General features: G+C 43.4%; 1 protein-coding gene and 3 pseudogenes across 1 annotated transcript; all 4 read right to left on the bottom strand.

Annotated features, from left to right (window-relative positions):
• Positions 1-16,119: 16,119 nt before the first annotated feature.
• LOC101406954 (butyrophilin subfamily 2 member A1-like) lies at positions 16,120-24,186 on the bottom strand (annotated as a pseudogene).
• Positions 24,187-27,695: 3,509 nt separating this feature from the next.
• LOC106800137 (butyrophilin subfamily 3 member A3-like) lies at positions 27,696-29,957 on the bottom strand (annotated as a pseudogene).
• Positions 29,958-30,416: 459 nt separating this feature from the next.
• Positions 30,417-40,232, bottom strand: LOC147915420 (butyrophilin subfamily 3 member A2-like). Its single transcript, XM_087437898.1, has 5 exons — positions 40,217-40,232; positions 36,095-36,184; positions 35,493-35,840; positions 31,892-32,047; positions 30,417-30,451 (listed from the first exon to the last, which is right to left on the bottom strand). The coding sequence occupies exons 1-5, from the start codon at positions 40,230-40,232 to the stop codon at positions 30,417-30,419; spliced, it is 645 nt and encodes a 214-aa protein (XP_087294024.1).
• A 5,876-nt stretch (positions 40,233-46,108) lies between these two features.
• On the bottom strand, positions 46,109-60,415 carry LOC101407474 (butyrophilin subfamily 3 member A1-like; annotated as a pseudogene).
• Positions 60,416-72,089: the final 11,674 nt, after the last annotated feature.

Below are 72,089 nucleotides of genomic sequence, written 5' to 3'. Positions count from 1 at the left end.
TGTAACTACAGTTTTTATGTACTTTTCTGTATTTGTTATTAGGGATAATTTATTTTTATTTACTTATTTTGCACCTGTTTCTGTGATCCAGAGAATGTGGCTTGTACAAGTTCCGGTTTTCAGGAATTTATTGAGGTTGTGACTTAATGAGTAATATTGATAGCTAATATTTATACAAAATGTACTCTTTAGAAATATTTTAAGAAGTTCTTTATATACGTATTTTATTTAATACTCACAATAATCCTATGATGTAAGTATGAATATTATCCTAATTATACAGATGAAGACACTGATGTTTAAAGAGTTGAACGAATGACCCAAGATTACACAGTTGTAAGGGCCACTCGTTAAAGCCTAAGATAAAGGCCAAATTAAGGATCAGGAAAATCGGCAATGACCCAGGGTACCATGTTATAAAGGGGGATGTATTAGTTTGCTGTAACAAAGTACCACACACTGCAGTGGAGGCTTAAACAACAGACAGGTGTTGTCTCACAGTTCTGCAGGTTAGAAGTCTAAGATAAGGAGTTTTCAGGGTGGGTTTCTTCTGAGAGATGTGAGAGCAGGCTCTGTTCCATGTTTCTCTCCTAGCTTCGGGTGGTTTGTGGTCAATTTTTGGCATTCTTTGGCTTGTAGAAGCATCACCCTGATACTCTACCTTCATCTTCACATGGCATTCTCCCTGTGGGCATGTCTCTGTGTGCAAATTTACCTTTTTTATAAGAACAGCAGTCATACTGGATTAGGGCCCACCTTAATGACTTCACCTTAACAAATTACATTTGAAATGATCCTATTTCCAAATAAAGTCACATCCTGAGGTACTGGGGGTTAGGACTTCAATATATAAATTTTGGGGGGATACAATTCAATACCTAACAAGTGATAAATCCTCATGGAAATGAGTCAAAAATAAATTTCCAGGTCATTGAGGTTTCCAAGCAGAGCTTAAGTCACTGCTGACATGTAAACTGGTTCTGCTCTGACAGAGGAGACAGAACTCTGAGAGGGCATTAAAAAACAGACAAAACTCCTCCCCAGAGTTGAGCTGTATCTTCTCTTTTTTTCTTTGCGACAAGCATAGGTAAATTATTGGATGTGACTATGAGCAGTGCCATCATCTCTCAGATTAGCTAGGGGCTTGTGCCTGACGCTGTTAGCTACAGTAGCTACAATTTTGAAACTACATGAGGCAGATTTATTTATTAATGACAATTTATTCGATAAAAACAAATCATCGACCTACAATCTTATGACATGGACATTTTTCTTTAAGTGTATTATACTTCAGTGAAAAGTTAAAAATTAATAAGAATATTAAATCTCTAAAAAATAAGTAAAAAAATACAAAAACGAAAGTTAAAATGTGTCAGTAGGGAGCTCATTTCTCACTGATGGGATTATAAACATAGCAGTTAGCTTGGAAACTGGAACCACTCAGGGATAATTAATTACAGGATATTAACCAGTTGATCTAGACTGTGCTTAGGTTGTATTTGTTTAGAATCAAGTGACGTTAAGGCGATTTTTTAAAAAATTGTGAAAATTCTTTTAGAATTTATGAATCTCTGTAGCATCCCTCAGCCAGAAAGACGGCAGAAGGCAGTGGGAAGCCACAGGAGGTCTGGGAACTGAGAGAAATATAATCAGATGTCTGTTTTAGCAAGTTTACTCTGAAAATCTAGAATACGATCAATACTGTAATAACTTCTAAAAAGCAATGTGTTTATGCTGGTTGTTTTCCAGATTTCTTGTCTGTTTGCTGATGTTTATTGTCTTAAGTCTTAAAAGTCTTAAGAGGGAAAGGACAGCAGTGGCTCTTAGGGGAAGGGAAGCAGAAACCAGACAGGTAGAGTGGTTTGTTGGTGAGGCTGTGAAGAGAAGGGCTGTGGTAAACTGAGTCCCAGGGATCAGAGGAGAAGAAAAAATCAAAGAGAAAAATTGGGGGAGGTGGTTCCTGCTGAGAAGGGGCCCTGGGCTAAGCAGTAGAAAGGAGCTGCCCTGAGGGGTAGGAGGGAAAGGAGCCCACCTGGGTGGGTGGTGGCAGCCTTGAGGAATCAAGGGTGCACAGGAGGAAGAGCAAGGTGACAGGAAAGGATATTGAGTTCAGTTCTGGACACAGGTTTTAAAACCCTTTGGGGCATCCTTGATCTGTGAGCCAGAGATATTGGGCTTACACAGGTAAGTCCAGATTGTGTAGGAGTGAGCAAGGCCTCAGGGGAAAAAAATCAGGATAAAGGCACATATTACACGAGGCCAATAATCTTAGATTAGAAACAAAAATTCTAGTTTACTCACCATCCACTTTCTGGTCTTTTCTTCAGCCTGTAGTAGACCAAAGAGACCTCATGAGATAACTGGCACCTGAGAGGGTCTCAAGTGGTACACAGAGAAGAGGGAAGCACAGAACTTACTGAGCTCTCTTAGGAGTTTCTCTGCAACTGGACAAAAATCTAATCAGTACCATCCATAGCAGAGGAGTGAGGTCTAACAGGCAATTGGTCCTCTGGGAGACCCCTTCCTGGGCTGTGTGCAGCGAGTCCTGGGAGCTGTCCCAGAACTAGGAACACTAGGGCATAGTCAGGTCACAGGATGGGAAGGAAATGGATCAGGGTTGGTGGTAGTGAGTGAGGAAGGACTGCATTAAAACCTTAGTGAAAACATCCCCTGATCCTCTTCATCTTTGTCCTCTCCATTACCCTCTGTGCAACTCCCTGTTCCAGAGTCTTCTTTGTACCTCACTACCTCCATCTTCTGATTGCTTTACATTTGGTCCTGCATTCTTGCTCTTTCTCAAGGCAAAGTTTCCAGATGAAGCCCAGCACACCCACGAGGAGAAGTCCCAGAAGAAGCAAGAGTGAAGCTGCTTGAGCTGCTGCCCAAGGAAAGTTCTTCAGGAAGAGCGTGTCTCAGCTGAATTGCTGAGCATTGTTCCTGCAGAGAGAAGCAGGAGAGGGCCAAAGACAGTAGGGTGTCACGTGCACAGAGGATACCTCAAGGATTCTACAAGATTCCAGGGCCAGCCCAATGGGAGGGAGGGGCCTGGCTGGGATAGTGACTCCAGCCTTGCCCCATTTTCTCCTCTTGGACGGTTGGAAAACCAGAAACTTTGAGAGTCATTACGAAAAAAGCAAAAAAAAAAAAAGCCCCTGGGACTTAAATCAAGGAGGCACAAATCACCCCTGAAATATAGAACTGATACTGAGTTCTGGAGGAATGGGTAGAAATTGTTCCTTTTTCCTCAAAATAGTGAAGAGGAGCCTACCATTGAGAATTACCTTGAATCACACAAACACTTTTTACTTCTTTGGCTAAGATGCTTTAAGGGACTTGTCCAAGCTCAGAGCTAGTTGGTTTTCTGATTTCTAGCCTTGTAATTTTTCCCTGGCCTCAAGATGCTCCTGCTTAACTCTGAGAGTCAGATCTGGAGGCTCCCTAGGGGGAAAGAGTCCCTGGTCCCAGGTGTGTGGACACCTGAACTGGTGGTTTTGTCTTTTCATTCAGACAGAGAGGCTTTCTCTACAAAGGACCATTCCATGGATAGAAGATGAAGGCATCTCCTGGATGGTGCAAGGGCGGGGTCTAGCTAGGATGGGGATTCCTTGGCACAGGGAAGGAATGCATCAAAATGTACCAGACAGGTGGGGTCTGACGAGGAGGTGAAGGAGGAGGAGGAGCAGGTGGAAGACAAGGCTGCAGTCTCACTTCTGTGTGAGACTTCTTGCTGTGGGCAGCGCTCCTTAAGCTCCATCATCAGTCTCCTTCCAAACTGCATCCTGTCTCAACTCTTCCTCTTCTCTATCCTCTCCTCCCACCTCTTGCTTGCTAGTAAAGTTTTGAAGTGAGAACCACCATTCCCCAAAATTTCCTCTGCAGCTATAATAGCTGCCTCCCCAACAATGGGATGAACATCCCACAATCGGCTGCAGGCAGTTCTTTCTAGAACAGTGCATGCCTCTAGGATATTCTCTTTCAGCCCTGCTGCTACTGTGGTTCTGTGAATGCTAAGATCCTTGTAGGACTTTCAGTCCAATCCCTGCTACCAAAACTTACAGAAACAAAGTAAACGTCCAGATTGAGGGTGGCTTAATGACTCTTTTCCTTAACATATCTTAACACAGTGACAGCTCTGGACCTCTCTGATTAAACTTAGTGACTGTTATTCTAACTCACTGCCAGTGTTCTTCACATCCAACATTGCCTTCCCAATCACTGTAATGTGAAAACATTTAACATCGTTGGGGAAAATGGAGGACAACCATGCCTCCCAATGCCTCCCAAATCTTCATCATCTCTCATTCTTTACCCTGTTGACATTTTCTTCAACTGCATGAGAATTGCTTTGTATATGCAGCTCTGGCCCCTCAGAAATGCACACATACACCTGCTCCTCTCAAGAGAATTTCTGAGCCTCCCATTATCTTCCCACGTGAAAACTGGTGAGTTCACTGATGTGAGGAAGATCACAGAAGAGGAGAGGAAGAATCTCTCCTTCATTCCTCCAAATTTTGCTCCTTCCTGGGAAAAGATCAAAGTTCAGAATCCTTGTTGTGCCCTCTCTCTAAGACGCCAATATTAATACCCAGTAGTTATTCAGTTTTCCCCCTGCTCTAGGGGCTGTGTGCATCCTCATGACACAGGCAAGCCCCCGGGGGTGAGTTTTTGTTTATCCTTCATTGCACAAAACCAGCCAGGGAGATATTACGATCCCAAGTTTTTAGGAAATGGAGTCTGGATCAAAGTACTCAGGGAGTGAGCAACACTGCCAGGTTGAAACTGCCTCTGTCTGACTGTGAAGCCTGACCTCTGGGCTGTGCGGCAGGCCCTGCCCACATTGTTTTGACCTATTGTTGCCCCCAGCACTGACTCGGGGAGCAGGACCTCAGCTCAGACTGGCACAGGCCCCTGATGGCCACAGCCAGCCAATGAGAATAGGAGAGAAAGTGCCAGCCAGCTGAGAACACATGAGAGTGCAAAGGTCCTTGGCTAACACACAGGGGGTCTTTGTTCTTCCCCCTGAGCTTATTTGCCCAAAGAGAGTTACATAAAAGGGATAATATGGTTTTCTTGTTCCCTCTTGGGCTTTCCGCCATGCCTCACACAGAATGTTCCTTGCACATCTCCCCTTTGTCCTTCTACTTCCCCTGTCTTCTAGCACCTCGAGTTGAGTGTCTGAAACATTTATTCTCTGGAGTTTTTGAGAGTTGAGTTATAGGAGCAGAAGAGCCTAGGTCAGAGGCTGGACCAGTTGAGGCCAGGCAGTGGGGTTCAGAGTAGTCCCCTCTGTCTGCCTGCAGAGATGGGTCAGTTGCAGATCCAGCAAACACTGCTGGGAGATAGGAGAAGGGAAAAGCCGAAGAGGTGATGAGACCTAGAAATAGGCAGGTGTGTGGAAGTAGCAGAAACCAGGCTGGAGAGCTGCCCCAGGAAGGACAGCCAGGTGTCTGGTAAAGATAGAGCCCTGTCAACTGGAGCTCTCTTCACCCAAGATAAAGCCGAAGGCCAGGTAAGTTTTCTAATCTTCCTTCTCGAGCTTCTACGCTGGAGTTTATAGCAGACCATTCATTCAATAAGCATGCCTCATTTGTGTACCAGATATTGTATGAGGAGCCAGGAGTGCAATAAATAGAACATAGTTCCTGCTGGCCAGGAATTCACAGCCAAATCATTCAAACAGCAAATAATTACCGTATACTATGTGTTGGAAATCATTCTAAGTGGTTTATACACGTGTGAACTCCTGAGTCCTCACAACAACCCTCGGAGGCAGGCACTGTTCCCCTCATCACCACCATCCTCATCATGCTCATTTTACAGATACAGGAAGTGAGGCAGAAAGAGATTAAGTAACTAGTCACAATTAGAGAAGAGGGACTCTTTCTAGACTTTGAAATCAGGCTATCGGGTCCCAGAGTCTGCTGGGGGCTGAACAACACCAACTATACTAACAAGGATCCGTGTGGTGGTGCTGTGATAACGGGAGTGATGGGAGAGGCCACGGAGACTTCCAGGAGGGGTTGGCCTCTGAGGTGTGACTTGGAGGAAAGGAGAGAGAGAGCGGCTACTTCAAATATTACCCAGTTTAAATTTGAATTTCAGATAAACAACAAATAATTTCTTTGTATAATATTTGCCAAATATTGCATGGGACAAATTTAAATAGGCATCCTGTATTTTTGTTTGCTGAATCTGGCAACACTACCCACCAGTCAGGTGTTTCCTTGTATAAGACTGCTTGTCAGGGGTGGAGGGTGTGGAGAAAATGAGACTGTAAAGCCAGATAGGGGCAGGTCGTAGAGGGCCTTAGAAGCCATGCTTAGCATTTCATATTATTTTCATGGATGAATTTAAAGGGAGAGGGGATTAGAGGCCCAGATTAAATGTGTGCTTTATGAAGGTCTCTCTTAGGACAATGTGGAGGAAGGATAGTAAAGGAAACAGGAAGTAAGGAAAGTGTTGTAACAGTCCAGGGCAGAAATTTCACTGACATAGACAGAGGCCAGGGGGCTGAAGAAAAGGGACAGTTCCAAGAGGTGATAAAGAAAAAGAAATAGGGCTGGCTTCATATGGGTGTCACCCGTGCAATGGCATGGAACCTTCCACTCAGAAGGACCTCACGACTGTTGCCATCTTGAAATTCTTAATAATTTTATCTTTGAATTTGCATTTTTAAGATTAAGATATAATTGACACAAAAGATTATATTAGTATCAAGTATATGCCATAATATCTAAATATTTGTATATATTTCAAAATGATCATCACACTAAGTCTAGTTAACATCCATTGCCACACATAATTGCAAATTTCTTTTCTTTGTGATGAGAACTTTTAATATCCTCTCTCTTAGCAACTTTCCAATATACAATATAGTGTTATTAACTATAGTCACCATGCTATACATTACATCCCCATGACTTATTTATTTTATAATTGGAAGTTTGTACCTTTTGACTCCTTTCATCCATTTCACCCAACCCCTAACTCCTGTCTCTGTCAACCAGCAATCTATTCTCTGTACCTATGGGTTCAGATTTTTTTTTTGTTTTGTTTTAGATTCCATGTATAAGTGATATCATACTGTTTTGTCTTTCTCTGACTTATTTCACCTAGCATAATGAGGTACATCCAGTTGTTGCAAATGGCAAGATTTTCTTCTTTATCATGGCTGAATAATACTCCATTGTGTGTGTGTGTATATATATATATATATATGTATATATATACATATATATATATATATATACACACACGACATTTTCTTTATCTGTTCATTCATTGATGGATACTGAGGTTGTTTCCATACCTTGTCTACTGTAAATAATACTGCAATCAACGTGGGGGTGTATATATATTTTCAAGTTATTGTTATTATTTTCTTTGGATAAATACCTGGAAGTGAAATTGCTGAATCATATGGTAGTTCTACTTTTAATTTTTTCAAGCACCTCGAAACTGTTATCCATAGTGGTTACACCAATTTACATTCCCATCAACAGTAAACAAGGGCTTACTTTTCCCCACATCCTCACCAATGCTTGTTAACTCTTGTCTTCCTGACGATAGCCATCCTAACAGGTGTGAGGTGGTATCTCATTGTGGTTTGATCTGCATTTCCCTGATGATTAACGATGTAGAGCACCTTTTCATGTACCTGTTGGCCATCCGTAGGTCTTCTTTGGAAAAATTTCTTTTCAGTTCCTTAGCCCATTTTTAAATTGGATTGTTTGGGTTTTTTTCTATTGAGTTGTATGAGTTCTTTGTAAATTTTGGCTTGTGACCCCTTATCAGATATATGATTTGCAAATATTTTCTCCCACTCAGTAGGTTGCCTATCATTTTGCTGATTATTTCTCTTGCTGTGCAGAATCATTTTAGTTTGATGTAGTCACACTTGATTATTTTTGCTTTTGTTTTTGTTTTGGTGTCAAATTCAAAAATTCATCTCTAAGACCAATGTAAAGGAACTTATTGCCTATGTTTTCTTCTAGGATTTTCATGGTTTCACGTCTTACATTCAAGTCCTGAATCCATTTTGAGTTATTTTTATGTATGGTGTAAGATAATGGTTCGGTTTCATTCTTTTGCATGAGGCTGTCCAGTGAACTTGTGTTTTTTGAGTGAAATCCAATGGAACAACAGAGCATGTACATAAGGATATGTGCCCAATATGCGTGTCCACTATTCCTTTCCTCTCCATTCACATATAGTACTTGTGATGCTCCGTGGGCACAGATTTCCAGTGGATCCATAGGTGTGGGAATTCAGCAAAACTCAGACTGAGTAAGCAAGTTTCGTCTATGACTTTGTAAATGCGGATGCTGACAGCCCTTAGAGGTCATGCTTCCCCTTTGAACCAAACTTTGCCTCAAATGCAAAAAGAAGTAAAAGAGTTCTAAGAAACACAATACTGTCATGTCCTTCTGTGTGTTACTTCCCTGTTTTTGCTGCCACTATGCTAAAAATGATGACATAGAAGGTAAGGAAAAGATAGGGCAACCGTAGTTACTTTTCCCTCCAGTCTGTCCTTACTTATTAGTAAGCCAAAGATAGTGTGGGTAGAATGTACACACGCCAAGAAGAGAAACAACAAAAGTTGAGTTTTTTTGTGAAGGGTTTCCACTGTTCTGGTAAGAATGGAATACATGTTCATGCTATAAAACATAAATGATGCAGATTTAGTGATTCCACACCTGAGTTAAATGTTCTTACATTAGCATTTAAAACTAACATGGCACACTATAAATATGAATGGTAAAATTCATGGTGATAATTAAAAATGCCAATGTTTCTTTACTTAAAACAATAACAACTAGCAAATAAAAGCCATTATGATGAATCCAGAGAAAGAGAGAGAGAGACTATAGAAGAAAGAGAAAAGCTTTATATTTCAGTACTTTTAAAAGCACTCGTTCCAGCTCTTTAAACTAGGGGCCCCACATTGTCATTGTGCACTGATCCTTGTAAATTATGCAGCCAGCCATGGATAGAAATGGCACCTGCCAGAGGTGGGGTAGAGATAATGTGTTTTCTGGCATGATTCCAAGGTCGCACTTGGTAACTAAGGACATCAGAGCCATTTGCGGGTCAGAGGAACCAGAACGAGGAGCAGGGGGAGATAATGATGGCAGTTCAGTAAATGTTCTGTTTGAGGTGTCTGTGGGCCGTTTAGACAGACTCATCTGGCAGATGGAGAGCCAGGGCTGGGTTTGAGAGAGATGAGTTATCCACAGAAGGGGGGGCCTCATGCCAACAGCCAAGATCATTCATGGAGCAGAGAGCGGGAGAGGAGCTCTGAGGAGAAGACCTCAGATGAAATGGGGAGCAGTGTGGAAGGAAGAACATGACGTTAGGACAAAACTTGCCCACAACACTCTTGGAGCAAGAATTATCATATTTCTTAATTTTTTAAAACAAATTAAATTCTGTCCTATGATCTCATTTGAAAGATTGGCAAGAAGCTCTCTACCCTGTCACTTTGCATGGCTCCATGTTCCTTTGCTGGTGGAGTAGCACTCTCGAGGTTTACACTGTTTTGCAGACTCCTTTGTTTTCACATTTTGTTACCAAGCACCTTAGCTCAGAAAGGGAAAATGTCTAGGCAGCCTTCTTTTTTGTTTTTTCTTCTTCTTTTTTTTTTTTGTGGTGAGGAAGATCAGCCCTGAGCTAACATCTATTGCCAATCCTCCTCCGTTTTTTTCCCCAAAGCCCCAGTAGATAGTTGTATGTCATAGCTGCACATCCTTCTAGTTGCTGTATGTGGGACGCCGCCTCAGCATGGCCGGAGAAGCGGCGCATCAGTGCGCGCCCGGGATCGGAACCCGGGCCACCAGTAGCGGAGCGCACGCACTTAACTGCTAAGCCAGGGGGTTGGCCCAGGCAGTCTTCTTTCTTTTTGCCCAGCCCACCTCCCCTGCTGCCCATCTTCTTCTGTAGGCATGAAAGGTGCATTTAGAGTGATGATAATAAAACTCACATTTCAGAGTCCCTTCGAAGGGCCTGTAATTAATTTATATGAATAATTTTTATCTTTTCCTTAAAGTGGAATCTGAAAGTATATAAACTTCAGGGCCATTGAAGGCACATTTTTTTCCCCAGATACTGCAAATGTACACATGAAAGCCCCAGACACATGGACAAGGTCATGTGCTCTAGGCCTGGGCGTCTTGATTGCAGTGTGAATGTTACAATATTCCTCTGATGCCATTTTCATCAGAGCTATTTAGGGAGGGGCTTCCAAGCTGGGGAAAGTGAGAAAACATTTTGAGATACTACCTCTCTGAAGAACTATTGCTGTTTCTATATATTCTAGAAAGTGCAAGGTGAATATGTTGCTTAAAGTATTGCCAGCTGCTACAACAAATATCTTCCAAATGTCAGGGGCTGAACCCAACAGTAATTGAGTTCTTGCTCACATCATCATCAATGCAGGTGCTCCTGGCTGGTAGGCAGATTCCGTGGGTGTGACTCCTTTTATCTGACTCCCCGTCCCCAGAGCACAGAGTCCTCTGCATGTAGCCAGAAAGAAGGAAGAGAAAGTGGCCACCTCCTAAAGGCTTTGGCCCAGAGGGGAGACATCTCATTTCCACCCATATTCCATTGGTGAGAAAGAGTCCATGCACCTACCTAGATGCAAGGGGTGCTGGGAAATGTATTTCCTGGCTGGACAACTAATTATCAGTGACAAATCTGTATTATGAAAGGGAAAAAGATGAATTTTGGTGGACAGTTAGTTTTCTCAGTCTCAAGGGAGAAAGCTGTTATTCAGAAAACATATTAACAGCAAGTCCCACTTTCTGATTACATGGGGAAGAGCAAACAAATATGGTAGACAATTGCTACTGCTTTGGGTTTTCCCTTTTTTTTTATTTCCTGTGGGGCTATGGTTGGCCAAAAGAGAGGTACTCTCCAGAAATGTTAATCTCAGGTCCAGGGATGGTAACTTATAACTGACAGAGTCAGAGCACTTGTAAAGGCTGCTCCAGGCTCTGAATGAAGCTGATACCTTTAAACCCTATTTCTGTTTGTTTCAAAAGTAGACTGTACCTGAGGCCAATTTGTGGAATTTGAAAAGTTTGACTTCAGGATATCCAGTCTCCTCTTAGTACTCAGTTTCAGATGCCTAGGATTTGCTGACTTTCTAACCCTACCCTTTATCAGACAAGCTTTTGCAAGACAAGGCCCTCATCTATTTCACATTTGCATACTTCAAGGAGTTAAGTTAGTGCCTGAAAGACAGGGGTGGGTGCCCAAACCATTGGCTGAATAAAAAGAGAAAGAGACAGAGAGAGAGAAACTATCATCATTATTTACCCATTTGCTCTACTTCTTTTCCATTGCATTTGAAGAATTTTCTTTCTCATTGTGGAATAAGAGGCTCTCTCCTTCCTTCAACAGACTTCATGCAACAGGAAGCAGGTGGGAGTCTTCTGGTGCAAGGGAGTCTTCTCACCCCAAGATTATCCTTTATCCAAATCCTGCCCTGGAATTAATCCTGTTTTCAACGCTTTCCCTTTGGGGGAGGAAGAGCAAGAGCCTTTCCTCCTCGTGTTCCTTCCCCACCTTCATTCTTAGCAAGATGATTAAGCTGCTCTGATACACAAAATGGGGAACCTCAGATCTATCCAAAATAGTTCCCTAACCAATCAGTGACAAGGAGTTACCATCATTATAATAAAAATAATAATGGCAATAACATTTACTCTGTACTGGGTGTATGTGTATTAGACAGGTTTCTATTGCAATCATGCCTCAAAACAAACATCAAACATCTTAGGAGATTATACCAACATTTACTTTTGTCCTTTGTGGATCTGCAGGGTGACTGGAGGGCAGCTGGTCTGGGGTGGGCTCACCTGGGCTTGGCTGATTGCTGGAATCCAGGCTGGAGGTGGGTTCCTGTCAACTCCAGAGATATCTTTATTCTGAGAGCAGGAGCTACAAGACATGTGCTTCTCCCAGTCCTGGCAGACGGCAGAAGCAAAGGAGCCAAGCCAAACCACGCAAGCATGTTTAGAGCTTCTGTTTCACTGACATTCCATTGGCCAAAAAAGTCACACGGCCAAGCCCAAAGTCAACGAGGAGTGGCGCTGCAAAGTCTCAAGGATGACAACAGGAGAACTGGGGACAGTGAGTCTATCCACCACAGGAGAGAGCTCTGACCACAAAAGTAACATGTGCTGAACATAGAAAACCAGAAATACACACACGCACACACAGGCACACAGAGCATACATAATGCCACCACCAAAGGAAACACAATTTAAATACTTTTCTCCTACTCTCCCAACATCCACTCAGATATTTAAGGCAAAACCTGAAAGTCATCTTTGCTTCTATCCTCCTCTCTCCCAGCATCTATTCCATTAGCAAGTCCTATCTTCCAATAAATCCTGAACACATTAAATTCTGAAACTCCTTAGTTACCACTATGGTCCAAACCAGCATCATCATCTCTTGCATAGAGAACTGCTATTGTTTCCTAATTGGTCTCCCTCTTCCACACTTGCTCCTGCCCCAGGGACACACCACAAGATAGACACAACATGTACCCACAACATGGCAAAGCAGACACAGTGTGCACCCACCACACAACAGAAACAACATGTACCCACCACATGAAAGAGGCGATATGTACCCAAAACACAACAGAGACGGTATGTACCCACCACACAATGGACATATTGTGTACCCAGCACACAGCAGATACAGCATGTAGCCAGCAGACAGCAGCCACACAGTGTGAGTTTCAATCTCTAATGCCATGAATATTGACAGATACAACTCAAATAAGAAAATGCTCTTTGATGTCCTCAATAACTTTTAACTGTCTAAAGACCAAAAGCTGGACGCTGCTATTTTCCCCACAGAACCTGAATCTTATGAATCATTTGGTCCAGTATTCACCTGCTCAGCTGGGACCTGAAACCTTAGTCCCTACTCAATAACTGAGTCCTGACTCCTTGTTTATTGCAGGGACATCTGAGCCAGGCCAGATCCAGATGTGTCCTCATCCTTCATCCTTCATCCCATTTCTAGGTCTGGGGAGTTTTAATGTGTGGTCTGGAAATCCTGAGGGTAGTTGGAAATGGACCATCAGCTCCTGGGACCCCTTAGCTGTAATGATGGGGCTTGACCACGCCAACAGCTTTGGCCCCCTCCCACCGCACTGGTCCTGCTTCCTCTACTCTGATGTCTGTTTGTGGTTTCCTCCTCCCCTCTTACATCATAGTGTGTCCTGTTGTCCATGGCAAAAGTTTACAGTGTCTGATGTCACCTCAAGGATCAGACTGAATGTGTCACTCTTGATGTTAAAGTAGCAGGTTTTCTGCCTGTCACTTTCTCACACTTTCTTCTTGGTTGGGAGCCAAGTTTCCTGAGATTAGGCCTTGACCCATGGTTACGAGTGAACTGATTAATAAAGCAACAGCCTAGTAAGGGAGAGATGGGGTTGTGGCCCAAAGACTGTGTCAAAGGGGCCCCTGGAGGAGGTTCTCTTATGTGACCAGAGAGAAAAAGAGCCCATTTTCCTTCACAGGGTGCTGTGTTGTGGTAGTAGAGATCGCCAGGGCTTTTCCACTTGGCTCTGAGACCAGGTAATTGGTCCTGGTAGCTGCAGTGGGTTCTGAACCCATGAAGGATCAGGCCACCCTGAGGCACCGTGATCTCCTGGGCCCCTGTAAATACTGGGCAGATGAAGAGGTGGGTGCCATCAGATCCCAGCCTGAAGAAGGGTCTCAGGGTCCCAGAGAAGTGTGAACACGGACATGAGTAGCTGTGCAATCTGTCTGTCATGTTGCTAAAGGAGACATCTGTAGCTTCATAGTCCAGAAAGACACCCACCTGGTCAGGGGGAGAATCTGCACAGAAGAGGACAAGGTCTGGTACTAGTTTCCAAACATCTCCAGGGTAGAGAAGCCATTCTGGGGAACCAGTTGGGCCTCCTCTTGGCTCTCAACACTGTCTCTACAAACCCCCACAGCCCACACCAACATGTTTTTGACCTCCATCTCCCAGTAATGTCTCCCAAAGAAGAAGCACTCCAGCCCCAGGACACAAGGCTTTCAGTCAAATCTCTCTGGGTTGTCAGGCATGCTCTGCCAGGGGTGGAGGTGGGGGTCCCGTCTCATGCTTCTGTGGTCCTCTGACAGGAAGAGCTCAAGAAGAGCGGTGTTGGGTCCAGGAGCACACTGGCTGCAGAGGAAGTCTCAGATTTAGGCCCGGGGTCTCAGGAGATTGTGTGATTCCTGGTCCCCAGAGGGGTCCCAGAAAGCTAGAGGGAGATTCCCATGTGGCGGCCTTTTCCATGAGGCCCCTTGATCCCAGGTTCCAGGCAGCTCACAGTCTGAGAATTACTGAGGCTGCACTACTATCTTTTGAGTGACAGAAGCGTTGCCTCAGGTAGAGGATAACTGGGGCTCTAAGAAATGTACAAGTTTAGCAAATGAGGTAAAATTAATGTCTCCCACTTCCTCTCAACATTCTCAGATCTGCCCCCTTTTCTAGAAAAGGCAAATGATATCTGGGACTCTCTTTAGTTAGAAATTTTCCCAGTTGGCTTAAACCAGCAAAGAGGTCCTCTCCATCTCCCAGTGAAGCAATTAAGGCTAATTTCTCCCTACACAGGTTCCTGGGCAGTAAAGGGTCCCTTCATTGATCCTCTGTGTTCCACCAGTTTAACCAGATGACAACTGATTTAAATGGCTAACAAAGGCACCCTTCAAAGAGTGAAAAAAGAGCATAATGTCACCAAAAGCCAACCTGCTTCCTGAGAGGTATGTTGGCAAAAGTTAGGGGGAACTATTTCCATCCAGTTTTGCTTTAACACCATGGGTCTGAAGTCTGCAGCTATGACCTCTCCGGATACAGGAAATGCTTCAGACTCTGACATTCTGCAGACTCTCCCACCTGAAGTCATTATTACTTAGTCAATCTACATTGCTATTGTGTAAAAATGACTTTCTCCATTCCCCAAGTTGATAGATCTGACTATGACAATTTTGAAATTCAAAAGAGGAAGGAGGAATTTTCAGAGTACTATGGTCTAGTAAAGCCTGGATTCTTTGGTGCTTTTGAGCAGATGCTGACAAACCATAAATTGTAAAGCACTCATTGGGACTAGGCAAGTGGATTCCCTGCTCTCTCACTGGCCCACCTCCCCTCACCTCGTAGACTACACACTGAGCATGGATGTTCTCTTATAGCAGGAAGGCGTTTACGGCACCTGTCTGTGCACCCCCGAGACAGGCTTGGGGAAGCTTATTGCCTTTTACACACATGGCTCTTTGACTGTGCAGTGTATACCCTCCCCCAGGTTATAGATAGCTAAGCCAATATTGTCTTCTGTCAAATTAATTCGGGATCCACAGGCAAAAATTACTACAATATAATCTTTGGGGAGGTCCACTTGTATGGTAGACCTCTGTATTCATGAATTAAATTATTCTAAGAAATAAAGTTTGGTGGGAACGAAGTCGTAGAGTTGACTGAGTGCTGTAAGGATTCCCTGACAGAAGAGCTGATATCCAGGTCTGGGTTGGACACTGCCACTGAACCCACCCTAGCCCCCTGCTGGCCCCAGCCAGCCTTGGGCCCCCTTGTTCGTGTCCTCTAATGTGTCCTCTTGGCTGGAAGTGGGGAGGAAGCTCAGGATCTGAGGGAATGTCAGAGGTGCTCACCAGCATGTGAGAGGCTTCTTCTCCATCCTGCAATGGGACAGACAGAGGGTGAGCTTCATGAGATAATGGCTAACCAAGCAGCACAAATCCAGCACAAATTGTGCCTGGAGTAGTTCAGAAAATGCTAAACTTATGCAATTCCTCCTGAAGTCGCTCTGAAAAAATAGCCAGAAAAAAATGAATGTTCTCAATAGAAGAACTAAGAGAATCTAAGGTTGTATTAAATGATGAAGGACTGGCCCTTTCTATGAACATCACCATGCTACCTCCTCCCTGCCCAGGGAATTGTCAAGATACCAGAAATGATATATGATCACGTGGCTGGAGATTAAATGTTCTGATCTAGGTTTGCTTTTGTTTAACAATATAGTGCTCCATGTAGCACGGTGAATGGATGCAACACTTGCAGAATGGAAGCAAGCAAGCTCTGAGGGTTAATTCCTAGGATGTGAGTTCCAAGCCCTTCCTCTTCCTCTATTCATGTCCTCTCTCAGTTTCCAAGGTCTCTAGCTGTCAGAGCTGTGTCCTTTGTGTGACAGCGAGATGTCCTCCTACTCTTTTACCTTCTATGAGATGTTCCTTCTCCTTTTCACATGTTCTTTCCCCAATTCCTTACCTACAATTTCTTTCTCTTCATTTTCAACCTCTTCTTCCCCTGAGAGAATCTCTTTTTCCCTGTGGAGTTTCTCGATAAGACAGATGCTCCCAGCAATGAGGAGGAGCAGAGTCAGCACGATGACAGCCAGGGCCACCATCCAGGGAGATGTGCTGGGAATAAAGGAGTCTGAAAAGGGAGCCAAAAAAGTCTCATTTAGTGAGGAAAATGAGACCTGGGATGAGAGCGCCCCTCCGGACTCATATCTAAAGAGCTCCACCAGGTCCCTGCTGTGTTGGCTTCTCTCTCAGAGACTCCAGATAGAGAATGAGTCACCTCACAGTGATTGCCAGAGCTGGGGGCCCAGGAGACAAAAAAGCAGAAACACCTGGAGTCACCATGAGAACGATCAGGGTGAATAAAAGTTAACCAGCCATGCTGGATCACCACAGCCGCCACCCTGGGACAAGCCACCATCCATTCTTGCCTGGAATATTGCAATGCCCTCTTCCTGCTTCTGCCCACACCCTCTGCAGTCTATCCTCAGCACAGCAACCTAACTGAGATCATGTTATTTCTTGCTCAAAGCTGTACAATTTTTCCTATTTCACTCAAGCTAAAAGCTGAGGCTCATTTGTGGCCCACATTTCCCTATATGATTGGGACCTATTGCTTCTCTGAATTTATCTCCTCCAACTCTCCCTGTACTCAATTCATTCCAGCCACACCTGCCTCTTGAGAGAAGGTTCCTTGAAACTTCTAGAAGCTCCTGCCTCAGGCCCTTTGCATATGCTATTCCTGCTACCTGGCTTGCTCAGTCCTCAAATGCATGGCTCATTCCTCAATTGCCGACTGCCATCTCTTCAATGGACCCTTCTCTGACCCTCCTGTTTATAACTACAACTCTGCCCTAGCACTCTCTATCCTCTCCTTGATTATTATTATTTTTTTTTGCAGTACTTATCACCATCTGATACAATCTGCAGTTGAATTAATTATTTCACTTCTTGTCTTATTTACTTCATTTGTTGCTCTTTGCTGCTCTAGAATGTGAGCCCCATGAGGGCAGGGATCTTTCTGTAATTTGTTCTGTGATTTATCTTTGGTTTCTAGAACAGTGCCTTGAACAAATGTGATGCTTGCTAAGTATTTGTGGAATGAATTGATGAATGTCTGTAGACAGAGAATTTCCCTGCTCTGTCCCTTGGGAAATCCCCTGGGCAGGAAGGGAGGGCTTCAGCAAGCAGCACCTCTGGGTGTAGATCGACACCCGGCCAGACCACTCTCCATGGCTATGATTCTTCTAAATGTTTAAAAATGGCTGTAGGATATGAACCATAACAAGAAAAAATGATCAGATTTACCCTCAGAGAGGAGACTCCTATCCAAGTGTTTTTTAGACTATTTGATTTTCCCCTTGTGACAAGGGGAGAGGCCTCAACTCAGCTGCAGCTTCCAGCCCTTCAGGGCCCAGGACTCTTCCACCTCATGCCCCGACATCCGCATCCCCACTCCAGGCTCCGATCTGTCTGCTGAACATCCTGCCTCCATGCAATGAGCCTCCAGAGGGCAGGGAACTAACCTGGAATGAAAATCACAGTTTCTTTCTCCTTGCCAAGCAGGGTGTTGTTGATGGAGCAGGACACGTTCCTCACAGAGAGGTCCCTGATGGTCACAGCCATGGTGACCATGAATATGCTGTCTGTGTCCACAGTGTAAGCTTCCTCCAGGGCGGGCACGATCTCACCATAGGGGTCCTTCCAAACCGCTCGGGGATCTGGGTACCACCCTACAGATGTGCAGTCCAGCTGGATGCCTCCATCCTCATGGCCCTTGATTTCAGTGAAGCACTTACAGCCCAGGCCTGAGGAGAGAGACCAGGGCTCAGATAAAAAGACAATGGTGTTTTCGCCCAAGTGTCTTAGAAGATCAGTTCTTAATGGTGAGAGCCAAGGGAAGGAGGGAGACAGCAAGGGTCTAGGGCCCAGAGAAACTGATTCTGCATATTCCATGCATTCCTGCAGTATCGCATCTGTGAAGGGAGGGAAGAAGGGAGGAAAGGAGGGAGGGACCTAGTAAAGAAGGAAGGAAGAAGATAGGAAGGAGGAAAGTAAGGAAGAAGATAAGGAAGAAAGACTTGACGTTGGAGAACACCAGGAGACCAATATGCCAAATAAATGGTGAGATGCCTAAGGAGAAAGGATTCCATTGCACTTTCCTTTCTGCTCCACTTACAGATTCCATCACATTACCAAGCATCTGCCTTCTAATAAATGTTTTTTGATTGGTTCATTCAAGTAGACATTTTAATGTTCTCATTTCTGTGTGGCTGTGTCTACTCTGACCTGAAACAAGCAGGGTCAGGATTTCACTTTCGGACCTGAGAGGACTTCTCAGTAGCCTTGGCTTCCTGAAGCTCTAGGTTAATATGATAAGGACAGACACCTGCCAGGCTGGCAGAATCTTAAGAATCTTTTCACCTCAAACACTGTCCCATCTCTCCTGGTTTAGGACTTCACATCACCACAGCTGTCTGATAATCATAAGAGGCTACTGGTTTACGGAAAATGGACAGGGCTAATGTTAAAGTCAACCCTTACCCCAATTCAGAGATGTTTACCTCCCATGGGTTCAGTCAATTTTAGTGATTTTATTATACTCCCTCGACAACATCCACCTATTAGAAAGATCTGGATCCTCTTTGGATCCTTAAGGTAACAATATCACCTCCTCAGTGTCAGCAGAACATCATCAAAAATCTTAAGAACCCAGATTCTTCCTAACTTATTCTGTCTTTAAAAGAATCTTCAATAAAAGAGAACACTGGGTAAGAGAGAGGTGCAAATGCGTGGTCCTGGGAGACTTATGTCCCTTTAGCCAAGTGTCCAGCCATCATCCAAACTGCCTTTAAGCAATTCCTTCATTAACCCTATCCAACAAATTATAGGAAAGACAAATTTAAAGCAATCACTTAATTCTTAAACAAAAAGCTGTTTGCGTATTGAAAGGCTCACGCAGAAACTTGGAAGTGAGATAAGACTCAAAAGAATGATGCAAGTTGGAAAGAAATTCTACAAAATATTCCATGAGGTTCAGTAATGGCAAGTATGAGATAATAGACTTAAGGAGAAAGTCAGCCAGCCAATTAAATAAACAAAAAGCAATTAACAAACAAACAAACAATTCTACAACAACTCAATTCAGAGTGGGGCAGGCCAGTACAGCTTCATGTTTACAGGGAAAGAGCAGAGGGTTCCTGCCACATACACACCCACACTGTCAGCTATGCAGTGCTGCTGTGAACAGAGTCAGGACACCAGATTGAGAAAGAGTCCTTTCGTGATATTTTGTATTAATCAGATACCAAGGGTGCCCTTCTGAGTAACAAAGATGAGGTCTCCTACCAGCTGTGACTGGAGGCCCCTGGGAAGTTCGCACTGTCCCCAAACCTCACTTCCACTGGTCTGATGGACTGAAATGCCATTGATTTCCATGTGTCTTCCAGGCTTTTCCAGTCCTCAAATGTTTCTTTTAAGGTGTAATACACTGAGTCCAGGAGCGAGGTCATACTTTAAAGCCATTATTAATAAACTCCTAGAAATCCCAGGTTAAATGCCACTTCTGTTTTGAAGCCTTGCCAAATTCTTCCTGGCTGAATGTTCACTCTTTTTCTCTGTGGGGCCGACAGGCTTAGTACTTAATCAGGCTTTCATGAAATTACCTGTTTTCACATGAGTCATTCTCTCTGCAATTAGTATTTGGGGAAAGAGAAAAAAGGCAAAATGAATATTTATCAAGAATGAGATGTCCACATGCTGTCGTTTGCTGGGCAGTCCTTGTTTGTCTCATTGTCCTGGTGCAGTTATTGACAGTTCTCCCCTCACTCTCCAAAGGGTACAGTTTGCATGATCAAGTACAAGGTTCTGCATCAAGAAGCCACGTGCCAAGAGCTGTGCTGGGTGGGATTTCACATCGGAGCCTCTCAGTCAGCCCCAGAGGTGCATGGCTCACTCCCCCGCTGCGTTCTGGTTTTGCTCAATTGCTATCCTTTCAGTAAAGCTTTCCCAGATCATTCTGTTTACAATTACATTACCTCCATGTCCCCAGCTCTCTCAACCCCTCACTGCTTTCTTTTGTCTCCAGGGCTCATCACCATATGACATAAAATACAGTTTTATTAATTACTTCATTTCTTGCTCGCCACACCCTCTAGAATGGGAGCCCCAGGAGGGTAGGGATCTTCATGAATTTTCTTCTCTGATATATCCTTGGTTTCTAGAACAGTGACTTGAACACAGGGAATGTTTGTTAAATATTTGTTAAATGAATTTATGAATGGCCGTGATGAGAGGGAGCCCAATTTCCTGCACTCAAATTTTGATTCCAGCAATTTGTTTTTTTCACTCATTCATTTCATAACTATTTATTAATTACCTACCAGGGGCCAAGAAATTTGCTAGATGCTGGATATATATCAGTCTATGCTGGTGTGAGTCAGATTCTGACTGGTTCTGGTGGTGATTTAGACTATGAAGCTTTAAAAGAATGTCCAGTAACAAAAGCCTGAAAGGGTGTCTTTAGAGCTGTCCACCAAACATTCTCAGTTCCCCTGGGCACACGGTTAGGACTGCACATCTCTCTCCTGTGTGCTGAGGCACAACCATGTGACTGGCTTTGGTCAATGAAATGTGAGTATAAGTAACGTGAGGACCTCACAGGAGGAGCTTTAGGAGCCAGTGAGTGATTTGCAGGCTCTTCCCCTCTGTGAAGGTGACCCGCACAGCTCCAGGGCCCTGAGGAGGCTCTGTGTGAAGGAGATCCCAGCAGACTCATGGAGGACATGTTTCATGTGTTAGAAACAGACCTTTGTTATGATAACCCAATGAGATCTGAGGGCTGCTTATTACAGGTATAACCCGGACTATCCTGACTAATGCACACCTAAAGATGATTAAATACATGGACTGACCAGAGGCTCATGGAGAAAAGTTAAAAAAACAGACCTCAGGTGTAGACTAGAGATATCTCAGGCATGATAATGACCACTTACAGCTCATGGAGCAGATTCATGTTTCCATTCAATTAATATCTGTGGAGCAACTATTATGCTCCAGATTTTGTTCTAAAGATGTGGATACAGCAGAAGCAAAATAGAGAATAATCCTTTATGAAGGTTACATTATAGTGGAAGAGAAATGGTAATCAGGATTAATAAGTAAAATACATACTATGCAAGCAGGTTATATGTTTTAAAGAGAAAGCAAGGATAGGCGGGTGAAAAGAGTCAAGGATGGTATTTGATCCTCACAGTCATGGAAAACCACTGAGTAGAAAGGAGAAATGGATTGAAATTGTATGAGAAAAACTTGTCTTTGGACTTAATGAAAAATTTATAGAGCATCATATACTACTGGTGAGAGTGTATATTGGTACAAACTCTTTGGAAAATAAATTTGCAATGTCTATTAAGGATGAAAATATATATTTCTCATTGTACAACACTTCCACTCCTAGGAACATGTTTCAGTTGGGGATTTTGAGAAGGGGCATGTTATGGACTGAATTCTGTTCCCATGAAATTTGTATGTTGAAGCCCTACCCTCCAGTACCTCAGAATGTGACTGTATTTGGGTATAGAGCCTTTAAGCAGGCAATGAAGTTAAAATGAGACTGTTAGGGTGGGCCCTAATCCAACGTGACTGGAGTCCTTACAAGAAGAGGAGACTAGGACACACAGAGAGACACCAGGAATGTGTCCACACGGAGGAAAGGCCATGGGAAGACACGGAGGGAGGACCATGTGAGGACACAGTGAGAAGGTAGCCATCTGCAAGCTGCGGAGAGAGGCCGCAGGAGAAACCAAACCTGAGGACGGCTTGATCTTAGGACTTCCAGCCTCCACAACTGTGAGAAAATAAAATAAATTTCTGTTGTTTAAGTCACTCAGTGTGTGGTATTTTGTTATGGCATCCCTAGCAAACTAACACCAGTCAGCAATGGGCAGTGTTCTATGTGTTGATATGAGTAGTGGTTATATGGATTATAGTTCATAATAATGCAGTAATCTGTGCACTAATGTTTTATGAGTTTTTCAGTATGTGTTATATTTCACAATAAAAATGTCTAATTCTAAAACATGTTACTAAAGAAGGCCCTCAGAGATCTCCTAGAAGTAAACATAAGAATAATCTGGGGTGTCGTCCCGGTGGCATAGCGGTTAAGTGCGCACTCTGCTGTGGCGGGCCAGGATTCATGGGTTCAGATCCAAGGTGCGCACCGATGCACCACTTGTCAGGCCATGCTGTGGCGGCATCCCATATAAAATAGAGGAAGGTTGTCATGGATGTTAGCCCAGGGCGAATCTTCCTCAGCAAAAAGAGGAGGATTGGCATTGATGTTAGCTCAGGATTAATCTTCCCCAGAAAAAAAAAAAGAACAATCTGCAGGGATTCAACATTCTCCCCTATTCAAGGCTACAGCTGAGCTCTGTGTCTGCTTTTCAAGAGGTGATGCCCACAGCTTAGCAGGGCAAACCCATGCATTTGGCCCTTGGGCAGGAGGAAGCTACCCTTCCTATGTAAAGGGGACTCTAGACAAATATCTGATGTTCTGCTATGGGCCTGAGGTTAGGAGAGAAACTTTCCCCAAGAGTCACACTGTGAAAAAGCAAGGGAACAAAATGAAATGACACACCTACCACCATCAGGCACATGATGGCCTTATCGTAGGATTTACATTCTTACGAATAACAGTGGTAGATGTCATTTTCGGGGACAGTGGCATTGTAGATGATAAGTTCCATGCTCCCTTGCTGATCTCTCCCTTCACAAAGGTTGTTCTTCCTTGGTACTCCATCTGCTCCTCTGTCCTCTTTCGCCTGCCCTTATACACAAGCACTGCAGGGAGAACTGAGACCTGAACTACCCACCTCCATGTCCTCAGCACTTTTCTCAGGTGGCAGGTGGCAGCATAACACGCTGTTTCCTCTGACCATGGCCGGGATTGGATCAGCTGGCCCCATGACAGTAAACTGGTGTGTTTAACAAAGGGGTAGAATCAAACAGGGGCACCAGCCATCACATATCTAAGGCAGGAAAGGAAGTGCATATTCCAGGGCACAGACAGATTCTTTCTCTGTTTCTAATATGTTCTTTCAGAAATATTCTTTCTAGGGCCACAGGGGCTTCCTGGGCTGAGGATTCTGGGGGTCAGTAGCTGTGGCTGGTCAGCAGCAATAGATACCTAGTAGCAATTTCTGCTGAGGCTGCTGATACTTCCTGAACAAAACACTGAGAAGCATACACTGAGCACTCCCTACTGACCCTGTGCTCAGAGAGGTTTTCGTCCATTCCCCAATCTAGCACAGTGCCTGGAGTGGAGGATAAACTTGAGCTGTCCAATATGGTGGCCACTAGCTAGTCCCAATGAAATGTGCTGAAATGTGAAATATACGCACGCAATTTTTAAAATTTAGATTAAAAAATATTAAATATCTCAGTGTTAATATTTTTCATTAATTAAAACTTAAATAATACTATTCTGGTCATTTAAACTTCAAGAAAATATATTACTAAAGTCTATTTCATCTGTTTCTTTTCTACTTTTTAAATGTAGGTACTAAAATACTTAAAATTGTATATGAAGTTGGCCTTTGTGGCTCCCATTGTATTTCGATGGGACACACTGGTATAAATTCAATGAGCATGTGCAGAAGGAAAGGATGAATGAACACAACTGCAGTACTTCTTCAGACAGCAGCGTTTTGCAGACTGGAGTGTTGATTTCTCTTTCTGAGAAGCTGATAGGAGCTAGTGGCATGGACCCTACCTGAGACCAGTCCAAACAAGCTGAGGAGTGGAAGATGAGAAGGGATCCTGGCAGGGAGAAACGCAGGGAAGCAGCTGGCTCCATAAGCACCAGAGATGAGTCACCCAGGATGGGCAGGGACCAGAGACCTAGGGACACAGACATGGAGAAATCAGCCAAGGAGACTTGGCACCACAGTTCTGATCAAGGTCAAACTTTCCTGTAACCTGTGTTGGTATCATCAGCGCCCCAATTTCGGTCTTGGGCAGCCCCCTTCCTCTCCCAGTTTAGGTATCTCCTGATAAATTGATTCATTAAACAGTCCCTGGAATATGCCAACAATACAAGGATGAGAGAGGCAGTTTTCTGCCCTTCTCTGCTCACTCTTCTGCCCAGAGCTGAGTTGTCACTTCATATTCTTTCATACCCTCCCACCCTTCCCTTCCTCCTCCCCAGGAATCTGGCTGTTGGACCCAAGGTAAAGGCAGTCCTGGAAAGCCTCCCCACCAGGAAGTTTCCTCTCTCCCAGGGACCCCACCTTTCCCTCCATCAGGTTCCCTCCCTCCACTTAACAACCCACCCATACCCCAGCGCTGTAGCATTCCCTCCCCAACTTTCCTACCTTCTAGATTTCATTTCTGGGTTTTCTTTTCTCCATTGATGCTCAAATGATGCTTTTTCCCCTTTATCCCTCTTCTCTCTAACTCACTCACAGGCACAGTCACAACTAGAGAGCAGAGAAAAAAGTTTTCTTCATCTCCCATTAGTCTCAGTGTGCAGGGCTGTGGGACCTGGGACCAGGTCTGCTCTGTGACCACAAAGTCCTAATATTTCTAATGAATGGTTTAGAGCCCAGGGTTGGCCGGCTGTGAGTCACCAGCCAATGGGATCCCAGAGCCCACTTTCTCCTTGTTATGAGGTAGAATACACAGAAACAGTTTAAGAATTAAAACCGAACAGCTGCTAATAGCCTTTTGAGATGAAATGGCCTTTTAATTTCCTTTTGTTGTTTTCAGGAGCAAGATACTTTTCACTCGTTTTTTTGTAAAATCTTGAGATTCCCCAAGGATTGTGGCATTGCTGCCAACCAGGCGGAGAGGCCTTTCTGTGTAGAAGTGTGTATGCAGTAGAGGATGGGGTTGGGGGGGTGGAGAGGTGATGAGGTAAACATTAACAGCCCTCTTTCCAAAGCCAGAGGAATCTTCTTCAAGTTGCTCCACTTGTGGAGGGCAGTGGAGAGATAAGGTGGGACACAGGGAGGGGTTGGAGGGGTAGAGAATGAAGCAGGACAGCAGCTACAGGAGTAGACTGTAGACCCTGTCATTCATTCAAACCATTGAGGGAGAGATGCTGAGGATACTGAGAGGAAAAACCCCTTTCTCTCAGGGAGGTGTCATTCTAGTGGGGCAGGAAGATGACAGCCAACAAAGACTTTCTAGCTGGGCTTCATCATCTGCCACTAGATGGGCAGGTTGAGTCCAACACTCACACAATGCTCCTCTCCCATGACTTAAAGACTTGAATCAGGCCATTCTATTGATTTCTTCGAGAATAATCTTCCTGAGACACATTTCTTCACATTTCCCTCCAGAGCCTAAATGCTTCCACTGAAGGCCTCCAATTCCTTTCCGATTCAAGCAAAACTGCGCAATTAACAAACTAGCAATGGCTCCACAGTATCCTTCCAGGATTGGGCTGCTCTTGGGAAGGGACAGAAGAAGAGGTTAGGCGAATCTAAGAGCCTAGTTGCCTACAGCCTCTACCTGAAGAAAATCAGACCCCAGCCTTCTGGGTAAGTTTGTGCCAGAATTATCCAGTGAAGCCAGGCCTCAACCCCTGTGGTAGCTGACTTGTGCCAGAGGGAAACATATGTGTTCTGAGCATGAGGAAGACCTATTGTCCATGAGGTAGTTTAATAAGAAACCAGGTCCCACGGAAGTGTGCTACTTTGGATCATGACAACCTGACATAATCAATCTCCCTCATGAGAGAAATAAACCTAGAGAGTGTGTTCCTTCCTTTGATTCACCTCCAGCTGTGGATTCCTTCCAGATGAGGCCAAGATATCCTGGTTCTTAAAAGTGGAAGAAGGCAGAATACTCAAAGAGATTCAATGGAAAAGGAACAAGGAGAGATTCAAAGATTGAGAGAGACTTAATGTGGCATTGTTACTTTGAAGATGGAGGAAAAGTGCCTCAAGCCCAGGAAGGTGGCAGCCTCTAGAAGCCCTCAGCTGACAGCCAGCAAGGAATGGCAACCTCAGTCCTATAACTGCAAGAAACTGAATTCTGCCAACAATCTGATGGAGCAAATAAACAGACTCTTCCCTAGGGCCCCTAGAAAGGAGCACAGCCTGCAGGTACCTTGATTTTGTCCTGGTGAGATCCATGCTGGATTTCTGACCTTCAGAAATGTGAGAAAATAAATTTATGTTGTTTTAGGTCCTGAAATTTGTGGTAAATTATTATGGCAGCAATAGAAAACTAATACAATAAGGATTTTGGTAAAATGTTGCAATGAGGTAAACTGTGAAACTGTGGTGAGTAAACCGTGGGGGCTTAAAATCTAGAAAAAACTCAGTGGAAAAGTGAAGATTATTAACAAGTTTATTTAAGAAACTTTAAGTTGACAACCGCATGCTGGTCAGAGGGGATACAGTAGTGAACAATAATAGTGATGATAATGAAGAGTAGTCTTTCCCCAGTGTCCGTCAGTTGAAAGGAATGTCCTTTAACATCAGTGAATGATTAGGGGTGAAATATCCCTTTCCTGGAGATGGATTCTCCAGTGTGATAAAAGTACCACTAAAGTTCATCTAGCTTCCTTCCTTCCAAATTCTTATTCCACAGACAATCTTTAGTTGTTAAATGAGGCTTCCTAGAGACCTTCAAAGTAGGAGGCTTGGTTCTGGCTCCATGACCACGCATCACATTGACAGAGTGGGTGCACATGTGCCCATTATTACTGAAGAGTTTGGCCTCTAGTCCCTTCACATCCTGTGTGATGCAGTCCCTGTGAATTCATTCTCTGGACCACGTCCTCCTGCAGACTCAATCCAATGAAGTGCTGGACCTGTGGTTCTGACAATCGACCTTGAAGGAACCAAGTGGGGTGTGGCCTCCATAGTCAATCACAGTGACTTTAATGTGAGGTGCCCTGGGCAACAAAACTCAAGGCTGGATATGGTCCAACGGGGGCAATGGGACAGGAAAAGAACAGGCTAGGGCAAGGCGGTGGGACAGGGGCTTAACCACTCCCAGGAGCACAAAGTCCTGTGTGAATTATGTAAGTTACTTAACTTAGGTCTGCCTCAGTTTCCAGATTTGTGAAATGAAACTACTTCACAGGGTTGTTGTGAGGATTAAATGAGTGAAACTCACTAATGCATTTAACACAGCACCTAGTATATTTTTTCTATAAATGGTAGTTATTTTTCAAATCTTAGCTATCATTCACTTGCTGAAACCTTGGAAAGTTAATTCACTTTTCTTCACCCCTGTTTTCTTATCTATAGAAAGGAGACAATAAAGTGGTACCAAACTCAACTGTCATATGGAATAATGGAATTAATATAAGGGAAGTGCGTCACACAGTGTGTGCATTTAGCAAGTATTTTATTGTTGTGATGTGTTGCTGTGAAGGAGGAGGCCCTCCGCTCCAGGCTGGACAGGGAGAAGCAAGGATGTTACTTCAGTCTGAGGGTCTCCATTCCCATCAGCAGAGCTCGGGGTCACTGGGGTCTCCAGGGAAAGGTCAGAATCTAGGTCAGTAACAAGGGAACTCTGCACTCAGGTCAGTGCTGGGCAAATGGTCAAGGCAGTGTCATCCCATTTCTTAATTCTGAAAATAGGCCACAGAGGCCCAGAGAAGGAGTGTGTGGGAAGGTGTGGATATGAGATCCATCCACGACATTGTAGAATGAGATCTCACCAGTTTCATAGTCCAGGAAAACTCCCACTCTTTGAGGATGGTTGGCAATTGTTAGCTTGGTCCAGGGAAAATTGAGTGCAAAATAGTCATCCCCATCAGACAGACTTATAATCCAGAATCCATTCTGGGGTGCTATAGAAACTGGATATTCCTTCTCCACATTCTCCCCACATACACCGACATCCCAGTCTTTCCTGTCTCCCACCTCCGCCTCCCAGAAATGTCTCCCTGACGTGCAGCTCTTGTAGCCAAGAACAAAGTTAAAGTTTTCAAATCTCTTAGGATTGTATGGTAGAATCCACGGTGTGTCTGCCCTCCGCAGGCTCCTCTTGCCTTCAGAAACACGGAGGATGGGATGTGCAGTGTCCCAATCCAGAATCACATCCGCTGCAGAAAGTTTGGGGATGGGCCATGGGGTCAGCCATTGTTCCTAGACATCAGATCCTCAGCCTTCAAGACCTGGGTCTGGCAGAGGAGGTCTGGGTCCAGAGCCTGGTGTCCCCAGGCTGCCCTGAAAGTCACTGTCACAGCAAAACCAAAAGAAAGGTCCAGGGTTATTGTTCAGTGGAGTACAGTGTTGAGGGTCAGGATCTGTCTAACCTGACATCTCTAGCTGGATTCTTCCTTCCATCTTTTCCCTACTTCCCGCTCCAAAATGATTCAGTCCACCTGTCCTTACCGTCATGTAGATTTACGTTTCGATTCTTGCCCTACCACTCCTCAGCTGAATGACTTTTCTTTTTCTGCAGTCTCTTTTTCCATAGTCTGAAGCTACATAATATCTTTGAGCCTTTATTTCCTTATCTGAAAAATGTGGATAAAAGTACTAATATCTAGGGTAGAAACAGACAATATATGTTTTATATAGAGCCCAGGGTCAGGCATGGAGGAAGTGCCTGATGTTATAATAGCTGCCAGGGCTTTTCTGCGCTACAGGCCACATTGGGGGCTTTCTGTGCTCCCAGAAACACTCTCCACCTTTCCCTACTCTCTTCTGGGTCCCAGGAATCTATCCTCTAGGGACAGAATCACTGGGGTCTCTTGTCTCTGGTTACCTGTTGGATTTCGCCATTGGGAAGTACTAGCTGAAGATTGGAAGGAGAAAGGAAAGAGAGGAAACTGCATTTATTTCCTTCCACTTCCTCCCTGCCAACATCAGATGGTGATGCTCTAACAAAGGCACGACTCCTCTCAGGAAGCTTTGTCCTTGAGCTACAGCTCCCTCTGGGATCCAGGAACTGCTCCATCTCTCTATTCCTTCATGCCTAGGGGTGCTGAGAATTCCCCACTATTGTGAGCCCTGGGGCACTTCACATTCCCTTCTTTGTTTCCCTTAATGTCACTCCTGCCTTTGTAAAGAGTTCCTTTTCTAAACCTTCTTCAACCACCCAGTTTAAACAGGCCAATTCTTTCTCGTTGGTTTTTTGACCAATATACATTCATTACATCATTTAGTCTTTACCTCAACCCTCATATAATAAGGATTATGATCACCATTTAAAAATGAAGAAATTGAAGTTCAGAAATGTTAAGTAACTTGAGGATACACAGCAGCGGGAGGTGGCATAAGAAGCTTAGGAAAAACAAAGATCCTTGCGCATTGCCTTCTCTCATTGGTCATTCCACATCTTTACTCTCCTTGCAGTATTAGTTCACTCTGCCTCTCCTTTCCCTCAGATCTATCCTTTATGTCTCTTCCTTCCCAAGATCTGAGAAAGCCCAGAAGAGCAGTTCTCCCTGCTTCTCTGGGGTCTCAGCAGGAAGGCCCTGGAGAGGGCCACACCTTTGAGATCAGGACCTCAAGTCACCCACCTGGAACTCTCCCAGTCATGGGGACTTTTCTTCCCAGAATCTCTAGAGTGGGAGAAGAAAAAGGGAATATAGTCCCTCAGGTTGTTTCCTAGGGACCATAGAGTGATTCACTTACCAGTTTGGAAGAGGGCCATCTTCTATTCTGAAAGGGAAGAGACACAGATAAGGAAAGGGTATTATTTCTGTTCTTGCCCCACCCACTCTCCTCACTAAGCCTTTTCTGTCTCCCTTTCCTCAGACTCTTCCAATATCCAGGTTCCTTCGTCTATAGCTCTGCAGGATCAGCCATATAACTTTTCCAAAATGGTGGACTTCCTTCCCTCCATCATGCTGGGGCTGCAGGCAACATAGTCAGGCTTTGCTGGGGTGTGGGCCTGTGTGCCAGCAGGGTGAAGGGCGACTGAAAATGCCAAGATACTGTATCTGGAGCTTCCTTCTGAGGCTCTATAAAAGCTGGGGTGGTATCCCCCACAGAAAATGAGCCTCTGGGCTAGATCTGAGTATTATTACTGGGAACGCCAATGGGTCACATGGCAGAGAAACGGCTTAAATGTTTACTACACATGTGCCAGGAAAATCAGACAATGTCAGGGTCACTCATCATCATAGTCCTGAGACTTTTCTCCACCTACAATGGAAGAAAGGTAGGGATGTCGCCTGAAAGATTTATTTTTGAGTTATTTCTTTTCTCTTCTTCTGCACCCATCTAATCTTTTTTTTTGACTCCTATCTCCACCCCTTATACCTCTGCCTGTTCAATTCTCTCCTCTCCTCTCCTCTCTTCCCTAACATCAAGTCTGAGAACATCAGTTGCATGCTGATGATACCATGGGCACCATGTAAGTGCTTTCCCAGCTGAGACCCGGCAGATCTATTCTGTATCTACACTCCCATACCTGGGTGTATGTGTCACTGTGTGTACTCGTATCTGTGTACATGCACTAGAATCCTTCTGTCTCAAGTTGTATTATGTCCTGCCTACTTATGAAAAGAATTGGATTACTTAATGAAGAAATTTCAAACACTATTTTTTTAAAAGCAGTTCCAATAAATCTACGACAACTGAACCACTCTGGCCGCTCCACTCTTTAAGAGACAGTTTTCTGTCTCCTTCTTCTCTGATTGTCTCATTCTTTTCTTTTCTTTCTTTCTTTATTTTTTCCTGAGGAAAATTGGCCCTTGGCTGATATCCGTGCCCATTTTCCTCTATTTTATACGTGGGATGCCTGTTATAGCATGGCTTCATAAGCGGTGCATAGGTCCACCCCCAAGATCCGAACCTGTGAACCCTGGGCGCCAAAGCAGAGCTCATGAACTTAACCACTATGCCACTGGGCCAGCCCCTCTCATCCTTTCAAATCTTACATTCTTTGTTTTCTTGTCAGTAGCCTACAGATTATATAAACAGCTAGTGAGTTTCCCAGCATAAGAAAGGCACTTCATTTAGAGTTCCACCCCCTTCCTCCTCCTCCTTTCCTTTCAAGTGCACCCTGGATATTCCCCAGTGCCTTGCTGGGCTGAAGAGTCTGTGGGTCCCTCATAGAGACAGATTTAAGGCCCCTTACCCCTTTAAAAAAAACACAACTCCCCAAGCTTCCCCTCAGTCAGCCACCTTATTTCTTTCCCTTCAGAATGGGATCCAAGGCATTTCTCAGTCCTGGGCAGAGTTATGGATGAGAAAGGGAGCTGGGAAATTTCACAACAGAAAGTCTCAGATAGGAATTCAGAGAAAATATCAGAGCCACTCACAAGCCATGTGCTAGATCTTTCTCCACTCTGCAGTGAAAGAAAGATGAAGAGTCATTAAGTTGCTCAAAGCCACGATAGAGAAACACATATGAGTTCCTGGGGAAATAAGAACTTACTGAGTTCATGCTGCAGCTCCTCTGGAAAATAAGCAGGAAAAAAAAAAATTACCAGTACAGGGATGGAGCAGGGAGAACCTCTAGAAAATATACCTTACAAATAACTCAGTGCAGGCGTAGGTGTACCTGACGAGGAGGGGTTGAAGTTCTCAGGGGCACCCTCCCCTAACCCAGCGCCTTGGTTTCCCTTCTTGGTCTGATACCTCTTGCCGTTTCTTCCAGATCATTTTCTACTTGCTCTCTCTCTTTCTCCTTCTGCTGTCGCCACAGGAAGTAACCCATCCCTGCGTAAATCAGCAGGAAGATGAGCAGGGTCCCCGCGAAGGCTGTGATCCAGGGCCAGGTGCTCCGGAAGGGGTCTGCAATGGAATGGAGCTTCAGCCTCCACCCCCAGGGTGGGGATCACAGAGTCAATCTCATAACATTAAATGATCCTTCCCTCCTAAAGTCTCAGTAAACTCTTACCATAACATAATACTGTTACTTGTTTTGAACAGTCTGCTTCTCACGTCTGAATATGAGTTACTTGAGCATCAGAATTGTCTGTCTTTTCCTAGTTAATTTTTCAATAGGTTACATTACATGGTTCAAATATCAAAAAAAATATAAAAAGTCATTCAAGTCTCCCATCCACTCCCCCCTCCCATTTGTTAGCCTCTCATTAGTCAGTCAGCTTAATAGGGTGGTTAAGAATATGAACTTAGGAACTGCAGGGCCTGCCTTCAAATTCTGGCTCCTCCAATGCACTGGCAGTGTGATCTTGGACTAATTACTCAACCTCTCTGTTCCTGGTGTCCTAATCTGTAACACAGGGTAATAATAGTACCTCACCATAAGGTTAAAGGATTAAAATAATGCTTATAAACTGCCTGACGCATAGTGAGTGCTATGCAAGTGTGTACTAAATCTTGATAATATAAAGATATTCTTATTTTTTCTTATTTACACCAAAGATAGCTTTCTATACAAAGTGGTCTGCAACTGGCTTTTTCACTTCATATTGGGGTTCCTGCCATATTAGTACAGAGAGGATGTCTGTGTTTTCTTCTCAGCTGTGCAATATTCCATTGCATAAAAGTTCTTCATTGATGGGCATTTGAATAATTTCTAACTTCTTGCTATTATGATTAATGTTATAAGGAATAACATTGTACGTGGGTCATTTGATACAAATGCAAGTATATTTGTCATAGAAATTCCCAGAAGTGAGATTTGTATCAATAAATAAGTAGTTTGGAGATATACTGCTATATGGACCCCAAAGAAGTTGTGCCGGGGCCGGCCCCGTGGCGTAGAGGTTACATGCACATTCTCTGCTGCTGGCGGCCTGGGTTCAGATCCCGGGCGCGCACCGATGCACCGCTTGGCAGGCCATGTTGTGGTGGCGTCCCATATAAAACAGAGGAAGATGGGCATGGATGTCAGCTCAGAGCCAGTCTTCCTCAGCAAAAAGAGGAAGATTGGCATGGATGTTAGCTCAGGGCTGATCTTTCTTACAAAAAAAAAAAAAAGAAATAGTGCCAATTTATACCAAAAGTATACCACATTATACCAACAAATGTCTAAGAGTGACTGTCTCCCCACAATCCTGCCATTAGAATGTGTTATCTGCCACCTCGGTCTTGTTTTTTTGCCAATGTCACAAGTGGAAAATGTTTTAATACATGTTCCTCTACTGAGTGAGATGGGACATCACCTCATGTGTTATTTCCTTTTCTGCGAACTTTGTTCATTTCTCTACTGGGTTGTTTTATGTTTTAAGGAGATTACCCCTTTCTCTAAGATATGAGTTGTACAATTTTTTTCCCCATTTTGTCATTTATCTTTGCTTAAGGATCCAGTCTTTACCATTTTCCCCCAATTCCCATTGCCTGTCACAGTTTCTGGCACACAGAAAATACTCAGTAATTATTTGTGGAATAAACAGCTTAATGGGGAGAAGAAACATCCCTGGAGTAAGAAGAAGGCTCCGGCTCACTGCTCTGTGCTTTATACTCACTGCAAAAACCAAGTCAGCAGCAGAGAATCACACATCCTCCTCTTTTCAATAGCCACAGCTCAGCACAGTGAGGCTAAGCACAGTACTGACACGCAGTGGAGGTCCTGTCTGGGTTTTCCTGGCTGTGGAAATCCTGGTTGTCTTTTCCCGGCTGAGGAAGAGATTTCTGATGATACAGGATACCCCTTCCCCAGAGCTGGCTGTTATGATGACAGAAGCATGACTGCATACAAACTGCCTCTATCTGCATCCAACCTTGCTGCCACAGCTAGAATGTCCTCTCCCTTGAGATCTTTCCACTGCATTTGGAGCTGGGGATACCAGCCAGTGGATATGCACTCCAGATGGATGCCTCCATCCTCATAAGGCTTTATTTAATGTAAAATCAGAACCAAGAGCTGTGGAAGGACAAATAAGTCTACAATTCTTTGGAGGCTCTTGTATCAGTGAGGGTCTGAAAGGAATGGGTGTACACTCATATTAGATAATTCAAGGGGGGTTTTATGAAGAAGTGTTTACAAAAGTGTGGTCACGGTGAGGAGAAAACTACACAGAATAGAGCAATACCCCAGGGGCAGGAACAGTGGAGCAGTTACCTCCTATCACTAAATCCAAAGGGAGGCAGAGAGGAAGCCATTTTGAAGACCTGAAAGAAGACAGTCATGTAGAGAAGGCTTTCTTGAGAGGAGGTGTGATCTTCTGGAAGGTAATGCAACCAGCTAGATGTGCTTTTGCAGGGAGATATCAGGGGACAAGTACTTAGAGCTCTCTCTCCTCTGTCCCTCTTTCCATCCTCTGCTATGGCTCCCCATTGACCAAACCCAGCCAGAAGCCACAGGACAAGAGAGTGCCCTGAGAAAGGGCAACACAACCCTCGGCATCTGGACATCGGCCTGGTGTCACATTCTCCTGTTGAACATAAGCAACTCCATGGAGCATCAACATCAGACAAGAGCACTTTGTCACTATAATGGGTAATATGAAAGCAAGAGCACTCAACAATGGTGTTTGAACATAGAGAAAAACAAGAACACTGTGCAAACCACAATCATGACCAAACATTTCCCTATCCTGGCTATGAGTGACTGCTGCTCCTTGACCAATTTCAGCTTTAGCTTCACTCTAGTCTCCCTCCTAGACCAGACTTAAGACACCCACCCAGAGAATCACACCACCACATTCCTGACAGCATCCAGTCCAGAGCAAAGTCCTACTCTCATAAAGCCAACTCTCCTAACACAAGCCCAAATTCTATGCCGAGTCTTCTCTAACACCCTCTTACTGAGACACCCCTGACGTGTCATGCATTCTCCCTCCCTACAAGAAGTAATAAACACAACTTGATCCACTCCAGGTGTGTTCCTGAGGGTCTTTGGTGGGAAAATATTGGCAGCACAGATGCCATTTTACAGGTCATCCTCCCAGGACCTACAGCACCATGCACATGGAGGGGCCACAGAAGCTATCTGGAACACAACTGAACAACAACAACAAAAAAAACATGTGCCATCACTGAGAAGACATTTTCTTATCCTTCCTGTCCCTGAACTACCACTTCCCTGCTTAGAGCCTGGTGGCCAGCATGAGGGAGTTCTTTACTTGATATTATAGGGTACAGGAGGGATTCTTCTTGGAGGAAAACATGTATCTTTCTCGAGAGCCCCAGAGAAACAAAGTGAGAAGGCAGTGGAGGCAGTTCCTAGCGATGTGCCAGTAGTGCTCTGAGGTGGATTTGGAGCATGAACTCTGCCTCTGCGTACAGGTCTCAGCAAGGAACCAGCTCAGAACAAAACCTGAAGCCTCACCTGCAACCTTCAGCTCCACCAGGGCATATTCACAGAAGGAGCCGGATTGGAAATAACACATGTAGTTTCCACTGTCAGAGGCTCTGATGTCGTAAATTCGGAGAGCAGCCTTCCCTTCAGTGATGTCATCTCTTAAAATTGAAGTTCTCCCTTGATACTCTGTCATCTGTTGGTCTTCTACTTCCTTCCCTTTTACATACTTGTATACTACCTGCGTAAGGTTGGATTTCACCCACACCAGACCCATGGTCTCAGCACTCATCTTTGGGGATAGATGACAGGGCAGATCAGCATATTCACCCACGAGGGCAAGGATGGGACCAGGGGGTCCAATCACAGAAAACAGAGCTATTCAGTAAAAGAAGAAGATCCATCAGAGGGAGTTCATGCCACGAGGGTAAGGGGATGGTCAAGGCAGGGTGGGTGAGGTATGAAAAACCTAGAGAGGAACATGGTCCTAATAAAAGTACAATTTTTCTAAATGGTATGAGCACCTTCAGTTTGGGATGGGACTTCCAGTTATGAGAAGTTGTCAGAGGTTCTGACTGGGCACTCATAGGTAATTGTCTGATTCAGAAACATAAAAGCAGAATGTTCCCTACCTGAGCAAGGGGTAAGCAGTGAGACCAAGACGAGGCAGACAAGCAGGTCGAGCAGAGGGAAGTCTAGGGAACTTTCCATTTTCATCTGTGCTGCAGAGAGACATAAGAAAGAGTTGGGCAGAAATTATAACCTGGAAGAAGATGTCAAATTCCACATCAAACCTCCACCTCCCTAGGGCCATCTCAGGGTGAAACACACAATCACTAGTATGGTGACTCATGATTCTCCTCTGCCAAAATGTCTTCTTAGAGTCTCTTAACTTTTGAGTTCCAACATAGAAAATCATTCAAAAAGCTATGCAATGTTAAATGTGCACACTTTGACATATAAATATTTTGTATGTAGTGTTAAATGTACAAACATTAACCCTAACCCATCAGGAAATCCTTGGGTCTATGGTCAAAATATTTTCAGTATCCTTCCACTTTCCCACACTTCCTCTGCTACAGCCAGGTCCAAGTCTTTACCGTCACACTCTGATTAATGCAGGAACCTCCTCTCTGGGTCTCTGATTCCACCTGTGTCCCCTATAGTCTATGCTCACCACAAAAGCTGGAATGTTCCTTGAGTCATATCACTTCACTCCTCTGCTCAGCACCTTCCAGTGGCTCCCATTTCACTCAGAGTAGATGCTGAAGCCTTCACAACGGCCAGCATGGTCCTCCAGGACCTGCACCTCTCACTTCCTCTCCTTTACTCTCCTTGTCTAATCTAGCCACACTGCCGCTCTTGCTGGTCCTTGAACAGGTGAGGACAGAGGACCTTGGCCCTGACTCTTCCCTGTACCTGGAACGCTCTTCACCCAGATATCCACAAGGCTCACTCCCTCAGCTCCTTCAACTCTCTCCTGTAAAGTCAGTTCCTCCAGTAGATCTTCTTTGACCACAGGATTATGGCAAAATGCTCCTATCCGCCTGAGCCTGCTCTCTTTTTCCATTGAATTTTCACCATCTAACATATCATGTGTTACTCTGTCTCCACCTGCTCCAATGGAAGCTCCACAAACAAGGATATTGGTCTATATTATTTACTGATGTATAACAAGATATTACAACATGGAACCCTCAGTAAATATTTGTTGAATGAGTGAATGGATGAGGGGTAACATATTAACCCATCAATACTCACTAGCATTTTAAATCAATTTAGATGATCAGGGTAAGTGGTTTTCATCCAACAAGAAGGGAGGTGGAGAGTTGTGAAGACAAGCCTCTGCCTCCATAATGACACTGCTCTTTTGGTCTGGCTTAGACAGCAGAGTATGGCCTCCTGTGCTCTCACTGGAACTTGCCTATATTAATGCATTTATTCTTATTTTTCAGTAAGGTGGTATCAAGGAGCAAGCATGTCCTGGATACCAGCGTAAGCGTGTTACAACTGGGTTAGCATCAGTGTATTCTTCTCACAATTTATCTCTGTGGGAAGAACATCCCTGGGAATGAAATGACTCATTTCTTGTGTTCCCTTTCCCCGGGTATTCACCAATACTCCTTGGCAGATGGCCTCTGGACTCACCAGCAATGGATAAGTTCCCAGGTTTTAGTCTTTCCACTGCTAAATAAGTGTAAGAGCTGACACTTGCATAGTAGGGGCAAATATTTCAGGCTAGGAGCAGACAACTGCCCAACAACGCTCATGCCTCTATGAAGTGCTGAGGTTCTCTCAGCTCATAGGCTGGGCCCTTGCTACTCCCCACTCCCTGCCAAATGCTCCCAACTGTATCTTGGCTCAGAAAAGCACCTCTGCCATCTTTTAGGCGTGGTCTGTAGCATCAATGTGAATCTTTGTGATAAGGGAAGTGTGGGGCTCTCAACAGCTGGCAAGGCTTGATTCTAGCTGGAGTTCTAGCTTGGCTTCCATCTTAACCACCCCAGAGTTGGCTGCATCCCTAGATAGTGGAGAGCCTGAGAGCAGGCCTAGGTGGATTACTCAGAGATAGGACCGAGATCTCTAGACATAGCCTTAGTCCTCTCGTATCATGTATCTTCTACTTCCCTGATGATGTCAGGTGGAACGGGGCGCTGACAAATGATTTGAGGGTGTTCCTATCTCAGGAGTAACACTGCAGACTCCTCTAAGCTCCAAGCCATGGCCATCACCAAGTTCAAATCACAACCCCATCATACTCTGGTTGAGATCCAGTCAGATTCCCTGGTGGAGGCTCTGGAGTCACTCAGAGGGTGAACCCACCACCGTTACTCACAGGGTAGTGAACGGGAGAGCTAGGAACAAGATCAGGTCTCACCAGTCTTTTCATTCATTCACTCAACAAATATTTACTGAGCACACACAATGTGCCAGGCCCAATGTGTGTTAGGTGTAGGAACAAAAAGAGTGTGGAAACTAGGTAACGGCCCTATGATTCACAAGCTATGTGATCTCAGTCATGTGACAAAACCGATTTGAACTCCAGTCATTCATGAAACAATGTGAAATATGAATTTTAGAATGTGCAGAATTGGCCCAGCAATTCCACTTACAGATATCTGGTCCAGCAAAGCACTTGCATGAGTCCAGAGAGAAGCATGTGTAGGGATGACACTGAAGCTTTGTTTTTAAAAGTAAAAAAGCAATCAACAACCTAACAGGCCATCCATAGGAGACTGGTTAGTTAAATAATGGGTCATCCCTATGAATTAATTGAGTGCGGCAGTTAAGACTAATTTATAGTCACTAACCCAGATAATCAAGATACATTAAGTAAGCAAAAAATACATTGCAGAACAATATTAATGATTCCTTGAAAAACAAAAACAAAGCTATAAATTTGTATATTCATGTCTATGTAATTGTCTAAAAAAGGTCCACAAGGAAACATGCTATGCTGAGAATTGGGGATTTAATGAAAAATAATTTTGTCCTTTGCACCCTATTTTTTGAAAATTATTTGAATGTTTTAAATTTCAAAAGTTTTCATGTATAGCTTAACAATAAAGAATTGTTACAAGTAATTACAATAATTGTAACATATTAGTTATTTGGAAAATCTCAACTCCTCCAAGACAAACCAGCATGAGTCCCCAGGACAGTACCTGCAAGTTCGGGAAATGCTGGGGGACAAGGGAGCAGAAATCTATGCAACTGGCTCTCCTTTGGACCCTTGTCTTAAACCTGGACACGCCCTCAGACAAAATATTGCCTTTCAGTACATCCTCTGCTCTTCAAACTGTTCTCTATGTTGCTAGAGAGAGGACAGTATTATTCTTGTTTTAATAGGTAGCAGATTCTCTGCTATCCTTAGAGTAGGGAGTATATGTTTTCACTTATTTTTTAGGCTATTTTTGTTTTTTGCTCCTAGTTATAGACAATTTTCAAATGGAGAAAAATACAAAAGAATAAAATTTAAATAAACTGTAACGGTAAACATATACTTCGCTTCATGGGAATATAAATATTTCTGGAAGTATTTTGGCCACATACATATACCAGATGCCTCTAAAATATTTCATCCTTTGACCCAGAAATTCCACTTGTAGAAATTTCTCTTAAAGAAACAACATCACGTGTTAACACAAAGATTTATGTTTAAGTCTGTTCATTATAGTAAAATCTATAATGGCAAAATGCAGATACAATTTAAATATCCAAATTGGACCCAGTTTTGTTAGAATTATAAATAAAAACTATTAAAAACATGATTCCTGATGACTGTATGGAAATCCCTTTATGATAGGACAATGTGTTTTTTATCCATGCTCCAAATGTTGCATATGTACATGTAGGTTAGTTCAGATTTTTCTGTATTACAAATAATTCTGTACTAAACATCGTTAAACATAAATCTTTAAGTCACATCTCTTTTTAGAATCTCTTAGAATACATTCCCAGAGATGACCAGGAGAGATTATAAGAGTCCTTTCTCCTTTCTCACCACAGTAAGTTCCTAAGAACTAGCAGTTGGCAGGTTTCTTCATTCAGGTTGTCTCCCTCCCACCAAATCTCATAATTCAGGTCCTTACCTTTTGCACCGCCTCCAGCCCCCACACCTCATCCCCTCACCACACACACAAGCACCAAAGCCCTTCCTCTGGGTGAAGACTTCCCTGTGCCCACTCTCAGCTGTTTAGCCTCTCTCTTTCCAGGGCCTGTGGCCCTGACTTTTACCAATTTCCCCCACTTACCCCTTGGTACTCCCATCTGAAAATCACAGCCCACAGAACGAAGGTAATTGGTATTTCTCCATTACAGTTAACAGTCTGCCCTGGAAGAAAGGGTAGAGAAAGAAAGGCTGCTCACTGTGAGAAACAATAACAGAATCCCTCTTTGGAAGGATAAGTTTTCTGATTGGCTCAGAGGGGTGTTTCTTATCAGTTGCTGGACAGAAAGCAGTGAGGAAGGTTCGAATGAAAACTGAAACTTTGTTGGATTGCACAAAATGATGAAAAATTACAGCCCTAATTCCCACGTTGTTTGTGTCTCTCTGTGTTTACCTATTTGAATCTTTCATGCATATGTTTGTGTATAATCAGTATTTCATTATGTACACTCATTTTATGCTTTTTATATCATGAAAGATACATCAGTAGAACTAAGCAGAAAAATTACAAGACTTTAGTGTTGGAAGAGAGAGAGACGTGCACTAATTAAAATGTTTCTGTGGCCGTTTGCTAACATCTGTTGCTTGTAGGTGGACACATGGAGGACATCTTTTACAGCAGAGCCAAATGGAAGTAAGAACAGAAGGAAAAACCAGATCCACTTGCTTGAGGAAGACTGTCGCAGAGCTAACATCTGTGCAACCTTCCTCTATTTTGTACGTGGGATGCCACCACACCATAGCTTGATGAGGGGTGTGTGTCCGCATCTCGAATCTGAAACTGCAAACCCTGGGCAGCCTAAGCAGAGCGCGGGAACTTAACCACTATTGCACCAGGCCGGCCCCTCCAGTCCATCCTTCTGGCACCTCTGAAACTCAGGTCTCAGATCCACGACCACATCATATGATCTTCAGGCTCCAGAGGCAGTGCTGCCAGTGACTGGTGGGCACGTCTTACATTTTTCAGAACATTCTTATTTGGAGTGTTGCTGAGGAGCTTCCTTCACCCTCAGCCCCTTATTTGTGCTACATTTGTATCTTCATGTGTATTTGTTTCTACTCTGCCCGCAGGATTCTGTATTCTCTGAGGTTTGACTCTGGATAGGATTTGAATGCTGTTTCTATAAGATTTCTTTGGGGCAAACTTGTCCTACCTGTGGCCTAGGGCCAGCCAAAATACTTTATTTGATTCTACAGAAGGTGATTAAAGTTCCTAGGGCTTTGATGTGACCGTGGCTGATAGAATTTGATTATATTCCAACTGTTTGAATTTACATTCTGTGGTGGATATGCCTGGTTGCTTGTGTAATATCTATTCCCTGCTTCTTCTTAGTAATCAAACCCAGTTTGGGGGTTTCCTGAAATATGCCCATGCCCCTTGTAGATAGGATAGACCAAATGAATAAGTTTGAGCCAATGATTTGTAGGTGGAAGTTGTTGGGTTGTGTTTCTCAAGAGAGGTCCATACTCTTCCTACTTCTTCCTTCCTTTTGTTTAGAACATTGTCCTTGGAGCTGGAGTGCAGTGACCATCTCATGACCATGAGGCAACATTGAGAATGTCAGCCACATGCTGAGATGGCAGAGAATAAAGAAAGAAGGAGGCTGCAGAATGGAAGCATCTCTGAGCAGCCAGACCAACTCTGGACCGCTGCCCTCTGAATTCATTTTACATGGAAGGAAAAAAAACCCTTCTTTTGTTTAAGCCAATGTTACTTCTGGTTTCTGTCATCAGGAACAAGATACAGTTCTTCCCTCACCACCCCCCACTGTCAATAGTTTTCATGACATTTTTCAAACATACAGAAAATTTGTAAGAATTTCTCGATGAATACCATAGTTACCTGCTAACTAGACTCTGCGACAACATTTTACGATACTTGTTTTGTTATAATCAATCCTTTTGTTCATTCCCTATCCACCTATATTTGTTTATTCATTTCAATCTTTATTTATTTGCTTATCTTCTGCCTTTATATTAAGTTTCAAACATCAATACACTTTCCCCTCATTACCTCAGCACACCTATCAAGTAGAAGAACACAATTCTGAAAGGCTTGAGGCACCAATGCTGTTTTTCAAACACAAATGTAGGAGTTTCTTTCTGTTATATGTTCTAAAATAATCAGTGGGGTATTTTTCTCTGGGGATCTCTAGCTCCTAAATGCCTCACTATGGTCAGTTATATTGACAATCTGGCCCCAGGTAACTGGCCTCTCCTAGTTAGAGTGAGGCTACCTCCAGGAGGCTGCGTAAGCAGGAGGCTCCAGGACTGCCTCTCAGGAACAGCTTGAGCCAGAGACAAGCACTGCCTCATGTCCCTTCTGTCAATTCCCTGGCATCTGCTGAGAGAAGTGCTCTCTTCACTGCTGATACCACAAGAAGGGAATGGATGTTCTGCAGGACCTGTAGGATGTAGGGCCACACAAATCACTTGACGAGCAGGCATGAAATCACTCATGAAGAAAGCTGAGGAGAGGCATGGGGTTGAGTTCAGAGACAAAATAAAATAGGAGAGTGGGCATTACATTACACTGGGGTGAGAATGTAAAAATGAGCTCAAAATGTAACAATCTGCCCTGTCAGTCACTGGCTGGAAAAACAGACATTTGATGAAGGAAATGACATAGTTAACAGAAATAATATTTCTCCCCAGGTCATGCTGCAGTTGCAAAGGGGCAAAACAACTCCCTTCTTTGAGTGTTTCCTGCTTTGTTACTCACTGAGAAACTTCCTTCTAAAATTCATAATCTACTTTCATTATTTTGCATATGGTTGTCCAATTTTTCCAACATCATTTATTAAAGCAACCTCCACTGGGTGTTCTTGGCTCCATTGTTGAAGATTCACTGTACATTATATTATACCATACACAAAAAATAATTCAAAATGGATTAAAGACTTGAATTCTGAGACATGAAACCATAAAACTGTTAGAAGAAAACATAGGCAGTATTCTCTTTGACATCAGTCTCAGCAGTATCTTTTTGAATATCATGTCTATTTAGGCAAGGGAAACAAAAGAAAAAATAAACAAGTGGGACTGTATCAGACTAAAAAGCCTCTGCAAGTAAATGCAACCATCAAGAAAATGAAAAGACAGTCCACCAACTGGGAGAAAATATTTGTAAATTATATATCCAACAAAAAGTTAATTTCCAAAATATATAAATAATTCGCTCAACTCAACAACAAAAAAATGAACAAGGTGATCACAAAATGAGCAGAGGGTATGAACAAACATTTTTCCAAAGAAGATATACAAATGGCCAACAGGTACATGAAAAGATGTTCAACATCACTAATTATTATAGGAAGCAAATCAAAACCACAATGAGATATCATCTCACACACGTCAGAATGGCTACACAAGACAAGAAATAAAAAGAGTTTTAGAGGATGTGGAGAAAAGGGAACCTTCATACACTATTGGTTGAAAGCAAACTGGTGCGAACACTATGGAAAACAGTATGGAGATTTCTCAAAAAATTAAAAATAGAAGTACCATATGATGTAGCTCTTCCACTAAAAGATATTTATCCAGAGAACATGAAATCAATAATTCAAGAAGATTTATGTTCACAATAACTGAGGCGTGGAAGCAACCCAAGTGTCCATCAATGGATGAATGGATAAAGAAGACGTGATGTATACATACAATGGAGTACTACTCACTCATTAAAAAGAGACAAAATTGTGCTGTTGCGAAAACAAGGATGGACCTTTAGGGTACTATGCTAAGTGAAATAAGACAAAGGCAAATGCCGTACTATTTCACTCATATGTGGAAAATAAACAAAAAACCACATAGATAAGGAGAACAGATTAGTGGTTACTAGAGGGGAAGGTGGTGGGGGAGGTTGAAAGGGGCAAAGAGGCACCTATGTATGGTGATAGATAAAAACTAGATTATCGGTGGTGAACATGATGCAGTCTATACAGAAACTGAAATATAATAATGTACACTTGAAATTTGCACAGCGTTATAAGCCAATATGACCTCAAGGAAATAATTAAAAAATAAAAACATTAAAACTCAGAGTCTATCCAAAACTTTGCTGCTGGAAATGATATCAATAAAAGTGAACCATTCCATTCTTGTCTGGAGGATCCAAGCTACTTTGACACAGAAAAGCAGCCTTGATTTCCAACCTAGATGCTGAACTGCAGAAAAGGGGTTTGTGCACAAAAAACTTTGTGTCTCTTAACTTCCTATTTTCCAAGGAAATAGGGACCCAGGTCGACTTCTCATTCAGACCTTTACATGAAGCCCTGGGAGAGAAATTTATGTGAAATTGAGCAGGAAATAATTCATTAATTCAACAAAGTATTATTTAGAACCTACTATCAAGTAGGTACCAGGCAATGAACTTAATTTTGGTGAGGAGAGGAGTAGTAGTTAAACTGTAGACTCTGAAGCCACATTGCCTGGGTGAGATTTACTAGCTGTGTGACCTTAAGGCAGTTACTTATCCTCTCTGTGCCTTAGTTTTCATATTTATTAAGTAAAGATAGTAACAGTATTTGCCTTTTTCAGTTGCTGTTGTGAGGATGAAATGAGGTAATTCAGGCAATTTTCTTAAAACTGTGCTTCATACAGAATAAACCTTAAAATGTATGTTAAGTAAAAAGTAGATTTGGTCCTCCTTCTCAGAGCTAATAGGTTGGAGGTATCCCTGGAGGAGAGTGAGATGCCTGGGATTGATGCTGAAGGAATGCAAAACTGAAGGCTGGGCCTCTACTGTTAACTTTAGGAGATGAGCCTGATAGATACCGAAATGTATGCAGAGACTTCTTTCCTACAGGAAATAGATAGGTGTGTGCAAATACTTAACAACAATCACAGTCCCTGTTGTACAGCAATTGTACTTTCAAGAATTCATCCTAATGACCAATGTCATTTGGAAATTTATTCTGTGGAAGTAAACAGAGCTATGCAAAACTATTTACATACAAAGATGTTTATAGTGGCATTATTTGTAACACAAAAGAGAAACAGCTATCTTGATTATCAACAATGTAAGATTAGTATTTAAGGTTTAGTGTTGTAGAAGAAGCAGGGACAATAAACCTAGGACAATATTTATAGCAAGGTCCAATTTTCATTAGAAAAAATTGTGCTTGTGTGTGTTAGAAAAAAGTTAAAGAATATGCACTTAACTGTTGATGAAGTAAAATAGTTTAAAGGTAGGAAGTTATTTAGGGAAAGGAGCAATAAACAAATTCAAAAATCAGAAAAGAAATCTTGAAAAATCTGGGGTGAAAAGTGTCATGGAAAGCGTCACTGAAATTGCTTGATAAGGAATGACTGGATCTTAGAGGTAGTAGGATGTGGCATCAGATGTAAGAATGCGGAATGTGGCATCAAGTCCCGGACCAGAAGAATGACGTGGAAAAATGACTATTCTCTGTGCTCTTTATTTAGTATCTCCAAGGATTGTATGTGGGTGAAAATGAAATAAAGTTCTCCTGTGCAAACAGCAAAGCTCCTTCCAGATGCAACTTCCTGCCGTTCTTCTGTTATGCAGGCATTAAAGACAACCACTGTTTGCGGGCACTGGCCTTTCTTTTCTTGATGCGGTTTCCAGGAGTCAAGTCAGAGATCACTCTCCATGTCGCTAGTCTTTAGTCTTTCCATCAGTATTTCTTGTCTCTTGAGGTGCCTTTTTTTGCTTCCAGCTGCAGTGGCAACACTAAACAGACTTCTTAGAAAAACTCTGTAGAGTTGCAGTGTCCTTTCTGGCCCTCTGCACCACCAAGCCCTGGAGTATTATAAACTGTCCCCTACTTTGTCAAGTCCCCTGGAGAACTGGGAAAGAAATGACTGCAGCTCTGAGAGCAAAGTTCAGAGGAGCTCCACCTCCACCACTGGCTCTGGTGGAGCTCTGGGACAGTTGTCCCTAGAAGTGGACCCTTAACTCCAGTGCCCAGTTCTCCCCTGGAGGTTCAACTGAGAGAAAGTCTGGGGACTGATGGCCTCAGTGGCAGATGGTCAGAGGGGTTGTGTGAGAGAACCAGAGGCAGAAGAAAGGGCAGAGAGACCCAGTGAAGGTGGCCTGGGGAAAGTGTGGATGGGGGACCCATCAGCTACACTATAGAAGGAGACATCACCAGCCTCATAGTCCAAGAAGATTGCCACCCAGCTGCGGGGCTCCCTCAGGAGGAGGAGGGTCCGAGGGGAGGGGAGGGACTGCTACTTATTAGCATACAGTTCCACAGCCCAGAATCCATTTCGAATGACTCTGTGATTCCCTACGTCCTTTCCGTGTTTTCCTCACAAACCCCAAACTCCCAGTAAGTCTTGTCACCCACTTCTCCCTGCCAGTAATATCCCCCTCAGGAGAAGAACTCTTGGCACAGCACACAAAAGTCAAGAAAAAACCTTCCAGGTGTTTTGGGGAGATCCTGCCTTGTATTTTTCCTCCTCACACTTCGGGAATCTTCAGACAGAAGTAGTTCAAAGGAGGCAGTGTTTGCATGCAGAGTCACATTAGCTGCGGAAAGCGCGAGAGACAAGAGAGAGTCAGGTTAGCTCTGGCATCCCAGGACCCTCGGTGACGGTAAAGAGGGGAAAAGAAGCTGACCCTCAGCCATGAAGTCCCCTTCCTTCCTCCTCAAAACAGCTAGAGTGATAAGCATCTCCCCAAATGTTCTCAAGAACAGGTTTCACAGAGACACTGGGAGAGCTCAGAAAATATTACAAGGAGGAGATAATGCAGATTCCTGAAATCCACAGGTCCCAGATCCCTGGAGCAGGGGTGTCTAATCAGGAATCCCTCCTTCCCACCCCATTCTCTCCTCTCCCACAGCATTTTGTACAAATCCCTCACGTGTCACTGCACTGTTATCATTTGTGTCATATTTCTCTCCTCTACTAGACTAGGACCTGAGAAAGTGGAGACGGTGTGTGCTCATCACTGCCTTCTCACTGTCTAGCACTGTCCGTCCCTGGCTCCCAAGTGATGCTTAATAACGTTTGTAGAGTGAAGGAATGGGGCAGATCCTGTGGAGAGCCTTCCTCTATCCCTCTCTGCCAACCTGAAGACCCAGGGGCTTGGGCAGGGAGCTACTTGGCCAGAATGTTTCAACCAACTGTGTAGGATCCCTTATCTGATCAATACTCGCCTTTAACAGACTTTCCCAGAATCTAATAGCTTAGAAGAATCATATGAGAGAAGCTGTTATATGTTCACCAAATGATGGTTCCTCTTCCTCCTGGGGACACAGACAGACGACTTTCCCAGCTTCCCTTGGGTACCCAGCAGAAAAGTTGGCCTCTTCCAGGCCTGGCCCACGGGAAAGCTTCTGTGCAGTATTTCCACCCCTTTTCCCTATCTGCTGGCTGAATGCAGAGGAGAGTGAGGCCCTAGAAAATCTGTGTGGAGCAGAGCTCTCCCCTCCCCATATGCTCCGTCCTGAACTCTGAAGAGGTGGAGAAATACACTTTTATTATGTTCACCTGAAGAGACGGTGGGGTTCTTTGTTATAACAGTTAGTTTACCCTGACCAATACAAGCCGTAACTGAAAGTCAGCTCCCTTCACAGGCTGTTTCTGTGGACAGTTTTCCTATGTGCTGGATACCGAGGACTCACAGATGGTGACACACAGTCCCTGCCCTGTCAAGGAACTCAATCTTGAGACAAACAAAGAAGCAAATAATATCACTTCAAAGAGAAAGTCTATAAAATCCTGTCAGTTCCCCTTCTAAAAGCCCTCAAGTCGACCTTTCATTCTCTATTATTTGTTTCAGAGAATTCTTTACAATTGATTGCTTCCCTCTTATGTATACTGATATTTGTTAGTCTTAAAGCTCAGAATATCTCTTTGGAAGTTTAAATGGGGGCTCACACCACAGATCCAAGCCCCTCTTTGCTGGATCAGGGCACCCTCACCTGGATCGCAGTAAAACTAGCCAAATCCTCACTGTGATTCTTTATTTCTTTTTCATCAGACTTCAGCACTCACCTTCATTTGGTCTAATCTAATCATCAGTTGTCAGTTCCCACCTTACTCAAATTCTCATCCACTTTTGACATAAACATTTCCTACTTCTCTATACATTTCTTTCCTCAGATTCTGGGATACATACCGTCCTGAGATTTTCTTCTTATCCACTGGTTACTTTTCTCAGTCTCCTTTGCTGGATCCTCCTTTTCCCAGCTTCTGAATGTTGGGGGGCCCTGGAGCCCAGTAATTTGAACTCTTTGAAGAGAAAAGTACTCTTCTTTTCTCTCTGAACACTCTCCCTAAGGAATCTCATCCAATTCCAGGATTTTAAATATCACATGTGCACACATAACTCTCAAGTCTCCAGCTCCAGCATCTTCCAACCACTCCAGACTCGTACAACCAATTGCCTACTTGACTCCAGTCCAAAAGTGAACATTTAATTTCCTCCTAAAATTTCACTATCATTCAACCAGTTTCTTGAGACAAAAACCCAAGCAGGACCTACCAAATGGACCTATCAGTAAGTCTTTTTCAACTTTTCCTTCAAAACATATCCCAAATCCAACATTGCTTTTCACCCTCTCCATCAAAGCCACCATAATGTCTTGCCTGGATTCCTGCTGTAGCATCCTAACTGGCTTCCCTGTTTCTCATCTTGCCTCTCTACAGTGTATTCTCAACACAGCAGCAGCCAGTGATCTTAAAAAAACGTAAATCAAATGCTGTCACTCCCCAGCTCAAGAGTCCCTAGTGGTTTCCTGTCACGCTTAAAATAAATCCAAAGACAACACCATGGTCTGGAATAGTTTCCATGAAGTGACCCCAGCTTATCTATCGCACCACATCTTTTGTCATCTCTAGGCCCACTCACACTGCCACTTCCACACTCATGAGCATTATTCCAGTTCCTCCAACACTCTGAATCTTTCCCACCATGGGATTTTTATATCTGTCCCCCGGGTTGCCTGAAACAGGGGAATCCTTGAGTCTTAATATGCTGCTTCCTTCTCATCCATTGTGTCATCCCTTAAATATCATCTCCTTAGAGGATCTGCCCTCACCTCCCTGCTCTAGTAAGTCTTCCCTCTTCATTCTCCGTTCTCATATTTGGTTTGTTTTCTTTATGGCCTAGCATTTGAAAAGAACTTAGTAAATACATATTGCCTAAATGAGGCCATAACAAGAGAAAACCAGTACATTACAAAGGATTATCTGAAGGAGAGCAATGCAGGGAGAGTAGAAAATGGAGTTCAGGGCCACTTAGTAGGAAGAACTGAGAGAATTGCCTAGCCGATTAGAACGCGATGATAAAGAAAGAGGAGTGTAGGTTGATTGAAGTTCTTTCTTGGGCAACTGAGTAGATAATGATGCCATTAATACAAATGCCAGAGAAGGAGAGAGAGTAAAACTTTATTGGAGGGGTTGGGACAGTATTGAACTTAACTTGGTCTGAGTTGCCATGGGACAATCCAGAGACAAATTTTAGAGGGCTGGTGGAAGTGGAACTTGGGAAAGAAATTGAGATATGAATGTGGGATTACTCCACATGTAGTTTTCCCAGGGAGCATATGTAGAGAAACTAGTGGGAAACTAGTTTCCCCTGGGAAACACCCACACTCAGGAGGTAGACAAGGAAGAAGTGTCAGCATCTCCTGAATCAGAATTAACCGTGTGTGTGACCTTGAACAAGTTAGTTGAAATTACTGGGCCTTCTTCATGTCAAGGATGAGGGATCAGAGTAGGTCTGTTCCAACTCTAGACCCTATGAGCAGGAGAGTGTGGGACCAGACTCCTTGGGTTTGTGTCCTAGTGTCACCATGTCCTGGATGTATGATTTAGTGCAAGGTTTTTACTCTCTTTCTGGATTCATGTTTTCCTTTGTAAATGGACATAATAATAGCACCTACCTCTTAGGGTTGTTGAGAGGATCAATAAATGGGAGAATATACATAAAGCTCTCAGACCTGTGCCTGGTGCATGGTAGTAGCTGTTCAATAAATGTTAGCTATTCAAAAAAACAGTTTACAAAATTTTACTTACCCTTCTTTCTAGGGTTCCCTGGGGGAACCAATTATGAGGTGCTCCCTCTGCTCTGAGGAGAGAGGTATTTAAATGGACAGAGTTGCCAGGTCTCCTCTAAGATGCACATAAGCCACTTGAGAATGAATGTCATTTAAATGGATGTTTTCTAGTTGTATCCTTTGCCTTTTGGTGCTGAAAATGTTGAAGAGTAGAAAAATCCAGGAAAGAAAATGAGTGGGGAGGGCTTTAAGGAGGAGAAAAATTAAAAAAAAAAAAATCTAAACTCCTAGAAAGAAAAAGATGCTGGTGCTAAACTAGGATGGGGTAGAACTTGGTCATGATGTTGTGCGGACAGTTCCTGGGTCTCTATCCATGGCCCACCCAGACAGGCCACTATCTGGAGGTGGAAGTTGGTGAAAGAACACTAAGATCTTTCCTTGTAGAGTCTTCTGCTTGAGACCTTAGGAATTAGATGACCTCTCACCAGCATTGGACCAGTCTTTTCTCCACTCTACAACAGAATATAGAGAGATAAGCACTCCCTAGCTAAAGCCAGAAATTTTGTAGCCTTGTCTGTGCCCTGGCTGACTTTTCTTCCCCTCCTTCCTGCCGTCTTCACTCATCTCCAGCACTTGTTTGGCTGCCTCGCCTCAGGTTCTTTCCAAGGATAGTGTTCAGAGAGAGGGAGGCCAGAGGAAATGGACTCTTCTATTTAACTTTCCTGGTTTCTGACCATGGGTTTGGACTCCACTAGGAGCTCTTTACCCATCTCTTCTTGTTCCTTAAATTAGATGGCTTTTGCCTCAGTATCTGAAAGGCAACATCATATGGAAACTCATGTGAAGGCTGCCATTACATGGGACACAGCGCTGGACACAGGACAGAATGATGCTGGATTCACCCTTCTCTTCATAGTGATCATGGTCCACTCACTCCTTTGGTCAGGCACTTGATTCCTTCTTCTCTTTTACCATTTCCAAGACTTAGTGTAGTGTCCTGCATGCAGTAATTGTGGTCAACTGCCTGGAAATCTCTCTCTTTTATTTAGTTAGCCTCAGTAGAAAGCATCTATTTCTCATGGTTAATATGTCATGTCTTTCTGCCATCAGGAAATCTCAGGAACACACATTTTTTTTAAAGCTTTACCTGGGGAGCTACTCATGTGTTTTAGGCACTATGGTTTATCGTCTACTAGCTCAGAGTTTTTCTCTCTATCTCTGTGTAGTGTTATCTACAACTCATTAGCCATGAAGCCAAAAGCTGGTTAATTAACTACTCAATGTCCTTGTTCCTTTATCTCTAGGGTGGGGATAAAACCAACATTTGTTTCTTAAGTCATCTCGGGTGGACTTGAAACTGTGAAATAATACATGAGTGCTGTTTTAAATTACTAAGTTTGTGGTAATTTGTTACACAGCAGTAGATAACTAATAATAAGGAAAACAAAAGAGACAGTGGGAACAACAATGAAGACTCAGAGAAGCAAAAAGAATAATTTATATCTCTAGCCCTGACTGCTTGTGTGGCCTGCACACTTGGTTATCCAACTGCCTACTCTTCATCTCCACTTGGAGCCCTAATAGGCTCCTCAACCTTGACAGAGCCAAAATGGAACTTCCAATTCTGTGCACCTCCTCCCCTTGCCCCCACAACCAGCTTCTCTCTCAGTTTCCCCATCTCAGTAAATGGCAACTCCATCTTTAAGGTTTCTTGGGCATAAGACCTTGAAGCCATCCTTGATACACTCCTTTATTCACACCCCACATCTAATTCTATCAGAAAAGCCTTTTGACTGTATTTAAAAAATAAATCCAGCCCTGACCACTTCCACTGCTCCTCTTGGTATAAGCCATTCTCATCTCTCACCTGGATCCCTGCAGAGGCTCCCAGCAGGCTTTCAGGTTTCTATCCTGCCACACCTCTCCACAGCCCAGTCTCAGTTTAGCATCTAAAGTAACTTCTTACAAAATAAGTCAGAACCAGTCCCTCCTCTGCCTAAAACTTATCAGTGGCTCCCCTCTCAGAGGCAAAGCCAAGGCCAGAAGATGGTGTTCAAGGCCAAACCCCTCTGATACTTCCCCTCTGATTCTCCTGGTCACGCCGTGTCCTCCAGCCACACCAGCCTCTTTCTACTCTTCTAATACACCACATGTGCTTCTGCCTCTGGGCTTTGGCTCTGCTGTTCTCTCTACTTGAAATGCTTTTCCCCTGGATAGTCCTGTGACTTGTTCCCTTACATCATCACCACCCTATTTTAAATTCATCTTCCAATGCAGTATTCCTCACTCTAGTTTATTTATCTCCTGAGCATGTATCATCATGTGCTACACCATATATTTTACTATTTATTTAATTTTCTGTCTCTCTCTACTAGAAGATAGGTTCTTGGTGAATGAGAAATTTCTCTTTTGTTCACGTCTGTGCCCCTGGCACCTAGAATAGTAAATGGCACATAGTTAGTGCTCATGGATCTTTATTGAGTGAGTGAATGAATGGACTGAATAGAGAAGCCCTGAGGGAAGCTGGAGAGTAAGGGATCCAGGATGAGGGTGAAGAAACAGCCTCAGACAGGAGAAAGGACATGTGCTCTGTTGAAATCAGAGGAATCGCGGATAAGGAGGGGCTGGTGCACGCGGTGGGGCAGGAAGTTTGGGACTTCCCTCTTCTATCTTCTCTCAGAAGCGTGGGGTCGCATCACCATCAGCGATGTGGGGAAAGATGTGGTGATGAGGATAACGGCAAATGTTCGCTGATCACAGCGATGTGCTATATTCTGTACTGGGTGCTCTCCATGCCTTATCTCATTCCCTAACATCTGCTTGAAGAAGTGCGTGTAATTAACTCAATTTCTAGGTGAGCAAAACAGAATTTCAGAGAGGCTGAGGAACCAGTCTCCTTTTGTTTGAGTAAGTAGGATAAACAGGGGCCAACCACGTTTGTTGAAAGGCAGGAGAAATGGGCACGAAATTGTGAAACCTAGTAATGCCTTTAGGGCACTGCAGGAGGTGTGGTCAGGCCAGTGCAGGGTGGCACATAGCAGGGAGTGTCCAAGGATGGACAGAAATAGGAGGAGTGGACCGCCGAGGGCCTGAAATGCAAGGATGAAAAGTCCAGGGATTGGACTTTATACTTTAGGGCACTGTTTCTTCTTCTCACTTATATAAAAAAACATACTTAGACAAAAACTCATTCCTAGAATACATCTTAAAATATATCTTCAAATCCTGAGGTAACCAATTTGAAATTGCAGCATGAAAATTTAAAATCTGTCACTAAGGAGTTTATTTGTCAATGGTGGGATTATAAGCATAGCAGTTATTTTGGAAACTGGAACTACTCGGTGATAATTTATTACAAGGTTGTTAATCAAGTGATACAGAGTCTGTTTAGGTTGTGTGTTTAGATTAAAAATGACTCTAAGAAAATTTTTCAAAAAAATTGAAAATTCTTTTAGAATTTACCAATCTCCATAGCATCCTCACCCCAGTAAGACTGCAAAAGGCAATGGGAAGCCACAGGAGCTTGGGGAACTCAGAGGAATGTAAACAGTTGTCTGTTTTATCAAGTTTACTCTGAAAATCAAGACTGTGGTCACTACTGTAACATCTTATAAAAAACAATGTGTTGTTTATACTGGTTGTTTTCCTGATTTCTTGTCTGTTTCCTGATATTTATTTAAAATAAAGGTTTAAGAGGGAAAGGACAGCAGTGGCTCCTAGAGGAAGGGAAGCAGAAACCAAGGAGGTAGAGTGGTTTGTTGGTGAGGCTGTGAAGAGAAGGGCTGTGGTAAACTGAGTCCCAGGTATCTGTGATAAAAGAAGAGAGACAAACTGGGGGAGGCGGTCCATGCTGAGAAGGGGCCCTGGGCTAAGCAGCAGAAAGGACTCGCCCTGAGGGGTAGGAGGGAAAGGAGCCCACCTGGGTGGGTGGTGGCAGCCTTGAGGAATCAAGGGTGCACAGGAGGAAGAGCAGGCTGACAGGAAAGGATAGGGAGTTCAGTTTTGGGCAGAGGTTGTAAAAACTTTAGGGGCATACAGGAGGCTTGAGCCAGAAATATTAGGATTACATGACTAAGTCCAGATTGTGTAGGAATGAGCGAGTCCTCAGGGGAAAGAATCAGGATAAAGGCACCTATTAAATGAGGCAGATGAAGTCTTAGATTAAAAATAGGAATTCCAAATTACTCACCATCCACTTTCTGGCCTATTCTCCAGCCTGAAGTAGAACAAAAAAGGCTCATGAGATAACTGGGGCATGAGAGGGTCTCAAGTGGTACACAGAGGACAAGGAAGCGCAGGACTTCTTGAGCTCTCTTTGGAGTTTCTCTACAAAAGGACAAGAAGTTAATCAGTACCATCCGTAACAGAGGAGCTGGGTCTACTGGGCAAAGTGGCGTCTGGGAGACCCCTTCCTGGGCTGTGTGTGCAGTGAGTTCTGGGAGCTGTCCCAGAACTAGGAACACTAGGGCACAGTCAGGGTCACAGATGAGGAAGGAAATGGAGCAGGGTTGGTGGTAGTGAGTGAAGAAGGATTGCATTAAAATCTCAATCAAAACATCTCCTGATTCTCTTGATCCTTGTCTTCTCCCTTCCCTCCATCCAACCCCCTTCCCCATAGTTCCCTGTGGACCTTACTGCCTCGGTTTCTGATGCCTTTATCTTTGGTCTGGAATTCTTACTCTTTCTCCTGGAGAAGTTTCCAGATGAAACCCAGCACACCCACCAGGAGAAGTCCTAGAAGAAGCAAGAGTGAAGTCTGAGCTGCCCAAGTAAAGTCCTTCAGGAAGAGCGTGCCTGAGCCAGAATTGCTGAGCATCATTATTGCAGAGAAAGGGAGGAAAAGGCCAAAGATAGTGAGGTGTGGGGTGCACAGGGGATGCCTCAAGGACTCTTCGAGATTCCTTTCCACCCTGTGGCTGGGAGGGGCCTGGCTAAGATTGTGATTCGAGCCTGGCCCGATTCTCTCCTACAGGATGATGAGGAAGACAAGAAACCTTGAAAGTCGTTGTAAAAAAAAGACAAAAAAACCCAAAAGAAAGCCCCTGGGACTTAATTCATAGAGGCACAAGTCACCCCTGAAATATAGAACTGAAATTGAGATCTGGAGGAATGGGTGAACACCGTTCCCTTTTCTTCAAATCAAGAGAAAAGAAGCCTTCTGCTGAGAATCATCTGGAATGTGGGAGCCCCTCAAGTTACACGCAGTTGTGGAGTGAAGTAGACTTTCGGCAGGGAAGGGACGCTGGTAGGAATGAGAATCCTGGATAGCAGTGCCACCTCCGCTGCATACTCTACATGCGGTTTCAGCCAAGCCGTCTGCTGTCCCTCTGTCTTGATTTCCTACCTATAAAATGGAGAGTTCAATAATGTTACCTGTGTTATTGTTACTGAAATAACAATAAGAAAATGTGAGAAGAGAAATTGACCATCTAGCTGGACTTTTATACGTGTGTTTCTTGTGAATTCTCCTCTGCACTCAGCGCTCACTAGTCATTTTGTAAGCGTCCAATAAATATCGTTGAGATGAAAAAAATGAGAGTGTGAACCCTTTGTTTGTTTCTCTGAAAAAGGATTCCATGTGAGTAGAAAGCCTTTTCAAAGAGGTGTTTCAAATTCAGTGAAATGTCCTGTGCATGGAAAAAGTCAAATTAACAAAATAAAAACAACCCATACAGCCAGAACAGATTCATAAATGGACATAAATGTAACAGTCTAGGGCCAATGCATGCCCTAGAAGCAAATTTCCTCCAAATATCTGAGAAACTTTATTGTTGTGTAGCATTAAAGTAACAACGAATAACCAGGTGTTATTATCTTCCTTACACAGTGGAATTTTTATGAATGTAATAGATTCTGGCAATTTTTCCTGAAACTTGAACATCATATTTTTTATTGGTTAGTCACTATCTTCCACAGCAGCCCACACAGGACTTCCCCATTTGCTGTGTTTATGTTCTTCCTCCTTGAAATTTGACCCTACATTGTGTGCAGTTTTGTATCATTTACTGGCTGTTTCATACTGGTAACATCTTTAGAGTGAAAACACTGTATGTCCCGATAAAAGATAATTTTCAAAAAAGGTAAATATATATAAAGAACATGTTTCAAAGAGTTTATTTAACTTCTTAATTAATGAGGAAACCAGTAAAATTGTTAAGAGTGGTTCAAAGGAGGATTTGATTCCCAGAAACATGTATTCTCTATCAGAGAGAAATCCTGTGCATTGCCAAAGACAGGAATCATTTGCGTCATTGTCAGTGTTTGATGAGTTAATATGTGTCTCCACAAAGTTGTAAAATAGCCTAGAAAAAGAAACAAGGGCACACTCCTGTAGAATCAGAGATCTCTGGTGTAAGGTCCACTAGACAATGGCATTACTGCATTGAAAAGATACTCAGTCATTCTTTTTTGACCATTTGAAAGTCTGTCACAATTTTTCCTGAAGTTCTTCTTTCTTTCTCCTACAGTGTTAAGGACAAAAGGCATTGGTAGTTCACACAAAGGCAGCAAACATTAGGTAAAATATGAAACAGATGAACAGACTGTTTCCCAAGAAATACTGCCTAAGTGGTACTTTAAAAACATCAAAAGAGATTTCCAGGAAAGATTCAGACCCTTTGCAAAGGGCCTAGGGTGAAGAGAGAGGACTCCACACATGCACAGCCCCTGTCCCTTTAAATGGCATCCTCACCTGCCTCCTTCTGTCCAGCAGTGGCTTCAGTGAAGTCACCTCCTTGTAAAATGGTGAGGATTCAAGGACTCTGACTTGGCATCTCCTGGTGGAAGTGCTACAGGCCTCCCCTCCATGGTGCTGTTGGGCCCCGTCCTTGTCCGAGCACATGACCAGAGAGGACGCACCTACAGCTGTTGGACATCCATGTGCTTGAGTCTCACCTCCAGGGAGAGAGGGGACAGGGGAACTCGCTGTCCTTCACACCTTGGCCAGAAGATCTGTCACCTCAGCGGTCACTCCCTGTCCATGGAGCTGGTTACCAACCAGTAAGAGGGAGAAGAGTTGGAGACATGTGAGTAAAGGAAGGACCCTGGACAACCTCAAGATGGGTCATGCCTCTCCCTCAGAAGTCTGGGGGAATAGACACAATCTGAGACCTGCTTTATTTTGTCCATAACACTTATCATGTTATAATAAATTTATCTTTCTCTTTGTTTATTATCTGTCTCCCTGCTCTTGCATGTGAACTCCATAGGGGCAAAATTTTCTTCTGCTGGATTCCCAGCTCCTAAAACAGAAGGTAGATAGGATTACCAAATTTAATACAATGTGTTTTTATTTGCTAAATCTGGCGACCTTAAACATAGAGGACTCTGAGTAAATATTACTGGAAAGAATGAGTACTGTTTCTGTTTGAAGTTTGAGCTGGGAAACAGACAAACCATGCTAGGCAGGAGGCAGGGGAGACAAGAGGAGAAGATTGAGGTTATAAGCAGAGACCTCATCTATTTGCTGTGAGCCAGACACTGCGCTGAGTACAGAGGGTGGGTAGGAGGAGAAAAGAGAAGAGTCAGAGAGAGCTCTTCCTTCAAGGAGCCCTCTGACTTCAGGCTCACACCCTCCTCTCTCCTTCAACCACACTCGCTGGCAGTCTCCCCACTGCCCTTTCTTAGACACTCATGGTTCTCTGCTCCTCTGACTGAGTCACTGGATCACTTCATGATTCAGATTCTGCCCTGGGCCAGGGCTTCAGTTGAGACTCTCCACTGCCCCCAGTATCTCAAACCAGAATATTGTCAGAGGCATGGTACATTCAGAGGCTAGGTATTGCCATCGGTAGGGCTCTGCTGAGGACTCTTTCTAGGTTCCTGTCTGGCCTGGATGCCATGTTTCCATTCCAGCCCCCAGTGCTGAAACAGATGATGACAGGGAATCACACATCCTCCTTCCTTCAATAGCCACAACTCAGCACAGCATCCCTGAGGCTAAGCAGGACACCGACCTGAGACAGAAATCCTGGCTATCTTTTCCTGGCTGAGGAGGAGATTTCTGATGATAAAGAACCCCTTCCCCAGAGCTTCCTTTCACAATCATAGATGCAGAGACTGCATACAGCCTGGCTCCTTGTATAACCAAGGACGCTGCCACAGCTGGCATGACCCTCCCCCCTTGGAATCTCTCAACTGTATTTGGGGCTGAGCATACCATCCAGTGGACATTCACTCCAGATGGATCCCTCCATCCTTGTAACCCTTCATTTCAGTGGGAAGATCAGAACCCAGTGCTGTGGAAGGACAAATGAGCCAGAGTTCTTTGGAGCCTCCTGTATCGATGAGAATCTCAACAGAAATCGCTGGCACACTCACATGAGATAATCCAAGATTGGTTTCATTAAGGAGCTGTTTGCAAAAGTGTGTTCATGGTGAAAGGAATACTACATGGCATAGAGCAGTACCCCACGGCCAGGAGCAATGGAGCTGTTACCACCCACCCCTAAACACAACAGGAGGCAGAGAGGAAGGCATTTCAAAGGTATAAAAGAAGAGAGTCCTGTAGAGAGGGCTTTCTTGAGAGGAGCTGTGATCTTTGGGAAGGGAATACAGTCAGCTAGAAGAGGTCCTGCAAGGAGAAAGCCATGGAACTACGTACCTTGACCCCTCTCTACTCTCTCCCTCTTTCCATCTTCTGCAACGGCTCCCCAGTGACCAAACCCAGCCAGATGCTACTGGGCAAGAGACTGCCCTGAGAAAGAGAAATCAACCTGGTCTCAGAGTTCTTCTATTGAACATAAGTGATTTCATGAACATCAACATCAGACAAGAGCACTTTGTCCCTAAGATAGGTCAAGATGAAAACAAGACCATTCGACAATCGCGTTGGAATATAGAGAAAAACATGAACACTGTCCAAACCACAGTCATGACCAAACATTTTCCTATCCTGGCTATGAGTGACTGCCACTCCTTGACTAATTACAGCTTTAGGCTCACTCTAGTCTTCTTCCTAGATAAGGCTTATTGACAGCCAGCCTTAGCATCACACCCCCCTGACCTTCCTGACAGCATCAAATGCAGAGCAAAGTCCCACTTCCATAAACCCTCCAACTCCTTTAACACAAGTTCAAATTCTACACCAACTCTACACTAACACTATCTTACTGAGACACCCCACAGTTCCCACATTGCATACATTCTCCCTCCCTGCAACAAGTTAATACATACAACTTGGTCAACACTGGGTGTGTTCCTTGAGACTTTGTTTGGAGAACATTGGCAGCACAGATTGTGTCCTAAAGGTCAACCTCCCAGGGCCCCTAGCAGCATGCAATGGGAGGGGCTACAGAAGCTACCTGGAACACAAATGAACCCAAAGAACTGCATGCCATCACTGAAGACATATTTTCTTATCCTTTCTATCCCTGACCACCTACTTTCTTGCTTAGACCGTGGTGGCCAGCATGAGGGAATTCTTTACTTGATATTATGGGGTACAGGAAAGATTCTTCCTGGAGGAAAACCTGGGTCTTTCCCACGGGCCTCAAAGAAACAAAGTGAGAAGGCAGTGGATGCAGATCCTAGTCACCAGCCAGGGTGCTCTGAGGGGGATTAGGGTCATGAACTCTGTCTCTGCCCCCAGGTCTCAGGAAGGAACAAGCTCAGAACAAAAGCCAGGGACTCACCTGCAACCCTTAACTCCAGCATGTTTTCTTCAGAGAAGTTGTCATCATTGAAATAACACAAGTAGTTTCCACTGTCTGATGCTCTGACATCGTAAATTCAGAGACTAGCCTTTACTTCAGTGATGCCATCACTTAAAATCAAAGTCCTCCCTCAATACTGTGCCATCTGTTGCTCTTATACTTCCTGCCCATTTGCCAACATGTATACTACCTGCCCAAGGCTGGATCTCACCACATCAGCTCAATGTTCTAAATGCTCATCTTTAGGGACAGATGACAGGTATATCAACGTCTTCACCCACCAAGGCCAGGATGGACCCAGGGAGTCTAATCTCAGAAAACTGAGCTGGTCAGTTAAAGGAGAAGCTCCATCAGAGGGAGTTGGAGCCATGAGAGTAAGGGTGTTGATGTCAGGTAGAGAGGGTGAGGTACGAAAAACCAAGAGAGGAACATGATCAAAACAGAGGCACAATTTGTCTTAATGGCATGTGCACCTTCAGTTTGGGACGGAACTTCCAGGTATGAGAAGTTGTCAGAGGTTCTGACTGGGCACTAATAAGTAATTGTCTGTTTCAGATACATAAAAGCAGAATGTTCCCTACCTGAGCAAGCGGTAAGCAGCTAGACCAAGACGAGGCAGACAAGGAGGTCGAGCAGAGAGAAGACTAGGGAACTTGCCATTTTCGTCTATGCTGCAGAGAGACAGCAGCTTTCTGCTCGACAGAAAGAGTGGAGTAGAAACTACGATACTGAAAAAGATAATGAATTATACATCAAAACTTCACCTCCCCAGGGTGAACTCAGGGTGAAATACACAGTCACTAGTGTGGTGACTCATGATCCTTTTCAGCCAAAATATCTCCTTGGGAGTCGCCTCACTTTGAGTTCCAAGAGGGAAAATCATACAGAAAAATATGTAATGCTAAATATGTATATGCTAAATATGTAACACATTTAACATATAAACGTTATGTATGTAGTATTAAATGTCTGTGTACTAACCATAAGCCATCAGGAAATCCTTGGCTCTACTCTAAACATGTTCAGCATCTTTCCCTTTCCCACACTTCCCCTGCTACAGCCATGTCCAAGCCTCCACCATCGCACTCTGATTAATGCAGGACCCTCCTCTCTGGGTCGCCCGATTCCACCTGTGTCCCCTACAGTCTATGCTCAACACAACAGCCAGAATGTTCCTTGAGTCACATCATGTCACGCCTCTGTTCAGCACCTTCCAGTGGCTCCCATTTCACTCAGAGTAGATGCTCAAGTCCTCACAATGGCCAACATGGTCCTCCAGGACCTGCACCTCTCACTTCATCCTCCGTACTCTCCTTGTCTGCTCCAGCCACGCTGCCCTTCTTGCTGATCCTTGAACAGGCCAGGACAGAGGACCTCGGCCCTGCCTCTTCCCTCTACCTGGAACCCTCTTCCCCAGATATCCACAAGACTCTTCTCATCACCTCCTTCAAAGTCTTTCCTCTGAAGTCAGTTCCTCCATAGGCCTTCTCTGACCACAAGAAAATGACAAACTGCTCCCGTCCCCTGAGCCTACTCTCTTTCCTCCATGGAATTTTCACCATTTAACACATGGTGTATTTACCGTCTGTCTCCACCTGCTTGCATGGAAGCTCCACAAACAAGGATATTCGTCTATTTTGTTTCCTGATGTGTAACAACACTTTATAACACGAAAGCCTCAGTAAGTATTTGTTGAATGACAGAATGGATGAGGGGTAACGTATTATCCCAGCAATACTCACTAGCATTTTAAATTGGTGTAGACGATCAGATTAAATGGTTGTCCTCCAATTGGAGGGGAGGTGGAGAGTTGTGAAGACACCGTCTGCCTCCTTAATGATGTGCTTTTTTGGTCTGTCTTAGAGAGAGAGCCCAGTCTCCTGTGCTCCCACTGGGACTTGCCTATAGTAATGTATTTATTCCTATATTTCAATGAAATGGTTTCATGTGGGAAGCATGTCCTGGATGTGCATGTAAGAGTGTTACAACTCGATGTGTTCACAATGGTTCTTTCAGGGAGAAACACCCCTGGGAAGTACATTGTTCATTCGCTGTCTTCCCTTCCCCAGGTGTTCACTAATGCTTTTTGGCAGATGGCCTCTGGGCTCACCAGCAATGGACAATTTCCTTGGTCTTAGTGTTTTCACTGATAGAGAAGTGCTGTTAGAGGCAGAAACGTAAGAGCTTGCACTTGCAAAGAAGGGTCAAATACGTCAAGCTAGGAGCACACAGCAGCCCAATAAAGCTCATGGCTCTATGAAGTGCTGAGGTTCTCTCAGCTCAGAGGCTGGGCCCTTGCAACTCCCCACTCCCTGCACAGTGCTCCCAACTGTATCTTGGCTCAGAACCACCCCCCCCCATCTTTTAGGCAAGGTCTGTGGCATCAGTGTGAACCTTTGCGATAAGGGAAGTGTGGGTACTTGGCAGATGGCAAGGCTTGATTCTAGCTGGAGTTCTAGCTTGGCTTCCATCCTAACCACCCCAGAGTTGGCTGCATCCCTAGATAGTGGAGAGCCTGACAGCAGGCCTAGGTGGATCACTCAGAAACAGGACTGAGATCTCTAGACCTAGCCCCTGCCATCTCCCTTGGTCCTCTCCCATCATGTATCCTCTCCTTCCCTGAAAATGTCAGGTGGAATGGGGTGCTGACAAATGACTTGAGGGTGTGCCCATCTGGGTAGCAACACTGCAGACTCCTCTAGGCCCCAACCCATGGCCATCACTAAGTTAAAATCATGCCCAATCAGACTCTAGTTAATGTCCAGGCAGACTCCCTGGCAGAGGCTCTGGAGTCAGTCAGAGGCTGAATCCATCACTTCTTAGTCACAAGGCTAGTGAATGGGAGACTTAGGAATAAGACCAGTTCTCACTCTTTTTTTTTTTTTGAGGAAGATTGGCCCTGAGCTAACATCCATTGCCAATCTTCCTCTTTTTCTTTCTTTTTCTTCTCCCCAAAGCCTAATACATAGTTGTATATCCTAGTTGTAGGTCCTGCTAGTACTTCTATGTGGGATGCCGCCTCAGCAAGGCTTGATGAGTGGTGTGTAGGTCCATGCCCAGGATCCAAATAGGCAAACACTAAGCTGCCCAAGTGGAACACATGAACTCAACCACTACGTCACCGGGCTGGCCCCTCACCCATTTTTTGTTCATTCATTCAACAAATATTTAGGGAGTACACACTATGTGTCAGGCCCACAAGGTGTTAGGTGTAGGAACAAAAAGGATGTGGGAACCAGGTAATGGCTCTATGAGTCACAAGCTGTGTGATCTTAGCCATGTGCCAAAAGCTATTTGAACTCAGTCACTCATGAAACAATGTGAAATATGAAATTTACAATGTGCAGAATGGGCCCAGCAATTCCACCTCCAGATATCTGGTCCAGCAAAGCACTTGCATGGGTCCAGAGAGAAACACATGTGAGGATGACACTGCAGCAGTATTTTTAAAAGTAAAAAAGTGATAAACAACCTAACTGGCCATCAAGAGGAGACTGCTTAGTTAAGTAATGGCTCATCCCTATGAAGGAATTCATTGTGGCAGTTAAGACTAATTTCTACTCACTAACTCAGATAATCAAGATATATTAAGTGAACAAAAAGCACATCGATAACAATACCAATGATTCTACTAAAAAACAAAATGAAAGCTGTAAATTTGTACATAAATGTTTATGCTATTGCTTCACAAAAGGTCTAAAGGGACACACGCTACACTGAGAGTTGCGGATCAAGTAAAAGATACTTTTATCATTTGCTCCCTATACTTTGAAAATTATTTGAATGCTTTAAATTTGAAAAGTTTTCATGTTTAACTTATCAATTAAAAATTGTTACAAGTCGGGCCGGCCCTGTGGCTTAGCGGTTGAGTGCGTGCTCTCTGATGCTGGCGGCCCGGTTTCGGATCCCGGGCGCACACCGACGCACCGCTTCTCCGGCCACGCTGAGGTCGCGTCCCACATACGGCAACTAGAAGGCTGTGCAACTATGACATGCAACTATCTACTGGGGCTTTGGGGCGAAAATAAATAAATAAATCTTAAAAAAAAAAAAAAAAAAAAATTGTTACAAGTGATTATAGTGATTGCAACATATTAGTTGTTCAGAAAATATCAATTCCTCCAACACAAACCAGCATGAGGCCCCAGTCACAGTACCTGCAAGTCCGGGAACTGCCGGGGGACAAGGGAGCAGAAGTCTGTGCAGCTGGCGTGCCTTCAGACCCTTGTCTGAAACCTGGACACACCCTCAGATGAAATATTGCCTTTCAGTCCATCCTCTCCTCTTCAAACTGTTCTCTATGCTACTAGAGACGGGACAGTATTATTATTATTATGATAGGTAACAATTTCTCCACTGTCCTCAGATGGGGAATATGGTTAAACTTATTTTCTAGGAAATTTATTGTTTTTTGCTCCTGATTATAGACAATTTTAAAATGGAGAAAAATGTGATAGTATAAAATTTAAAATATCCATGATTGTAATCATATATTTCGCTTCATGGTAATGTAAATATTTCTGGAAATATTTTGGACATATATATACCAAATGCCTTGGAAGTGTTTCATCCTTTGACCTAAAAAGCCCACTTGTAGGAATTACTCTTAAGGAAAAGAAATTAGGTGGTAAGGCAAAGATTTATGTTTAAGGCTGTTCATCACCATAAAATCTTAAATAGTAAAGTGTAGATACAATTTAAATACCCAAAGTGGATCCAATTTTGTTACAGTTATAGTAAAAACTCTTTGTTAAACACACGATTCCTAATGAGAGTATGGAAATTCCTTTGTGATTGGACAATGTGTTGTTTATCCATCCTCCAACTGTTGTATATGTATGTGCATGTTGTATATTAGAGGCTGGTTCAAATCTTTCCTATATTACAAATAATTCTGTAATGAACATTTTTACACATAAATCTTTAAGGAACATGAATTTTTAGAATCTCTTAGAATACATTCTCAGAGATGACCAGGAGAGATTATAAGAGTCCTTTGCTCCTTTCTCACCACAGTAAGTTCCTAAGAATATGCGATTAGCAAGTTTTTCATTCAGGTCGCCTCCCTCCCACCAAATTTTTAATCCAGATCCTTACCTTTCCCACTGCCTCCAACTCCCGCCTCTCATCTCTTCACCACAAACACAAGCACCAAACCCCTTTCTTTAGGTGAGTAGAGACCCGACCCACTTTCCCTGTCCCACTCTCAGCATTTTACCCTCTCTCCCTCCAGGGCCTTTGGCTCTGGCTTTTACCAATTTCCCTCATCTACCCCTTGGCATTCTCATCTGAAAATCATAGCCTACAGAATGAAGGGAATCAATAGTTCTCCATTATAGTTACCAGTCTGCTCTGGAAGAAAGGGAAATGAGAGAAAGCCTGCTTTGGAAGTGTTAGTTTTTTGATTGGCTTAGTGGGGTAGTTGCTGGTCAGAACCCAGTGGGAAGGTTAGAATAAAAACTGAAACTGTATTGGATTGTACAAAATGAAGAAAACTTCTGGCCTTCATTCCCTCACTGTTTATCTCTCTCTGTGTTTACCTATTTGAATCAATCATGTGTATGTTTGTGTATAATCAGTATTTCTTTATATACACCTGTTCTGTGTCTTTTATATCATAAAAGATTTATCAGCAGAACTAAGCAGAAAAAATCACAAGATTTTAATGTGTGACGAGAGGAAGCTGTGCATTAATTACAATGTTTCTGTGGCTATTTGCTGACATCCATGTGCATGTAGGTAGACACACGGAGGAAGACATCTTTTACAACAGAGCCAAATGGAAGTACGGACAGAAAGAAAACCAGATACACTCCACCTTTTTAACACCTCTGAAAACTCAGGTCTCAGATCCACGACCAAATCATATAATTTTCAGGTTTCCAGAGGCAGTGCTGCCAGTGACTGATGGGCATGTCTTACATTTTAAAATGGAGAAAAATGTAATAGCATAAAATTTTTTTCAGAACGGTTTTTCAGGCCTAAAATCATTTGTGAAGAAAGTTGACGGGCCGGCCCAGTGACATAGTGCTTAAGTTTGAGCACTCCACTTTGGTGGCCCAGGGTTCATGAGTTCGGATCCCAGGTGTGGACTTACACACCACTTGTCAAGCCATGTGGTGGCTGCATTCCACAGACAAAATAGAGGAAGACTGTCATAGATGTTAGCTCAGGGACAATCTTCCTCAAGCAAAAACAGAGGAAGATTGAGAACAGATGCTAGCTTAGGGCCAGTCTTCATCACCACAAAAAAAAAAAAGAGAGAGAGAGAGAATTGAGGAAAGGCATGGGGTTGTTTACAGACAAAATAAAATAGGAGAGTGGGCATTACATTATAGAGGGGTGAGAATGTAAAATTTAGCTCAAAATGTAAAAATCTTCCCTGCCAGTCACCAGGATGGGAAAACAGGCATATTTGATAAGACCAACTATACAGTTAACAGAAATAATATTTCTCACCAGGTCATGCTGCAGCTGCAAAGGGGCAAAACAACCCCCTTTCCTGAGTGCTTCCTGCTTTCTTAACCACTGAGAAACTTCCTTTCCAAAATTCAGTCTTCTTTCATTCTTTTACACGTGATGCTCTAGTTTTCCCAACACCGTTTATTGAAGAGACTTTCCTTTCTCCACTGTACGTTCTTGGCTCTTTTGTTGAAGATTAGCTGTCCATTATCATATACCATACTCAAAAATTAACTCAAAATTGATTAAAGACTTGAATGTAAGACCTGAAACCATAAAACTCCTAGAAGAAAACATAGGCAGTATGCTCTTTGTCATTGGTGTTAGCAGTATCTTTTCAAATATCATGTCTTCTCAGGCAAGGAAAACAAAAGAAAAAATGAACAAGTGGGACTATATCAGACTAAAAAGCTTCTGCAGGGCATAGGAAACCATCAAAAAAATGAAAAGAAAACCCACCAACTAATAGAAAATATTTTAAAATCACATATCTGACAAGGAGTTAATTTCCAAAATACATACAGAACTCATACAACTCAACAACAACAAAAAATGAACAACGTGATCAAAAAATGGGCAGAGAATATGAACAGACATTTTTCTAAAGAAGATATACACAGTTGGCCAAAAGGCACATGAAAAGATGTTCAACATCACTAATTATTAGGGAAATGCAAATCAGAACTACAGTGACACATCACCTCACACCATCAGAATGGCTGTAATTAATGAGACAAGAAATAACAAGTGCTGGAGAGGATGTGGAGAAAAGGGAACCCTCAGACACTGTTGGTGGCAGTGCAAACTGGTGCAAACATTGTGGAAAACAGCAGGGATGTTTTTTAAAAAAATTAAATGTAGAAATATCATATGATCCAACTATTCCACTATTGGGTAATTATCCAAAGAACATGAAATCGATAATTCAAAAAGTTGTATGCACCCCTGTGCTCATTGCAGCATTATTCACAAGAGCCAATATGTGGAAGCAGCCCAAGTGCCCATCAATGGATGAATGGATAAAGAAGACATGGTGTATATATACAACGGAAAACTACTCACTCATGAAAAAAAGAGAGAATTGTGCCATTTGTGACAATACAGATGAACTCTGAGAGTATTATGCTAAGTGAAGTAAGTCAGAGAAAGACATGTACCCTATGATTTCACTGATATGTGGAAGATAAACAACACATAGAGAAAGAGAACAGATTAGTGGTTAGTAGTGGAAAAGTGGTTTGGGGGAGGACCAAAAGGTAAAGGGACATATATGTATGGTGATGGATAAATACTGGACTATTGGTGCTGAAATAATTAATTAATTAATTTTTAAAAGTACAAAGAAACACCTGGAAATGTCACAGGTGAAATGTTGTCAGGAATCAACAAAGAACAAAAAATTTTCTATTAAAATATTGTATTTAAAAAAAAGATGCAACCCTTAATAACTACACTTTTATCCAAGAACTATTTTGTGGCTATATCCATAAGTTTTGATGTCATGGTTGCCTTCTCTTCTAATAGTCTGTAACTAAAGTTTTTATGCCCTTTTCTGTATTTGTTATTAAGGATAATTTATTTTTATTTACTTATTTTGCACCTGTTTCTGTGATCCAGAGAATGTGGCTTATACAAGTTCTGGTTTCAGGAGTTTATTGAGGTTGTGACTTAATGTGTAATAATGATAGCTAATATTTATACAACATTTACTATTTAGAAATATTTTAAGAAGTTCTTTATATGCATATTTTATTTAATACTCACAATAATCCTCTGATGTAAGTATGAATATTATCCTAATTATACAGCTGAAGACACTGATGTTTAAAGAGTTGAACAAATGACCCAAGATTACACAGTTGTAAGAGCCACTCGTAAAAGCCTAAGATAAAAGCCAAATTAAGGATCAGGAAAATTGGCAATGACCCAGGGTACCATGTTATAAAGGAGTGTGGTAACTTATTTTGTGTTACTTTGCTGTAACAAAGTACCACACACTGCAGTGGAGGCTTAAACAACAGAAATGTATTGTCTCACAGTTCTGGAGACTAGAAGTCTAAGATAAGGGGTTTTCAGGGTGGGTTTCTTCTGAGAGATGTGAGAGCAGGCTCTGTTCCATGTTTCTCTCCTAGCTTCTGGTGGTTTGTGGTCAATTTTTGACATTCCTTGGCTTGTAGAAGCATCACCCTGATACTCTACCTTCGTCTTCACATAGCATTCTCCCTGTGGGCATGTCTCTGTGTGCAAATTTGCCTTTTTTATAAGAACACCAGTCGTACTGGATTAGGGCCCACCTTAATGACTTCACCTTAACAAATTACATTTGAAATGATCATATTTCCAAATAAAGTTATACCCTGAGGTACTGGGGGTTAGGACTTCAATATATAAATTTTGAGGGAATACAATTCAATACCTATCAAGTGATAAATCCCCATAGAAATGAATCAAAAATAAGTTTCCAGGTCGTTACGGTTTCCAAGGAGAGCTTAAGTCACTGCTGACCTGTAAACTGGTTCTGCTCTGACAGAGGAGACAGAACTCTGAGAGGGCATTAAAAAACAGACAAAACTCCTCCCCAGGGTTGAGCTGTCTCTTCCCTTTTTTTTTTTTGCGAGAAGCATAGGTAAATTATTGGATGTGAAAATCAGCAGTGCCACTATCTCTCAGATTAACTAGGGGCGTGTGCCTGATGCTGTTAGCAGCAGTAGCTACAATTTTGAAACTACATTAAGGAGAGTATTATTTATTATTAACAAAAAATTTATTCTATAAAAATAAATCATTGACCTACAATCTTATGACACAGACATTTTTCTTTAAGTTTATTATACTTCAATGAAAAGTTAAAAATAAATAAGAATATTAAGTCTCTAAAAAATAAGTAAAAAAATACAAAAACGAAAGTAAAAATGTGTCAGTAGGGAGCTCATTTCTCACTGATGGGATTATAAACATAGCAGTTAGCTTGGAAACTGGAACCACTCAGCGATAATTAATTACAGGATATTAACCAGATGATCTAGACTGTGCTTACGTTGTGTTTGTTTAGAATAAAGTGATATTAAGGTGGTTTTTTCAAAAATCATGAAAATTCTTTTAGAATTTACAAATCTCTGCAGCATCCCTCAGCCAGAAATACTGCAGAAGGCAGTGGGAAGCCACAGGAGGTCTGGGAACCTGAGACCAGGAGGTCTCAGGAATTTCTCCTGAGAGAAATATAATCAGATGTCTGTTTTAGTAAGTTTACTCTGAAAATCTAGACTACGATCAATACTGTAATAACTTCTAAAAAGCAATATGTTTATGCTGATTGTTTTCCAGATTTATTTTCTGTTTCCTGACATTTATTGTCTTAAGTCTTAAAAGTCTTAAGAGGGAAAGGACAGCAGTGACTCCTGGAGGAAGAGAAGCAGAAACCAGAGAGGTAGAGTGGTTTGTTGGTGAGGCTGTGAAGTGAAGAGCTGTGGTAAACTGAGTCCCAGGGATCAGAGGAGCAGAAAAAATCAAAAAGAAAAATTGGGGCAGGTGGTTCTTGCTGAGAAGGGGCCCTGGGCTAAGCAGTAGAAAGGACTCGCCCTGAGGTGTAGGAGGGAAAGGAGCCCACCTGGGTGGGTGGTGGCAGCCTTGAGGAATCAAGGGTGCACAGGAGGAAGAGCAAGGTGATAGGAAAGGATATCGAGTTCAGTTCTGGACACAGGTTTTAAAACCCTTTGGGGCATCCTTGATCTGTGAGCCAGAGATATTGGGCTTACACAGGTAAGTCCAGATTGTGCAGGAGTGAGCAAGGCCTCAGGGGAAAAAAATCAGGATAAAGGCACATATTACACGAGGCCAATAATCCTAGATTAGAAACAAAAATTCCACTTTACTCACCATCCACCTCTGGTCTTTTCTTCAGCCTGCAGTAGAACAAAGAAACCACATGAGATAACTGGCACCTGGGAGGGTCTCAAATGGTACACAGAGGAGAGGGAAGCACAGAACTTACTGAGCTCTCCTAGGAGTTTCTCTGAAAATGGACAAGAATCTAATCAGTACCATCCATAGCAGAGGAGTGAGGTCTAACAGGCAATTGGCCCTCTGGGAGACCCCTTTCTGGGCTGTGTGCAGCGAGTCCTGGGAGCTGTCCCAGAATTAGGAACACTAGGGCACAGTAAGGTCACAGGATGGGAAGGAAATGGATCAGGGCTGGTGTTAGTGAGTGATGAACGATTGCATTAAAAACCTCAATTACAACATCCCCTGATCCTCTTCATCTTTGTCATCTCCCTTTCCCTCTGTCCAACTGCCTGTTCCAGACTCTTCTTTGGACCTCACTGCCTCCATCTTCTGATTGCTTTACCTTTGGTCCTGCATTCTTGCTCTTTCTTAAGGCAAAGTTTCCAGGTGAAGCCCAGCACACCCGTGAGAAGTCCCAGAAGAAGCAAGAGTGATTCTGAGCTGCTGCCCAAGGAAAGTTCTTCAGGAAGAGTGTGCCTGAGCTGAATTGCTGAGCATTGTTCCTGCAGAGAAAAGCAGGAGATGGCCAAAGACAGAGGGGTGTCAGGTGCACAGAGGATGCCTCAAGGATTCTACAAGATTCCAGGGCCAGCCCAATGGAAAGGAGGGGCCTGGCTGGGATAGTGACTCCAGCCTTGCCCCATTCTCTCCTCTTGGATGGTTGGGAAACCAGAAACTTTGAGTCATCATGAAAAAAGAAAAAAAAAAAAGCCCCTGGGACTTAAATCAAGGAGGCACAAATCACCCCTGAAATATAGAACTGAAACTGAGTTCTGGAGGAATGGGTAGAAATTGTTCCTTTTTCCTCAAAATAGTGAAGAGGAGCCTACCACTGAGAATTACCTTGAATCACATAAACACTTTTTACTTCTTTGGCTAAGATGCTTTAAGGGACTTGTCCAAGCTCAGAGCTAGTTGGTTTTCTGAAGTCTAGCCTCATAATCTTTCCCTGGCCTCAAGATGCTCCTGCTTAACTCTGAGAGTCAGATCTGGAGGCTCCCTAGGGGGAAAGAGTCCCTGGTCCCAGGTGTGTGGACACCTGAACTGGTGGTTTTGTCTTTGCATTCAGGCAGAGAGACTTCCTCTACAAAGGACCATTCAATGGATAGAAGATGAAGGCATCTGCTGGATGGTGCAAGGGTGGGGTCTATGCTAGGACAGGGATTCCTTGGCACAGGGAAGGAATGCATCAAAATGTGCCGGAGAGGTGGGGTCTGAAGAGGAGGTGAAGAAGGAGGAGGAGATGATGGAAGGCAGGGTTGCAGTCTCACTTCTGGGTGCGACTTCTTGCTGTGGGCAGCGCTCCTTAAGCTCCATCATCAGTCTCCTTCCAAACTGCATCCAGTCTCAACTCTTGCTCTTCTCTAGCCTCTCTTCATATCTCTCGGTTGCTAGTAAAGTTTTGAAGTGAGAACCACCATTCCCCAAAATTTCCTCTGCAGCTACAATAGCTGCCTCCCTAACAATGGGATGAACATTCCCACAATTGGCTGCAAACTGTTATTTCTAGAACAGTGCACGTCTCTAAGATATTCTCATTCAGCCAGGCTGCTACTATGGTTCTGTGAAGGCGAAGACTCTAGGATCCCTGTAGGACTTTCAGTCCCATCCCTGCTACCAAAACTTACAGAAACAAAGCAAATGTCCAGATCAAGGGTGGCTTAACGACTCTTTTCCTTAACATCTCTTAACACAGTGACAGCTCCAGCCATCTCTGATTAAACTTAGTGACTGTTATTCTAACTCACTGCCAGTTTTCTTCACACCCAACATTGCCTTTACAACCATTGTAATACGAAAACATTTAACATCGGTGGGGACAATGCCTCTCAAATCTTCATCATCTCCCATTCTTTACTCTGTTGACATT

The sequence above is a fragment of the Ceratotherium simum genome, chromosome 13, assembly GCF_057802395.1.
Source record: "Ceratotherium simum simum isolate JZ-2026a chromosome 13, ASM5780239v1, whole genome shotgun sequence".
Lineage (NCBI taxonomy): Eukaryota > Metazoa > Chordata > Mammalia > Perissodactyla > Rhinocerotidae > Ceratotherium > Ceratotherium simum.
Note: the sequence above shows the minus strand (reverse complement) of the source record. Positions and strands in the feature narration are given on the sequence as shown.

Bases quoted from the DNA above. Each gene is read 5' to 3' on its own strand.
- LOC147915420 (XM_087437898.1), bottom strand. The intron at 35,841-36,094 runs GTAGGGAACATT...TTTACTGAATAG, and splicing joins ACTGCTTACCCCTTGCTCAG to CTCTGTTTTCTGTGATTGGA. The intron at 32,048-35,492 runs GTGAGGCTTCAG...ATTCCATTGCAG, and splicing joins GGTGGAGCTGAAGGTTGCAG to ACCCCTTCCGGAGCACCTGG.